Source organism: Solea solea, chromosome 21 (assembly GCF_958295425.1).
Source record: "Solea solea chromosome 21, fSolSol10.1, whole genome shotgun sequence".
NCBI classification, from domain to species: Eukaryota; Metazoa; Chordata; class Actinopteri; order Pleuronectiformes; family Soleidae; genus Solea; species Solea solea.
This window is the reverse complement of record NC_081154.1, coordinates 19,460,257-19,521,204: the sequence shown is the minus strand read 5'-3', so window position 1 is coordinate 19,521,204 and position 60,948 is coordinate 19,460,257. Positions and strand designations below refer to the sequence as shown.

The following is a 60,948-nucleotide window of genomic DNA, read 5'->3' as shown; positions in this document are numbered from 1 at the left end:
TGGAAAAGTCTGTCTTACAGTGGGATAAAGACGAGAACATGTGACGTAGACATCGTAGACATAAACTGACATAGATTTGATTTGCAGAGTCTAAACATCTGTTTTCAGAGACCTGCCTCTCCTCTCCTTCATGCTCTGGTTAGATGTTCTCCTGAAGTGAACGTGTGGATTTATTTTGTTTACGATGAAAACACGTTAAAGTGTTGTCGTATGTGAGAGAATGAAAAAAATCCATCAACTCAACTTCTCTGAAATCCACAAAAACCTCCTAAAGTTGTGTGCGTGGTCTCCAGTGGAAGCAGAGTTTGCCGAACTTCCACTCGACCCAAAGAGCGTGTCATTGTTGCGTGTGTGTGCGGTGACTTGATTGAGCAGGTATTTGCTCTTCGCTCTGTGCTGACGTCAAGCAGCATGACGTGAGCGGCTGAGGTGCTCAAACCACTTTGTATCAACAACCTCTAACCCCCGAACTCCCCGAAAAAACCACGTCAGAGCCGGCGCGGGCGGGCGGGCGGGCGGGCGCAGTGCGCGTCCAAATGAGTTTCAGGTTCACATAAAAAAGGTACATGTTTTCCACGTCGGCTCTCGTTTGCCCCTGCAGCGGTGATCAAAATCAAGCCCGGAGTAATTGAGTCCAGCCCGGAGGATTGATTTATCCAGCGAACGCTCGCTATTAAGCTGCAACAGAAGGATTCAAATAAAACGCAGCCTCGCAAACAATTACTTCACACACTAATGTGTGTGCAGGGCGAGACAAGCTCTTTATAACGAGACGAACGCCGAGCCCTGCCCCCACCGCTCAGGTTTACGGTCGCAGCAGTAAATTCTTCACATAGAAAGGACAGGAAGAGTGAAGTGTGCGGTGGTTATGACTCGGTTTTCCCTCCACTGACGCTGATTAATAAGACCAGAATTCTGCAGCTCACCTCACATAAAGCCAACAAAGGTCGAACGATAAGATCCTGAATCAAAGGGCTGTGGTTGTTAGAGGAAATGACACATACACTGAAACAATGTGTCCACGTCTTTATCTCACCGTGAGACGGACTTCTCCAACAGGAAGCTGAAGTTTGTAAAACCACTCACTCTCCCACACCAAAGTCCAAAATCAGTGATTTTAGCTCGCAGGGACACAGGAGCTGCTGGTCCTCTGCTGCCTCGTGTGGTCACTTTGTGTCACAGAGTTAAGTTTAAATGAAATATTTCAAAAGCCAAATTTATTCAAATAAGACATTTGAACTTAGTGATGGAGGCAGCAGTGGATCAATAACTCCTGTGTGTGTGTGTGTGTGATGTTAAAATCACTGGTTTTCTCTATGAGGTTTGGTGTGGGAGAGTGAGTGGTTTACAAACTTCAGTTTTCTGGTGGAAAAGTCTGTGTCACAGTGAGATAAAGACGTGCGTGTGTTCTTTTCAGAGTTTTGTCTTTTGTTAAGTGGACTTTTGTCTCACTGTGTCGCATAAAAACACTGGAAAAACCCAGAACTGTGACTTTAAAGTCGTACCTTTACACACCTTTCAGTGACTTTAAAAGGATTAATAAAGTGCATTAGACTTAGCGCTCGTTAACATTACTCATAAAAACTCTCACACACACACACACACACACACACACACACACACGCACACAGGTCTGTTTCATAAAGATTAATAAGCACATTAAAGTATGGGGCACTCACTTGAAGGGTATCGTTGTGTAACGTGAATAAATCTTGTGCAAACAAAGAGTGGATAAACGTGCGGATCAAGAAAAAAAAATGTGGCAAAATATCATGGAAAATATTAGCAAATCGGAAAATGTTACAGGTATTTGGAATACGAGAGATATTGAAACAATATAATGTGTTCTGAGCTCGTGATGACAAAATCCTCCAGAACAACATGAAATCTCACCCCGCACACACACACACAGACGTACGTGTGTGTGTGTGTGTGTGTGAGGATTGTTTCACTAATGAGTGTTGGTTTGGCTGCACTTGAGTTACGGGCATGAGCGCATGGTGGGATTTCACCCCAGTGCAGTCTGGGAGAGAACAGACTGAGTTCACGTCCTGATCGCTGTGATTTAATTACCAGCTGATCTCACACTCACACACACACACACACTCTATATGACTCTATATTTCTTTAAGTAAATTCCCATCATTTCCCCAAACAAAAATTCCCGTGAAAAGTTTCCAGGACTGTACTGGGAATGTTCGATGTGTGGATTAATCCTGAGATTCTTCTTCGTCTGCGACTGGATTTAAAAAAGATTTTTTTTCTGAATTCTACCAATGAACTTTTTCATGATGAAAAAGAAACACTGATTTAAAGTTTATACATGGATTTAAATGTAAAATAAAATATAAGAGAACTTCAATCTGGGATAAAGAATTTAAATCTGGGATTGAGATCTTCAAACTGAGATAAAGGACTTCAGTGTGGGATTAAGAAGGTCTAACTGTGGAGGAAGAATGAACACATGAACGTCTTGTTTCATGTGAAACAGCAGAAAATAAAATATACTTTGATTTTTTTTTTTTTACATAAATATCAGATAAAATTAGATACAAATCAGATAAATTGTTCCCTGGACAGATGTGAATGAATGAAAGGCTTCAGTGAGTGAGTGAGTAAATGAGTGAGTGAGTGAATGAGCTGCAGCAGCTGCTTTGTTACAGTCAGAGAATAAAATCTGTAACCACATCAGAGATTATTCATTAAATTCACATCTGAGGAAAAACATGTGTGGCTCTTTAACTCTGTAACCTACACTCACTTTAATTCATTCACTCACTCATTCATCCTAAAGACGCAACTCTGTGGTTAATCTGAACATTTTTTACATCAAAGTCAGCAGAAATTACAAATGAATGGAAAACTGAACTATAACTTTACATTCCTTTGCAATAACTTTATATTCCTTCGCAATAACTTTACATTCCTTCGCAATAACTTTACGTTCCTTCGCTAAAACTGTGCATTCCTTCGAAATAACTTTGTGTTCCTTCGTAATAACTTTATGTTCCTTCGTTATAACTTTATGTTCCTTCGTAATAACTTTACGTTCCTTCTCAATAACTTTACTTTCCTTCGCAATAACTTTATGTTCCTTCGTAATAACTTTACGTTCCTTCTCAATAACTTTACTTTCCTTCACAATAACTTTACGTTCCTTCGCAATAACTTTAAGTTCCTTTGCTATAACTTGCGTTCCTTCGTAATAACTTTACGTTTCTTCACTATAACTTTACGTTCCTTCGTAATAACTTTACGTTTCTTCACTACAACTTTACGTTCCTTCGCAATAACTTTATGTTCCTTTGCAATAACTTTAAGTTCCTTTGCTATAACTTTGCGTTCCTTCGTAATAACTTTGCGTTCCTTTGTAATAACTATGCGTTCACTCAAAAAACTTTTGTTCATTCAAAACATTCCCTTTTAAAGCGTTTCTGTTTCCTCGCAAACTGTTTGCATTCGCTAACAAAACTTTACAGTTTCCTGGCAATAATTTTGGGTTCAGGTGTAAATGCAGAGCATTTACCATTCATATGTAAAAGTTACGTACTACAGCTTTGAATTAGAAGTCGGGCCGGCGTGTCCAGGTCAGTTTTAGGCGTCTCAGTGTAAATGCAGAGACAGAGGACGTTGTGTCTGTCCCAGTGAAGACATTGAATGGCGTCAGTGAACGGGAGGAGGTCATGAAGCTGTTTGTTGTCTCAGAGTCCAGCTGCAGGAACCAGCCGAGTTCAGAACCAAGCCTCAGGGCCACTGCATGACGGAGCGTTCATGTTTACACGTGAACCGCTCTAATCCGGTCATTATCTTTAAAGATTGTTTTAGCTCGACTTTGCAGCTGCTGTTGAAAATAAAATAACTTCAATAGAGTTTTGTTACTGCGTGAACCTGAACCTGTTTTCAAAAACAAGTCCAACACAAATTAAATCATCTTTCAGCGTCTTCCCTTTTGGGGGCGCCACAGTGGATCATCTGCCTCCATCCCTCCATATCCTCATAAACCTTCTCTGTGGTCTTTTCCTCTATCTTCAACATCCTTTGTCCAACTGTCCCTGATCAGGGACCGTCTCCACCTTCACTCTCGGATTTTAATCTCCAAACCGTTCAACCTGAGCTGCCCCTGGATTATATACTCATTTCTCATCCTGTCCATCCCAGTCTCTCCCAAGAAAGATCTCAGCATCTTCAGCTCTGACGCCTCCCATCTTTGAGACAGTGTCAGTCTTCAAGCCATACATCATAGCAGGTGTCACTACCGTCTTGTAGACCCTCTGTCGCACATCAACCACCCACTCCGCCCTCTCCTTCACCTCTGCTGTCCATTACTCTGGATGGATGACCTCAGGACCTGCTGGAGAGTCTATGGATCTTGGCTGGCCTGGGTACGCCTCGGGATTCCCCCGGAAGAGCAGGACAAAGTCTGAACTTCTCTGCTCAACCTGCTCGAGCCGTATTCCCACATGGACTCACTTGGACATTATCAATTTGACAACATGAAGAATTCTAGGTGACTTAAGTTTTTCATTGACACACGACTGTCGCGACATGGGGTTTCTGCTTGGGTTTTCTCCAGGTTCTCCAGACTAACCTGTCCAGGTTGTGACCCCATGTCAACCGGGATTGACCTCAATGTCCCGCGACCCGCATGCGGAGGACAATGTCCAAACTTCAGCGCTGTGGACATAATCTGGACCAAAGTGTTTGATGAACCTAAAGACAGGCGAGCGTCATCATCTGTGACCTAAACACACAAACATGAAGTCCAGAGAAAACTACACTCAGCACTTCTGACTTAATCACCTCCAGAATCCATGTAGGTCAGAAGGACTGAGGTTTCTCATTTCACTTCAGAGCAGCAGACTTTAAAATAGAAAGAGGGAGGAAGTCAAGAAAGAAAAAAGCGAAAAAAAAGGAGGGAAACTGCCAAGAAGCAGAGGTGAAGAATGACATGAAGGGGAAGTGACTGTAAAACAGCTCGTCTTCTCCTTCTCTGACCCTCTCTGGTGGCATTCTGTGGTTTGACCCCGGGGTCAGGGCCTCGTTCCAGAACCACATGGCACACGATGGCGACACAGACGCCGGTCAGCGGTGTCTGCGCGCCAGTTTCCTCTTCACCGTCCAACAGCTGAGCCGTCTTGCTGACGATCACGTCACATAAATCCTGAGGCCTTTCAGTAAACTCTTTACGACCGTCCCCTCGGGAGACGCCGCCAATTCACACAGGAACTACTTTCTCCACATTTCATCGTCAAACGACTCAACACCCACTTCACTCACTGCGGTGAGTGAAGATGTATTTTCTTTATTTTCATTTTTAACTTGACTGCAATTCAAGTGTCTGGGTTCACAGAGTTTCTCCTGCTTGTTATCCAGCTGCTGCCTCAGGCTCCCACTCCCACTGAAACTCTCAACTTACTGTGCTGCTTCTTCTGCTTCTTCTTCTCCTCCGTCCCGATCCCTAATTCAGCCTTTGATTCTGCTCCTTCTCCAGAAACGTAATAACCATAATCTGTTTCTCATCCACTTGTCGTCACCACGGACACGAGTCCCAGAGAGGAAACCATTAGTTACAGCAGACGTTATTTGCAATTTTCAAAAATGTGATAATGAAAGAGGCTGCATGTGAATAAAATGAGACCTGTCTACAAGTGACGACCCAAAAAAAGAAAAAAAGGAAAAAGGTGAGCGTGTCCCTCAAAGAAACGGTGGAAAAACCCAAATGGCTGGAAACATTTTTACAAGCCACTGTTTCAATCTGCAAATAAACTCCAGAGGTTTTTCCAAAGCTGCGTCAACGTGAAAAAGAGATTTGAGAGGAAAGAAAAAGAAGAGTGTGACCTTTTATTGTCTGTCGCTCTCACGCTACGCTAAAGTCCCTGCTAGACCCAACGCACACGGTGCCACAGCGGATCATCTGTCCTCATAAACCTTCTCTGTGGTCTTCTTCTTTAACTCCGTCGTCAACATCCTTTGTCCAACATAATCCCTGTCCCTGATCAGGGACCATCTCCACCTTCACTCGCTGATTTGAATCTTCAAACCGTACAACCTGAGCCGTCCCTGGATTATATGATGATATCTAATCCTGTCCATCCTGGTCTTTCCCAAGAACGATCTCAGCATCTTCAGCTCTGACACCTGCACCTGCACCTCCAGAGGTAAAGTGGTTAGCGATGTTCTCTGGAAGCAAAAAGACTCAAAAAGACTCAAAAAGACCCGGTTAGAATAAGGGCCTTTCTGCATGGGGTTTGCGTGGGTTTTCTCCAGGTTCTCCAGACTGACCTGTCCAGGGTGTGACCCCGGTGTCAGCTGGGCTTGTCCTGCGACCCTCATGTGGAGGACAATGTCCAAACTTCAGCACAGCTCTGAAAGCAGCTATGAACTTCTTCATTTTGGAACCATGTGCAAGGAGCACGTTGGGTGCACATAGACAGCGCCAAAGATAGTCATCGGAGCCTCGACCTGACGAGCCTCGGTTGAACCGGTTGACACCCCCGACTCCCCTGCCCAACGGGCCTTTCACCTGTGAGCCGCAGCATTGTTCTCTTCTTCTTCTTTGGTAGGAATGCGTCCTATTCACTGCGTCCAGACTTGTAGCGACACTCTTTTCCCGACATCTTCTTGCTTGGGATAATTCGGATCATTAGCGCAGATTTGTCCAGGGTTAACAGCGAAAAAAAAAAGTTGCTTTGTCCCCTCGGGACAATTTCAAAAAATATGTCCAGACTTCAGAGCAGGTCTGACACCAGACAACACATGACACATTTCTAGTTCCTAAAAATCTTAATTATCTCAGTCTCAGGTTCAGGACTGTGATGTCTTTTGTCAGTTTCCATGACGTCTGTGCGCGTGCTAATTATCACAGCTGAGACTTTGTCCCCACAGGCCATCAGCAGGTCAGTCATTTCCGAGCTGGAGTTTAATGTACAATGAAAGTCCAGACTCTGCGTGTGTTTTCAGAGACAACACTCCCAGGCCAGGAACAATGCTTTCTTTGGTACGATTTAATTTCTGGCGTGAGTGTTTTTAAAAGAAAAGGATCTGGACGCTTGGTCTCCGCGCCAGTTTTCCCAGAGTTCCTGAGAGTTCAACAAAAGTAAGACATTCACACACACACACACACACACACACGTGATGTATATCCGAATCTTCTTTGACACAACATTTGTGGTTCAATGCTTTTCCTGTGAATGAGCTTCAGGTCTTATTAAGATTGCTTTGGCTGAGCCTGAGACTATTTTTAGGCAGGACTTTGTTGATGGGGATTGTGGTTGAATTAGAGGCTAAATAAGCAAAACTCTGGTCAAATCATTGGATTTCAACCTCATGCTAAGATGTGAACATTAGCCCCGTGCAGAACTGTCAATCGAACTGGAAACTTTGGAGTCGACGCTGAAGACCGCAGGACGACGCTAGACGTCGGCGGTATTTTTAGTGCAGCTGGAATGAGATAAAAATAAAACTCAAATAAATATTTCCATGTGATTGTGAGAGGTGGGATGGTTTTGTGCGGCGCAGACCGAGGCATGAAGTTTGGCAGATTAACTCCTGGATGTTAAATCACTGATTGTGTTTCTTGAACTTAAGAAGAAATGACATAATGGTGCGTGAGGGAATCGATACCGTCCGCGGCGGGGGGAAAAAAAGGGCCCTCCGCAGACGGTGCAGACAAAACAGTGTGCTGCAGTAGCTGCTGCTTCCAGCTGCAGTCGTGTCTCTGACAGTGGAGACGAAGCTGAGAGGAAACAGGCCCTGCTTTTATTAACGGGCTGTTTACGCGGCGCACGGCGCGGCCAGTAAACAGCACCAGAGGGAAAATGGTTTTTTGTTGTTGTTGTTTAAGGGCGACTTAATTTTATAGACGCACTCGGAGCTTGGCGCCGTAAAAAAAAAACACGAGTTTACAAAGCGTTTAATTTGTGATTAAAAGCCCAGAAAGTTTCATGGAGATTTTTTATCTCTTTTTTAACGAGTCTGTTTAATTTGAGGATAAGGCTGAATGTTCTGGGATTAACTCACGATAATTAGTGTCGCACAGTCTTCAAACTGATATTAAAGGCCCAAGCAGTAGGTGGCGCTATTCATTTTTCTCTGATATAACAAAAGTAGGGAATTGGGCTTGTAAACAGAGGGTTACTGGCTGGTACCGCCAACAGCAAGGAACCCAATTGTTAATTAAAACACTGTGAATTGACCCCAGCCACAGGGTTACGTGGATTTCGACAGCCTGTTTTTCCGTGAAGGCAACAACAACTGAACCGTTTTATGTTTGTGGTGATCATGAGACCATGGCCAAGTGGAAAGGGAACTTGTCTTGTAACCGGAGGGTTTCCAGGTCAAATCAGGTCAGGTCTGGGGTTCCTCTACGCAAGGTACACGGCCTCCATTACTCCTCGGGCGCTGCTAAGTGGAGAACTGAAGAAGAACCGACCGAAAACTTGAGTTCTGACGAGAACCGAGGATTCTGAGAATCATTACAGCCCAAATGTCAGATTCTTGAGACACGAACAAACGCAATGACGCAGCGTTTTGCCTCAAGTGATCCTCACAGTGTTTTCCCGTCGAACTTCTGTGTCCAGGTTTTCTTGAATTAGATCATTTAGATCTTTGAGGTGATCCTGAGACCTCACTGTAAAGATCGTACGTACAAACCTAAACCGTCACTGACTTGGAGACAGCAAAGGAACTTGAGTTCTGACGAGAACCGAGGATTCGGAGTATCTTTACAACCCAAAGATTCTTGACGTAGACCTTTTGGCATAAAGTGATCTTCGCAGCGTTTTCCCGTTAAACTAGTGTCCAGGTTTTCTTTAATATTTACATGACTTGTATTTCTACAGCATGTTCTTCCAGGAAGAGTTAGATAGTTCCTGAGATCTCGCCATAAAAGATTGTACGTAAACCCTCCAGCTCCACCTGTCACTGACATGGAGACGTAGAAGAAAAAGCTGAACTTTGAAGCGAGAACCAAGAATTCCTGAGTGTTGAACCAACGCGACGACAGCACAAGAAAAACTCGAGCACCTTCTAAATATATTTGTCAAGACGACGATTCCTCGCTGGGAAAATAAGGATTCACTTACAAAACAGAGAGAGAGAGAAGACGACGCCGGCGGAGGTGATGGTCACTACCTCAGTTCACCTCTTCTCTTCCCATGATGCAACCTGTGAGATTGTGTGTGTGTGTGTGAAAAGTGTCAGCACTTCACACCCTGAAAATCCTCCTGGACTCTTTAATTCTGTGCTTTGGCCTCAAACACGGAGACGTTTGATCAGAGAGAAGTATTTTTGTGGATCATTTTTATTGGGAACAAATTATTTCTTTTTCCTGGAAGCAGAGTGATTTTGTGTTTTTTTTCATTATTTTCTGAACGTTAACCCGGTGAACTGCGCGCGCTGGACACGGCGTGGACGCTCAGAAATGAAGATTGGGTTCGTAAAGATAAAACTTGGCGTTCTTTCACGGACACACAGACGAGAACGTTCCACCGAGCTGCAGCTACAAAAACAAAAGCACCCAATCACATCTCAAACTCTCAGTTTCAACCGAGGTGTCGAATAACTTTGCATCGCTTTGTTGTTGTTCTGCACACGAGGCCAGAGAGCAGCGAGCGCTGTCGCAGCACATCACTGCAGACCTGCTGCTATTAAAGGAACACTTCAGGAGAGATGACGTTTTAAATCAATCTAAAGTTAACACAACGTGGTCATTATGTCATTTGTGGTCTGATGTGCTTGTAGGATGTATAATTAGTTTACAATACCTTAAGAACACGTCTTTATGTCACTGTCTCACTGTCTCACTGCACTCACTGCACTCACTCTCCCACACCAAACCCCATAGAGAAAATCAGTGATTTTAGCTGGCATGGACACAAGAGCTGCTGGTCCTCTGCTGCCTCGTGTGGTCACTTTGTGTCACTGATGTAAATCTGAACAAAGGATTTTAAATGCCGAATTGACAAAATAAGACATTTGAACTTGGTGATGGAGGCAGCAGAGGATCAACAACTCCTGTGTGTGTGATGTTAAAATCACTGATTTTCTCTCTGGGGTTTGGTGTGGGAGAGTGACTAAATAGACAGACTTTTCCATCAGGAAACTAAAGTTTCTTCTTCTTTTTATATCATTACAGTGTTATAAATGATGTTAACAATGACCTCTGTGCGTCATGGAGTCATATTTTTAGGCGCCTGAACAAAAAGAGAAAGTGCTTTCACCCGTAATCCTCGTGTTTTTACTCCATATTGTCACATATATATAAAACATGTGAAGAGGAGAAAGTCGGCGTCGTGTCCCTCGGTGGACGTCTTCCTGTCTTTTGTCCTCTGACCCATTGGACAGCTCAAATGACGGCTACATCATCACACCCTGACACAGCGTCAGTCACACAATAAAACACACGCAGGACGGACGGGAGAAGTCGCGCTGACCCGGCTGACGTTTCCATCGGCCCAGATCCGCTCAGGACAAACACAGCTGAGCCTGTGTTCTCTCACGTCTGAAACCCGAGTTCAGCTCTTTCTGCCGCAGACAATGAACAAAAACACTGTTATTAAACGTGAGGGGAGGTCTCACAGGAGCTGAGGGCTGAGAACATCACACACAGGACGAATAAAGACACAACACACTGATGTCAGGCTGTGGAGGAAAGGTCTAATAAATAATATGTGTTATAAATGATGTGAGTTAGAAATAATGTGAGTTAGAAATATTGTGTAAAAAATAGACTGAATACACAGTAAAATACAGGGTAATTGTACTGTAAAATTGAGTTGAAACCTCTGCATTAAATCATGAGTTGCCGAGAGGATTAAGAACAAAACATTTTTTTAATAAAACAAATATTTAAGTATAAAAGTTTGTCGCTGTTATTTACATACATTTACATATGAAACAGCTGAGTGATGCATCGGTGAAAACAAAGACATTAAGAGTCTGCATACACACAACACTCACCTGTGTGTGTGTGTGTGTATGATGGGAGGTGTCACTCACTCACTCACTCGTTCACCGTCAGCGTCTCAGTGAAGCAGGAGAACGCTGAGCAGCGACTCCTCGTAGATTCACCTCTAAAGATTCTCCTGAAAAACATTTACCCACATTTTCTTTATTAACAGGTAAGAACTCACCTGTGTGTGTGTGTGTGTGTGTGTGTGTAGGACATTTTATCCAAAAAAAAAACCAGATATTTAGATTTTACTGTCAAATTTAAGGGTTTATTCCAGTTTCCACTAAAATTTAAATGTTCTTAAAGGATTTTTTTATTATTATTTTTGAAGTGCACTTGTGTGTGTGTGTGTGAATCCTTTATGGAAAGTGTGAGTGTTTGTTTGTGTTTGAATGAAGGTTTGAAGGTCGGTGGACGACAGAACGATCACGTAATCTGACCCACGCGATGAACACAAAGAGTTAAAGACGACGATGTCAGAGACAAGAGTTCAGGCGCAGCTCGAGTTTCACCGCTGACAAAAACACTAAACACTGTTATTATTCTGCTTTAATCAACCGTTTGTTTGTGTTCTTCTGAAAATAACACCATCAGTGTTTAAATGTTTGCATCAAAGTACAACTTCATAAAATGATATCATTTAACTTAATAACTACCGTGTTTTCCACGCTGCTGTGCTCGCGAAAAAAAGAACTGCATTTCACGATATTATGAAATAATTCAAAAATATTGACTTTACGTAAAATTTTGGTCGGAAAGAACAGGATTTTTTTTTTGATTGTTGAAAATAAATCAATGAATGGAAACTTTGGTTCTTACAAAAAAAATACTTACAGGACCAAAAACTAGGATTTTCTGTGTTTTGGGTCGGAGCTTTGACCAGAGGGTTGGTTAAATTTAATTTCCTCCCACAATAAAACCTGACTAAAGTAATCGCGCTTCATAATATTTGTGATAACTTAACTTAGCGACCAAAGTCGTCCAACGCTTCTTTAAAAAGAAAAGCCGAGAAAAGTTTCATGACTTTTCACGTTCCAATATCGGGATAAGATCGTATTGTGACTTACTGTAAATATTGTGATATCGTTTCGTAACTTAAATATTGTGAGAATATCGCATTGTGGAGACGAGGTATTTGGGGGAAGATTGATTCAGTGAAACATCACAATATCGCAATAATATCATATCGTGACTTAGTGTAAATATCTTGATAATATCGTAGCGTGGTGTCTCAGGGTGGGGAGAAAGATCGATAGTGAAATATCGCAATATTGTGATAATATCGTATTGTGACTTACTTTAAATATCATAATGTCACATTGTGACTTGCATATCGTGAAAATGCCGTATTGTGGTGACGAGGTGTGGGGAAAGATTGAGTGAGTGTAATATTGTAATATTGCGATAATATTGTGATGTGACTTGTGACTGTAAATATCGCAATATCGTATCGTGACTTAAATATTGTGTGAATATCGTATTGTGGTGTCTAAAGGTGGGGGGAGAGATTGTTAGTGAAACATGGCGATGTTTTTGTGTTGCAGTATACATTTTTAACAGATGTTAAACTTTTATGGATTAGCATTAACAAAAAAATCTGTTGCTGTTGTAGTCCAATGGATTGTTAACGTTAACGCAATAACACGAGTAACTCCTCGAGAATTTGTCTGTCGCTCACTCACGAAAAACAAATTCAGGTCCTGCAGAGTTCAAAGGTCACGTGTGACAAAAATCAAGACGTCAAACATTTACAGACTCGTTTAAATTCACCGTCACGACCCGAAAATCAAGGAAGGAAGAAAGAATAAAGAAAGAAAGAAAGAAAGAAAGAAAGAAAGAAAGAAGAGATCCAGGTTTGTTCAGAGCTCAGATTAAACATTAACCTGCAGCTGAGACACACATGAAGAGTGTGTGTGTGTGTGTGTGTGTGTGTGTGTGTGTGTGTGTGTGAGGATGGAAACAGTGTGTCAGGTTGGTGAAGGTCATCAGAGGTGACAGAACGCCTCGCTGCGTTTAGTCGTCCATGTGCACGGTTCTGTTCCACTGAACCACAGATGGGCGGCACAACGTAATTTGCAGTAAGTGAGCGTGTAATGGTTGTGTAAGTGCCTCGAGCTGCGGAGGAAACAAGGCCACATCACCTTCCTTCCGTCCGTCCGTCTTTCCTTCCTTCCTTCCTTCACTGCACTGTGACACACTGTTAAAGGTCAGCGTGGGTGTTGTGGTTGTGTTTCATGTCTTGTTTTGTTTTGTACACAGTGAAGCTTGTTTCAGAGAAAACACATGGACCTGGTGGCTCAGCACAAGTAAAGTTTAAAAAAACAATTGAGAAAACTTTAATTATTACAGAAAACTACTCACTCTCTCACACCAAACCCCATTGAGAAATCAGTGATTTTAGCTTGCGGGGACACAGGAGCTGCTGGTCCACTGCTGCCTCTTGTGGTCAGTTTGTGTCACTGAATTAAGTTTAAATGAAATATTTAAAATGCCAACAATTCTAAAATAAGACATTTGAATTTAGTGAAGGAGGCAGCAGTGGATCGACAATTCCTGTGTGTTTGATGTTAAAATCATTGATTTTCTCTATGAGGTTTGGTGTGTCAAGGCGTTAATATTTTATCATTTAAAATAATTCTACAACTTCTCCTCCAATGAAGACCTATTTTCTGGTGCATTTATGACCACAAGGTGGCAGCGGCAAGCATTTAGTCGGTGGAGTTCCTTGAATGCATCTCGTGAGCTTGGCACGCTGTCAACCCTCTAGAGTTTATAAAATCCCTAATCTGGGTATGCAGCGAAGGATTATGGGAACCTGACAGGACCTTTGGTGTGTGGACACAGAGGTGCAGTGGAGTTTGTGACTGGAGCGTGGTTGACTCAATCAGATAGCGGTGGTTCAAACCCTGTGTGTTTTGGGCGTAGAGGATGCAGTCACCGGTTTGGCTGTGATCGATCCTTCCTCTGCCCGCGATCGCACCGTGACACGCTTCCAGTTTCCACACACGGTTTTCCCACTGCTGACTTTAAAGAGTTCAGATCAGTCCAGTCCAGTTCTGCTGATGCTGTTGCTGCTGCTGCTGCTTCCTCTCCTGGCCCTCTGACAGCTCTTTGACCTCCACCCAGAAGAAGGGAAAAAAAAGGTCCCGGACCATTGATTTGGACAGCAGCAAACCTTTGGACGGAAACATTGTGGTGTTTACAGGGCGTTTAAGGTCACTGAGGCAGAATAAAACTCCAGTGTCCTGCAACACACGAGCGGATTCTCAGCTGGAATCTGCATTTACACACTTAGAAAATGTAGAAAATTGACTTTTAAAGAGATAGAAATGACAGGAGAGGCATCCCTGAGAGACATAAGACTGATTTAAGCCACTTAAAGGGGAGATATTATGCAGAATCAACTTTTTAATCATTTTAATATTTATATTTGGGACACTGGAGGCCCTACCAGTCGCCAAAGTGTGGAAAAATAATACTCAGTCTTTTTTTCGTGGTCCCCCTTAGTGTAAGTATAGAAGATAAAACATGCGATGTTGAATTCCCTGCGCTTATGACGGCAGCATGCGCATTTCACCGCGAATGTTACCACCCACCAGTAAGTTTACTTGGAGAGCTCCACCTTAGCTCCACCTTAGCTCCACCTTAGCTCCACCTTGTCCCTGCGAGAGTGCAGGCGAGGGAGGAAGAGCGGTATTATGTCAACGCGGAGGGACAAGTGTGCTGTTGGTGGCTGCACAGTGGAGCACAGTGTTTTACACAAACTTCCAGCCTCTGAGGATTTTATATATGAAGCTAATGTTCCGGATAAAGTCAGCAAACGTGTGTTTGTGTGTTCGCACCACTTCACATCAGACTGCGGCCAGCGGTCGCCGTATTTATTCAGCGACCGTATTTCACCGACGTACAAACACACACATTGTTAAGAAAAGGTCACATAGAGGTCATAACTGACCATTCTGACATGTCCTAATTAAACATACTTGTTCAGTACGTCCTCCATGACCGGAGCACAGACTCAGTCTGATACAGTCACATACAGCGGTAGTTTATGCAGCTCGCCGCTGGCGATCAGTGGTGGCGATCAGTGGTGCTGTCCCTAAGTCTTTTTAACTGATTTTCACAGAGAGTGTCGTCACAGGAAGAGACGTCCGACACAAGGATCAAGCCTAACAGTGCCGAACTGTAAATCAGTTAAAAAGACTTAGGGAGTGTTAAAGTGTTTTTAACTGATTTACAGTTGTTCAGTGTTCGTTCAGTGTTCGCTGTGACGACACTCTCGCTGCCATGTTGATATTGTCAGAGAACTAGTGGAGGGAGGGGGAGAGGAATGGAGCGGAGGGAACAGGAGCTGAGTGAGCGCAGTAAAAAGGACAAATCAGAAACCCCCTGGAAGATGTGGGTGTGTGTTTGCCTGTGTCTCATTTGCATGTAAAGGGACCATGCACAAAACCGAGCGTTCTGAAAGGGGCGGGTTTAGCAGGGTTATTGAACTGCTATGGTGCTTCATCCTTATGGTATTTTGACCAAAGCATGTCACTGACATGTTCATTAGGACACCAGGGAACTATTTTAACTTGGAGAAAAAGGGTATAATATGTCCCCTTTAACAAAACACTCACCTGTGATTGGATGCTCGTTCCACGGAAGTCCTGAGGTTGTACCGTAATGACAATGATTTCCGGTATCCATCCATCTTCTACTGCTTTACCCTCCATGTGAGGGTCGTGCGGGGTGTTAGTTTTACAGTTTTTGAATCTTCTTGATATCACAAACGGTCTAGGAGTTACGGTAATGAGAAGATAACATGATGGCAGGACGGTCACAGAAGGGTTAAGCGTGAACTCAGTCGTCAAACGAGACAAATAAAGTGTTACTATTTACAGTGATTTTCTGTTTCTGTCATCTTCACAGACGCTGGAAGATGGAGAAAATGTACACGTCTGTGAGTCGCAGCGACGATGCCAGTGCAAAGACAGGACACGGACCTCAGGGTAAGAAGTATCGCTACATCCGTAAAGAAGGAAACTGTAACGTCGTGTTCCGCCATGTTCCTGAGGAATGGCTGCTTTTCGTGACCGACATCTTCACCACCTTGGTGGAGATCCGGTGGAGGGTGATGTTCCTCATCTTCGCGCTCTCCTACATCCTCTCCTGGCTCTTCTTCGGCATCCTCTATTGGGTCATTGCGCTCGCCAACGGCGACATCAGGGACGAGACAGTCATGCCCTGCATGTACGAAGTGCGCAGCTTCACGGCGGCGTTCCTCTTCTCGCTGGAGACCCAGACCACCATCGGCTACGGCTTCAGGGGAATGTCGGAGAACTGCCTGATTGCCATCATCGTGGTCACCATACAGGACGTCATCAGCTGCTTCATCGACACCTTCGTCATCGGCATTGCCGTCGCCAAAATGGCCTCGGCCCGGAAGAGAGCGCAGACAATTGGATTTAGCAACTGCGCCGTTATCAACCTCCATGACGATTTCCTGTGTCTGTCCTGGAGAGTTGGTGACTTCCGGAGGAACCACCTGGTGGAGGGGACGGCCTTCGCTCAGATAGTCCGCTCCACGGTCCACGCCACGGGGAGAGTGGACGTGACCTATGAAGACCTGGTCATCCAGCAGAAGGACATTACCTTGGTGATGCCGACCACCATCTTCCACAGGATGGAACCCGGCAGCCCGCTGTACCAGATGAGTCGTGTAGACCTGGAAAAAGCCGACTTCGAACTGGTAGTGTCATTCACCTACACGGACGATTCCACGGGTATGCTGCACCAGACCCGCACCTCGTACACCCCCGCAGAAATTCTCTGGGGTCAGGTCTTCCAAGAGATGATCCGCGTCAGCAGGAGGAGCTACCGAGTCGATTACAACCTGTTCAATCACACCGCCAAGGTGCTGGTGCCCCAGGTCAGCCCCGAGGATTACGAAGTCAAGAAGCAGCTGCGACCGTCTCCTCGGTACTCCCCTCGCCATTCCCCACGACATTCGCCACGACACTCGCCCAGATCCTCCCCGAGGCTGTCACCAAGGATCCGACCACAAAACCATCAAGACCCTCATCTGAAACCTCCAATGGTAACGGTGGAGCTTGTGACCGACAGTGGCCCGCAACCAAGTGTTCCGACGTCTGAAGAAGAGGCGAGACATCGGGACACTCTGGCGTTACCAAACGACCTCACGACCATGGACGTATGAAAGCAGCCAGGATATTTAAGATGACGATTAGAACCATTCTACAAAATAAGCATTATTATATTATTATTATTATTATTAGATAGAAAATATAAGTATTGAAGTGATCGTAAAGGTTTTTTTGAAGTGTGGTTGCATGAAGTATAAAAATATGGATGCTCGCTCTGACTGAAAACCTACATCAGTTTAAGTCTACGATATCTTTAAGAACACGTTCACGTCTTCTTAAAGATAATTGTGCAATTATTTTCTCTATGAGGTTTGGTGTGGGAGAGTGAGTGGTTTACAAACTTCAGTTTCCTGTTGGAAAAGTCACAGAGAGATAAAGACGTGAACACATTTGTAAGATATCGTAGACTTGAACTGACTTCTAAAATTGATAGAGATAGAGAATATCTGCAATTTTAACATCTTGACAACCACACCTCAAGAAACCCTTAACTATCCCTTTTAAAACACTGCAGACATGATTTAACGTAAATATTTTTCACATCATATTATTATTCATTACATCAGAGACACTGTAGTTGTCAGTAATATTTTTTTACAGTAAAAATGCTCAGAAAAACGGAACTTTCAACATTTCCGTTTCTACGACAGCTGAAGACAATCACGTGATCTGACGAAAAAGCTCCAGAACAACCACTTTGTGTTGAGGTTTGATTTTAAAATTAATTTCAGTTTGTTCAATTAAAACAAAACTGAAAATTGTTTTCCGAGATGGTGTTGGAAAGCGTTTTTTATAAAGATCAAAGTGTGGAGAAGGTAAATGTTACGTATATGTTAATGAGCCGTGTTTTTATTCTACTTTATGACTCAGACTAAGTGACGTGATACAGACTAAAGAGAGTTAGTATGAAAATGTTTTGGTGGTGGATTTACATTTATTTTACAGTTGAGGTTCATCTGTGATATTTTATCATTATTTTATAAACATAAATTCTTTAAATTCATGTTGTTCAAGCATCACGACACTGATTTTTTTTATACAATATTAAATCTTTATTGATTATGAGATTAATAAAAAATATATTTCAATGTCTGGTTCTGTCTTTTCACTTCCTCTCATATCTTCACTCACTCTCCCACACCAAACCTCATAGAGAAAACCAGTGATTTCAGCCCGCGGGGACACAGGAGCTGCTGGTCCTCTGCTGCCTCGTGTGGTCACTTTGTGTCACTGAGGTTAATCTTTTTTAATGCCAAAGTGACAAAATAAGACATCTGAACTTAGTGATGGAGGCAGCAGTGGATCAACAACTCCTGTGTGCTGTGATGTTAAAATCACTGATTTTCTCTATGGGGTTTGGTGTGGGAGAGTGAGTGGTTTACAAACTTTAGTTTCCTTTTGGAAAAGTCTGTCAAACGATAAGATAGTAAGATAAAGATGTGAACATGTTCTTAAGACATCGTAGACTTAAACTGACGTAGACTTTCTTTGTTAAGTCTTTTTTTTCTCTGTTGGCAGTCATGTTTTCACTCAGTATTTGTTTGATTTCATGTGCTACAATTTTCCTCTACTCAACTTTGAGCTGCTGTTTCTGCAATAGTTGTGTGTGTGTGTGTGTGTGTGTGCGTGTGCGTGTGTCATCATCTGTTACTTCTAGTGTCCAGTTCTCCACCTTGTGGTTCACACATAGAAGTGAGCGGCTGCGTCGCTCTCTTTACTGCTGGAAATTGGGCATGAAAAGCAAACACACACACACACACACAGGTGGTCTGGGCTAAATATATGTGCTGCTATAAATAACCACTACTAAAAATACAACACACAGCAGAGAGGGAGAGAGAGACGACAGCAGTTTGGTAGAAAATCGCACACAGTTGTCGCGTTAAAGTTTTTTTGTAAAATGAGCGAGTGGCGAGGACGCAGAGTGTAAACATCTGAAGCAGCTTGATAGGCGAGTGGAGAAAGAGTCATATCATCACACACAGGCACGTCAGTGACTCATTCTTTCCAACAGAACACATTTTCCATACCCATATTTAAAACAAAAACAAATAAAAAAACAACTGCTATCAGAGAAAATGAGCAGGTGGGAGCAGAAAATGTGACTTTTACCTTAAAAAACATGAAATTGAATTAGTTATTTTTTACTGCCACTGCAGTGGAAACTTTATTTGAGTGTTAAAATCAGCTGCACTGCCAAATACATATTATATAAAAATATAAATTGTGTTTGCTTTGCTGTAAAAAAACATAGTAAAATAATATTAAAGTATTATCTGGACCAAAGACAAATGAATACATTTTTTGTCCCCGCCAGCTAAAATCACTGATTTTCTGGGCTTTGGTGTGGGAGAGTGAGTGTTTACAAACTTTAGTCTAACAGTGAGATAAAGACGTGAACATGTTCTTAAAGATATCGTAGACTTAAAAACTGATGTGGATTTTTATCAGCTGCTGATTAACATGTGTTGTTCCTCGTGTCTCCACTGGAGGGAGCAGGTGTGCGTGTGTGTGTGTCTCTGGTTGGTTAAAAACTACTGTGATCCTGATGCAGGGAAAAAAATAATGATTTTATCTGATTTATTTTTATTTATGTTTCACTTTTGTTTTGCTTCCCTTTCTCGTGTCTAATTTGAGCAAAATGTCATCGGCCAATTAAAGTGAAATTGACCTTCACTGCTTCCTCATAAACCTGTTCACACACCATTTAAACACACACACACATTCTTGTGCAGATTTCTTAGTGAGGACACTCCCTCTCTCTCTCACACACACACACACATCTGAACATTAACCCAGTGTTGACTGATCTTTTAAAAGATGCAAATCACAATAAAAACTGTGATCGTATAAATTTACATCAGAATAAAAATCTGCATATACGTAACATCTAATTTTAATATAGTAAACTCCATGAGATGATGAATTCATGTCACGTATAAACATAAACCTGCTCATAAGTTTAAGGACACAAAAATAATTCCTGCGACACATCTGTGGGTCCCCACCCAGTCTTTGAGAACCACTGCCTTCACCTAAACTTAACCCAAACCTAAACTGAACTAACCATAATTGATTAAATCTTAGTCCTAAACTTTAACCAGTTCCTCAAGAATAATAATAATGTTCTGCCTCATTAGGATCATAACCTGATACTCACTTTAACCCTAAAACCAGGTCTAAACCCTAAAACCGGATTCAAACTTTAACCCTAAAACCAGGTCTAGGCCCCCAACATAAACCTGATACTAACTTTAAATTTAAACTTAAAACTAAGTCTAAACCTGACCTAAACCTAATACTAACTTTAACCCTAAAACCAGGTTTAAACCCTCATAAAAACTTTAAACCAGACTTTCTATGGTTTCTGTATTTTTGGTCCTCACAAAGACACACATACAAGAAACACACGAACACACACACACACACACAGATTGTCAGTGCGCGCGCGCGCTCCATTGGCCCAGCGCGGGGGCCGGGGGGCGGGGCCGTGCCGGTGCGTGCCGTTTAAAAACGCTGAAGGGGAACTGAGTGAGGAGCACAAGAAGCTGAGCCACGCGCCATCCTGTTCGGTTAGACACGGAACGAGCAGCGCGAGGAAGAAGAGGAAGAGTGAGAGTCACGCGCAGCCTCTGGATTATATTTAAATCTTCATCGTCTTCATGTTTCCTTCACTGAGCAACAACAGGTACAGACATCTTCATCATCATCATCATCATCTTCATCATCTGTGTGTGTGTGTGTGTGTGATTGCGTCAGCACCTGTTAACATTTGTCGCGCGAACGTTTTTTTTCTCCTCACTGTTTTCACTTATTAGAAAAAAAACATTATTTATAAACAAACTTTTTTTTCATCTTAGGAACAAAAATAATTATTTTGTTAAAGTTATTAAAATAACGATTATTTCATCGTGGATTCACGTTTTCTTAATTAATGGTTTAGTTGTTTCGTTTATAAAGTGTCCGAAAATGTCCATCAAACCTGGAAATGAAGATTTTAGTTTTTAGTGCAGTAATTAGTTTAATATTAAAACGTTGTAATTGTTGTAAAGTGTTTTTATTCTATAATCTATGCTAATTTAACAACCTAATATGTGCACAACCTTGCATCAAAGTTAATATTTTCTTATTTATCATGTGATTATATTTATATATGTGTATATATATATATATATATATATATACACACATATATATACATAATCATTAGATAGTTGTTATTACCTCGTGATGATACTGTTGTTAAAAAAACTAAATTAAAAAATATTGATTAATTGCTGCAGATCAATACTTTATACAACTTTAAATAACACACATGGATTTCTTTGTTTGTATAAATCAATCATTAGGACGTAGATATTTAGATAATTAGACTTATAATAATTATTTTGAAATGTAATATATAAATGATGAAGGTTTGTGTCGCACTTTTAAAAAAAACATGCTGACTATCGTGACCCAGATGACACCATCATTTGTGACCTAAATCCTTAAAACTTGTTATTTCAAACACATTCACACCCATTTTTACAAATATAAATTCTGCACATTTATTCAGGGGCTGTCAAAAAAATGTCCTGCCAACCATTTGTGGGTCCTGGACCCAGTGTTTGGGAACCACTGTTCTAACTCAAAGTGCATTTATCTTTGTAAAGAGGATGAAAGTTGAAGCAGAAATGTTGGTAAACATGTTTATAAATCACTTTCACGATGGATTAGTGTGAAATTTAACTCTTTAAATATTAATACGACACTAGACGTGTATAATAAACTCTGAAGGTTAAAAATGAACTATTTTAGTATTAAATGTCACTTTATTCATGTGTTTACACTATGTTATTTTATGAAAAGACTTTGTAAAAGTCAGAAAACTCACATTCAAACAAACACATACTCTCATCATCATAATAAAAGTAGAAGAGAAGAAGAGGATGAGGAGGGAAGAGTGTCAGCAGGTGGATTTAGCCACTTGTTGCCGCGGCAACAAAAATCTAATGAAGTGATGGAGAATCCTCCGAGGAAATGTGGTAATCACAGCGGGGACGAGAGAATCCCGACGGACGAGAGAGCGTCAACAAGATGTTCAGCTTCTGCACAACAAACACACACACACACGTATTATCACTTACCTTAACCATAACCAGCTAATGACTAACCCTAACATAACCACACTAACATAACACAAACTAAACTGGTAACCAGCTCCTCAGAAAAAATGTAGGTTTTGCCTCATTAGGACCAGGTTTTGGTCTCCATGAGGATTTAGTGGTTCTGACAAGGTCCTAAAGAGAGAACACATACAAGAACACACACACACAGAGTTTACTGAACAAAAAGTAAATAATGTTAAATAAGTTGCAGAAATATGTCAAATATTATGGTCGATGACGATGAACCACGTTTACCAGTTAATAAATTGTTAATCTCTGTTAATCTATGCATTTGAACCTTTTCTTTAACTCCAGATATCTTAACTTTTATTCATTAACCGCCTCAGGAGAGTTAGTTTTCTCCATGAATCCATAAATGTTTTAATTTCTGCGTGTTTCATGAATTTATCGTTTTTCCCACTGTGCGATGAGTTTAGGATTTAGATTTTGCACTTGACTGAGTTTTTCTAACCAGGTTTTTCTTTTTTCCCTCGCAGCAGACGATCTTGATGATGTCCAGTCGGACGACGAGACAGGAGTGACTGCGTCTTTGATCCACTGAGGCTGAAGAGGCGTCCCTCTGCGAGCCTCGTCAATCCGTCACCATTCCGTCTCCCGGTTTGTCCCCGAGAAGAGTTTCAAAACTGTTCCTCCAACGCTTTTTCCAGAAGCTGGGACTGTTCTCCGGAGCTGAAGCTGCACAGCCCTCGCAGACTGAGGTGATGGGAAGCGTGCGAGCTAGCCGCTTCAGCATTGTGTCATCAGAGGAGGACGGCATGAAGCTCGCCACCATGGCGGTGCCCAACGGCTACGGCAAGAGCAAGGTGCACACCAGGCACCAGCCACGGAGCAGATTCGTCAAGAAGGACGGGCACTGCAACGTGCAGTTCTTTAACGTCAGCGAGAAAGGTCAACGCTACCTGGCTGACATCTTCACGACGTGCGTGGACATCCGCTGGAGGTGGATGTTCCTCATCTTCTGCCTGGCCTTCCTGCTGTCGTGGCTCTTCTTCGGCTGCATCTTCTGGCTGGTGGCCATCTTCCACGGCGACCTGGAGAGCGACGGACCCAAGTGCGTCTCCAACGTGAGCAGCTTCGCCGCCGCCTTCCTGTTCTCCATTGAGACCCAGACCACCATCGGTTACGGCTACAGATACGTCACAGACGAGTGTCCCGTCGCAGTGTTCATGGTGGTTTTCCAGAGCATCGTGGGCTGCATCATCGACGCATTCATCATTGGCGCTGTCATGGCCAAGATGGCGAAACCCAAGAAGAGGAATGAGACTTTGGTTTTCAGCCACAACGCTACGGTGGCCATGAGGGACAACAAACTCTGTCTGATGTGGCGTGTGGGCAATCTCAGGAAAAGCCACCTGGTCGAGGCTCACGTGCGGGCGCAGCTTCTGAAGTCCCGCACAACAGCGGAGGGGGAGTACATCCCCCTCGACCAGATGGACATAGACGTCGGGTTCGACAGTGGCATCGATCGCATCTTCCTGGTCACGCCGATCACTATTGTCCACGAGATCGACGAGGACAGCCCCTTCTATGACATGAGCAAACAGGACCTGGACAACACCGAGTTTGAGATCGTGGTCATCCTGGAGGGCATGGTTGAGGCGACGGCCATGACCACGCAGTGCCGCAGCTCCTACGTCGCCAGTGAGATCCTGTGGGGCCACAGGTTCGAGCCTGTGCTCTTCGAGGAGAAGAACTACTACAAGGTGGACTACTCCCGCTTCCATAAGACGTACGAGGTGCCGAGCACCCCGCTGTGCAGCGCCAGAGACCTCGCCGAAAACAAATATATCCTCTCCAACTCCAACTCCTTCTGCTATGAGAACGAGATGGCGCTGGAGAACAAGGAGGACACGGACGAGGGGAACGGGGGCAGTGTTGGACCCGACGGCACCCAGACGGACAACATCTCAGAGAGCGAGCACAGCCAGGCCTTAGTGCCGAGGCCTTTGAGGCGAGAGTCCGAAATATGACTGTGACCTCAGACCTTCACCTGAGAAAATTCTCTGGTCCGAAAAGGCACAAAGAGCCGAGCTGGGCCTCGAGCAGAGGACACGCCCAATGGTACTGCTGTGGGAGGCGGCAAAGTTTAAAGACTTTGTACGCGAGATAAAGTCGGAACATTGTCGACGTACAGTTTGACAAACATGACACCGCACGATGAAGCACGTGCAATTTTGCAGGACGAATTCTCCACTAATGAGTTCAGTGTCCGGTGACTGTGAGATGACCGCGGGGGAGAAGTCGCAGAAATGACTTTAAAAAAGTGTCCGTTTTCCTGCCCAGCAAGAACACAAAGTGTTTGTTTTTATAGAAAATGTTTGCAAGTGCTGCTAGAAAATAGTTCAAGTTGTTTTTTTTAATCCAATAACACTTTTGGTTTTATACTAAATCATTGTACACGAAACGTAGAATCTGGAGCAAAGAAAGGTACAAATGGAGGATTTGTCTTTGTGAGCTGGTCTCACGTCAGACAAGAACTGCACCAAAAACTTTAGCAGCTTTCAGACCTGCACTGACGTCCAGACACGTTTCAGATAATTGTACGTGACGGTCATTTTCCAGAACTTCTTAGACTCCGTCCACATGAAGGCCGATATTAAAAAACAAACAAGTTTGTTGTTCTTTGCGTTTTGTCCTTTTAATAACTCACAAAAACTGTGAAAGCTCCGCTCATTTTTGGAAAAGATTTTCGACAGAAAACCTAACGCAACACTGTGCGCCTGTGCGTTTGTTTGCTCGCGGAGTCGCGAGATGCTCACAAAATTATTTTGTGGCGTTTGCCGACATTTCTTTCCGCCTACGTGTGGACGAGGCCTCTAGCTCTGGATAATTAGAGCGTCCCCGCCGCCTACATGCTCCACCCACTCACCTGGACGATCCAGACAATCTTTGTTGCGCTGTCCTTTTAGAGAATGTTTGGACCTGAGTTTTGGAACATTTTCCAGACTTGGCGTTTGAAAACGTCCTCGCTGAATCTGTGTTTGGTTCGTTGCTGGTCAGACTGACGGACACGTCCCCAGTCGAGTGACAGACTGACGGACGCCGTTGCAGGCTCGCATTAACAAAACTGAGAGAAACCGTTAATTTAATAAAAACAGAGAATCTGAATGTTCTTAAAAGTGCTGCTAAGATGTTGCTTCTACTTTCTTTTCTTCTTTTTTTTGCAGTTGAGTAAAAATGCCAAAGAGTATTATTATAATTATTATGATTATTATTATTATTATTATTATTATTATCTTAGTTCTGTGTTTATTAAAAAACACCTGATTAGATTTGGTACAGAGAAGTTAGAATGTTTGTGTAGAGAGTTTTTAACGCGTGTACAGTTTTTATATATTCAAAGAAAATTATTTTGGATAATTTTTTCCTCTTGAGCCAATTCCATCAAAAGCCTTAATCTGGAGTCGAGTAGAGATAAAAACATTTTTTTTTAAAAATCCATTTTTCTGTCATGAATCAAAGTGTTTTGACCGAAGATTTATTTTTTTATGATGAAAACAGACAAATTTTCTTGCAAAAATATCAAATGTCAGTTTTTTGGCTGTGTGTATATGCAGATGACAATCTGCAGACGACAATCAACGTTACTTGACTTTTTAGAGTTCTTTGTACTGGAGAATGTAAGATTGGAGATAATGACGTACTGTAAGTGGTGAATTTGAAGGTATGAAAGTGCACAATTTCAAATTGATATCCTGCATTTGTTTTTTTATTTTTCCAGCGACACACGTGTAAATAAAAGCTCCCTCTTCCCCTCCTGCAGTTCTTTTGCATCCGTCTTCCAAATGTACTGCAAAAACATGGAATGTACAGAGTTTTGTATTAATATTATTATTATTATTATTATTATTGTACATGATTTAATATTGTTTTTCAATAAAAATGTCAGTGGACAATCAGAACGATGCCGTGTCGCTCGTGTAATTGATTGTGTAAAATTGAAGTGTAAAATTATATTACTAAATATATTATATTAATATTACTTTACTTTTGCCGATTTATATTATTTCAATAATAAACATAAGTCTTTTTGCAATAAATGAACAGTTGTGGTAACTTCAAAGAGCTGCATTTTTAAAAACAAAAGATCGGATTCACTGTTCCAACAAAATCCACACAGTTTAAACACAGAGAAGTTGTTGCTTCACACAGAAGTGTGATGCAGTAAGTTGCAAAATTCCGAGGAGAAAAAAGTGTTGAAACTCATTTTGAGAAACAGAAGTTTCCTTTTTTAAGGACTTTTTATATCTTTGGTTAAAAATTTAGGAAATGAAAACAGACGATGACACATGAACATCAACTCACTTTCAGCGTGAACTACAATTTTAGCTCAAAAATGTCAGTACATTATTCTACTGTCTTTGTCCCTGTGAACCAATTCATTTATTTAAGGAAATCTTGTCAGAGCAAATTTTGTCAAGCATCATTTAGAGTCTTTGTAACGTCCATTTACTTCAAAATATTTAAATTACTTAAAGCGACGGAAGAAAAAAATTCAACCTCATCTATCCAAAATCTGTCTCTGTTATAACATTTACAAAAACATGACGTAAAGTACCCACTTTTTTTATAAAATGTGACATTAAAAAACGTAATGTCAAAAACCAAAAGAGTTTATAAAATGACATAAAGTTGCCCAAATTGTTTTTATAAAAACAAAACATAACCTCAATAACCCAAAAAAGTTATAAAATGTAACGTTAACAAAACATGACGTACATTACCCAAAAAAGATTCAACAGTGTTATGAAGGCCTCATTGTATTTTACTTATTATTAGTATCTTATTAATTCATAAAATAGTACAAAAAATTAATTCTGGAAAAAAAAAGAAAATCAGAAAAACAGAAAATACCAAAAAAAATTATTCAAAAATCAAACAAAATGTGTGTGTTTTTTATGGATCAAACATACACTATTTTTATTATTATCAACACAGCACACATAAAATGCAGAAATGTTAAATCATGACATCATTTTTTTTTTTAATAAAATTGGTTTTGTTTTGAACTCCAGATAAAAACTATTTTTATTTGAATTAAAATAGAATAACATTAATCAATCATATATCACTAAAAGTTATATATAACAAAAAAATGCAAATGTTGTATAGTATTATTATTTCAGTAAATTCTTCTTTCATCACAAAACACAAAGATATTTATTTTATTTTGTTAAAAAGCTGCAGCTGCTTTGTTTATGTGTGGAGGCCACGGTGGGAAAGTCAGGAGTAAGTTTCCGCTCTCACACCGTTTTCATATCACATCTATTTACTGTATGATTATTAATTTCAGGTCGTGAACAGGAAACAGGAAGTGAGGTGTCTTCCTGTGGTGCCACATTGTTGTTGTTACAGTGAAACAGCAGCGCAGCTCCTTCTGCATAATCTCCCATCATCCTCTAAATATCTAAATATCAGCGTTTCTGAATGTTTGTCACTGTTTGTTTGTGTTACTTTGGTTTTTCTCGTCTCGTGTGAAGCAGAAAACAACAAAAGCTTGGACCTGAAACAAAAACACTGGAGCCTTTCAAACAAACTCCACCTCCGCCCAAACCTGTGATCCTCGCCGGGTTTTGTTAAAGTCTTCCTGCGTCACACAAACGCCCCCTGCTGGGCAACAAAAGCATCAGCACAGAGGCTCACGTCGCAGACGTAACAGGAATTAATATTGTTTTAAAAACACCATCTATGCTGCCAACATACAGACCTAGTGATTGTATATAAATGGCCTCAAGAGGGAGCTTATTCTTATTTTTCCCTTTAAATGAGTTTAAAAGATATATTTTTACAATTATTGCAATAATATTGTGAATATCATAAAATTACAGCATAATCAAAACCCTGCAACTGCAGCTACCACAGTAGCTCCGCCCCCCTGGCTTTAGCCATCTGGTTTAAAGCTCTGCCCGCAAATGACTGGAATTTTTGTTACATTACAATACTTTGCAACCGTTTTGGATACCTTCAGTAATGTTCCTTCTTTTACAGTAATATTTTGTTGAATTTTTTTTGGTACTGTACGACAGTTTGTTAACGTTACACTTCAGAACTGTTGGTAATTTACAAATTAACATTTAACATTGCATTTAATAAAAAAATTGGGTAATATAGGTCATGTTTTTGGTAATGTAGGTCATGTTTTGCTAACGTTACAATTTTATAAAAATAAATTGGCTAATATACGTCATGTTCTTGTAAATGTTACAATTTTCCAATATTTTGGTAATAAATGAACATTTTATTAAATTTTTTGGTGATGATTTTTTAACGTTACATTTTATAAATAATTTGGTAATGTAGGTCAGGTTTTGTTAACGTTACATTGCATAACTTTTTGGTTACTGACATGTTTTTGTAAATGTTACAACAATTTTTATTTATAGAATCAAAGCTAACAATGTCCAACTGTAGATCAAAATTAAAAAGACTTAAAAATCCTGAAAACATGCGATCGTGAGCCCAATCCCGACCACGTTCATTGGTATTTCAGTTCAGTGTCAGACGGAAGGAAACGATACAGTTAGAATCAGTCACACGTGTTACTATGAAGTTTTCAGCTCCGCCCTTGTGTGTTTGGCAGATGGTGACAGGTTTAGAGCTACAGTATTTGACCTGGCACATGCAGCCTCACCTTGACCTTTGCTGTTGCACGGTGGGGGAGGGGCAGGGCAGGGGGAGGGGAGTCAGGGATAACAGGACAGTGGTGAACGGGGACCCTAAGCTCGGCAGGACAGGGATTTACTTTTTGACAGATGGGGTTGTCCTCATATTAAGCTCCAAAGTTTGCAGCAGAAATTAGCCTCTAAATGAGTCTCATGAGACGACGAGCAGGAGCGAAACAAAATATAATGTCCTCACAGTCCCCGCTAATTTTGCTGATGAATTACACAGGGCCAGCGTTAGGGTCGCAGAAATGTGGAAAACTTTAAAAATTGGGCACCTTCTATGGGAATCAATGGGAATAAAGTGGAAATCTTTAAATGTGAAGGCTGGGAATGTAAATATAGTTTCATCTTGGCTCTATAAGGAAGGAATTTTAGATTTAAATTTGTATACGAAACAGTTTCTTTAAAGGATCCAAAACTTCATTCTTATTCATTCCTATAAAGTTTCCTATTTGGAATATTCCAAGACTTAAATTCCCATGGAAGGTTTCTGGACATTAGGGAAAATTTGCCAGGAATTTCCCACCCCTTTACAACCCTAATCAGCGATTAATGGATTAACAATTTTGATTAACTTCATGAGGCAACTCCGGTAACATTCATCACATTTGAGCGGCAGGAAACGAGTGTTGACCCCGTCAGAGTTTCCGCCGTCACAAGGCCAGAACGTTTGACCCCGTCTTGAGTTTGTCTCACGTTTGAAAAGCCGGTCCTTGTCCTCAGAGGTGTCAGCGTTCATTTACGGGAAGGAACATTTGTTTCCCGGCATCTCGTAAGCGACTTCTTTACTTTCAATCATGTGTCAAAGCTAAAAATATACACTTTTCAAGATCTGGGTTATGATGTCAGTGCATTAGTTGAGGGTCAGGTTTGCACACGTCCCTCCTCTGTTGTTGTTGTACTTCTTCTTGTGCTATTACAGGAACACAAACGCCCTGCGCTCCGGTGTCTCTTCATCCCGGGGATTTTCACAGAGCCTGCTTCGACGTTCTTACTTGAAAGGCTGTCACGCGTCTCACAGTTCTTCGACTTCACAGCGACACACGACACCAGCGTCGAGTGTCGTCCACTATTTTAATCACAAAGCAGCTAAAACCAACACATCATAGGCTACTTAGCATTTTCGTAGAGCTGTATTTTAATTTTTCCTTTTGTTTTGGGTCTATATTTTAGAGCAGTGGTTCAAAGTCTGGGTCAGGGACCCACAGATGTTTTGGGTCCCCGGAAAAATGTGCTGAATTTTTGCAAACTTTTAGTTTTAGAGTTTTGTAGCAGAAACAGTAGCAGTATTTTTCATCAGTATCAGTTCCGAGCACTTCCGATAAATCGTAATATTGGAAATCAACAAAAAGTCCAAACTTGGATGAGCAACTCACTCACATAAGTGATAAATAAGATTTGAATGTTTGAAGGTGATAACGACTGTGGTGTGGTTTTAAAAACATGACACAGGATGTTCAGTCAGACTCACAAAGACTCTGACGGTGAGTTCATGGAAGCCACAGGAGCTGAAGGCCATGGCCACATTAGTGCATGTGCCAGATCTGTTCAAACAGACAGAGGGATGAACTATTCAGAGAGAGAGAGAGAGAGAGAGGAGTGGAAGAAGGGCAGAGTGGACTGAAGAGAAAACAACAGCTGTGGTTGTTTTAGACACTGACCCTCACACAACCACACACACCTCACTGCTCTCACCTTCAGCTGAGAAGCAGTAGCTAAAGAAGCAGCAGAAACATAAACAGTAGCAGCAGAAACAGCAGCAGAAACAGCAGCAGCAAAAACAGCAGCAGCAGAAACAGTAGCAGCAAAAACAGCAGCAGCAGAAACCACAGCAGCAGAAACAGTAGCAGCAGAAACAGCAGCAGCAAAAACAGCAGAAACAGTAGCAGCAGAAACAGCAGCAGCAGAAACAGTAGCAGCAAAAACAGCAGAAACAGTAGCAGCAGAAACCGCAGCAGCCGAAACAGTAGCAGCAGAAACAGCAGCAGCAAAAACAGCAGCAGCAGAAACAGTAGCAGCAGAAACAGCAGCAGCAGAAACAGTAGCAGCAAAAACAGCAGCAGCAGAAACAGTAGCAGCAAAAACAGCAGCAGCAGAAACAGTAGCAGCAGAAACGGCAGCAGCAGAAACCACAGCAGCAGAAACAGTAGCAGCAGAAACAGCAGCAGCAGAAATAGTAGCAGCAAAAACAGCAGCAGCAGAAATAGCAGCAGCAGAAACAGTAGCAGCAAAATCAGTAGCAGCAGAAACAGCAGCAGCAGAAACAGCAGTAGCAAAAACAGCAGCAGCAGAAACAGTAGCAGCAGAAACAGCAGCAGCAGAAACAGCAGCAGCAGAAACAGTAGCAGCAAAAACAGCAGCAGCAGAAACAGTAGCAGCAAAAACAGCAGCAGCAGACACAGTAGCAGCAAAAACAGCAGCAGCAGAAACAGTAGCAGCAGAAACGGCAGCAGCAGAAACAGTAGCAGCAGAAAAGGTCAAAGTTGTTATAAAGTGTCACGAGTGAACAGCAGCACATATACACCAGAGATGTGACGGCCAGCTGTTGCTATGGTTACACAGCCTGGAGTCAGAGGATGCTAACAACCAACCACGTCAGCTGTGGGTCCACAGTGTCCCCCAGAGAGACAGGGAGACACAGAGAGACACAGCGAGAGACAGACAGACAGAGACACAGAGAGAGAACAGGTCGTACGCAATAATTTGGTTCTTAACAAAGCATAATAAGCAGCAGCTTCGTGATGAAACTGTTCAGTGTGTGTATGTGTGTGTGTGAACCTTGTGTGTTAAACAGTTTTCCCCGAAACAATATTCAGGGGGGACGTGTTTGTGCGTGGGACAACTATGTCTCATCAGCCGCGTAAAGAAGTTACGGAATTCAAAACCGACTCCTAATTTCAGTCAGGTGATACGTTTGTGGAAGAATAAAGGTTTGTGTGATTCTTCAGCTTCTTAAAAGTGAGTATTTTCTACTTTCTGTCATTTTTCAGCTTCTTAAATGTAAATATTTTCTACTTTCTGTCATTTTTCAGCTTCTTAAAAGTGATTATTTTCTACTTTCTGTCATTTTTCAGCTTCTTTAATGTGAATATTTTCTACTTTGTCATTTTTCAGCTTTTTAAAAGTGAATATTTTCTATTTTCTGTCATTTTTCAGCTTCTTAAAAGTGAATATTTTCTACTTTGTCATTTTTCAGCTTCTTAAAAGTGATTATTTTTCTACTTTGTCATTTTTCAGCTTCTTAAAAGTGATTATTTTTCTACTTTGTCATTTTTCAGCTTCTTAAAAGTGAATATTTTCTACTTTCTGTCATTTTTCAGCTTCTTAAAAGTGATTATTTTCTACTTTGTCATTTTTCAGCTTTTTAAAAGTGAATATTTTCTACTTTCTGTCATTTTTCAGCTTTTTAAAAGTGAATATTTTCTATTTTCTGTCATTTTTCAGCTTCTTAAAAGTGAATATTTTCTACTTTGTCATTTTTCAGCTTCTTAAAAGTGAATATTTTCTACTTGGTCATTTTTCAGCTTCTTAAAAGTGATTATTTTTCTACTTTGTCATTTTTCAGCTTCTTAAAAGTGATTATTTTCTACTTTCTGTCATTTTTCAGCTTCTTAAAAGTGAATATTTTCTACTTTCTGTCATTTTTCAGCTTCTTAAAAGTGATTATTTTCTACTTTCTGTCATTTTTCAGCTTCTTTAATGTGAATATTTTCTACTTTGTCATTTTTCAGCTTTTTAAAAGTGAATATTTTCTATTTTCTGTCATTTTTCAGCTTCTTAAAAGTGAATATTTTCTACTTTGTCATTTTTCAGCTTCTTAAAAGTGAATATTTTCTACTTTGTCATTTTTCAGCTTCTTAAAAGTGATTATTTTTCTACTTTGTAATTTTTCAGCTTCTTAAAAGTGATTATTTTTCTACTTTGTCATTTTTCAGCTTCTTAAAAGTGAATATTTTCTACTTTCTGTCATTTTTCAGCTTCTTAAAAGTGATTATTTTTCTACTTTGTCATTTTTCAGCTTCTTAAAAGTGATTATTTTTCTACTTTGTCATTTTTCAGCTTCTTAAAAGTGAATATTTTCTACTTTCTGTCATTTTTCAGCTTCTTAAAAGTGATTATTTTCTACTTTCTGTCATTTTTCAGCTTCTTTAATGTGAATATTTTCTACTTTGTCATTTTTCAGCTTTTTAAAAGTGAATATTTTCTATTTTCTGTCATTTTTCAGCTTCTTAAAAGTGAATATTTTCTACTTTGTCATTTTTCAGCTTCTTAAAAGTGAATATTTTCTACTTTGTCATTTTTCAGCTTCTTAAAAGTGATTATTTTTCTACTTTGTCATTTTTCAGCTTCTTAAAAGTGATTATTTTTCTACTTTGTCATTTTTCAGCTTCTTAAAAGTGAATATTTTCTACTTCCTGTCATTTTTCAGCTTCTTAAATGTAAATATTTCTTAGCTTTCTTTGCTGAACAGAACAAAGAAATCAAATTTGAGAACATCATCATTTCCAGGTTTGATCAATATTTTTTTAACATTTTATGGAATCAAGAAAACCCCTTGTTGGGATTCCAGCCATCAACCCTCCAGTTACAAGACAAGTTCCCTCTCCACTAGACCCCAGGATGATGACGACGATGATTATGATGAACAGATTTATAGGACGATAAAGAGCTCAGTGATGCTAATAGACTTTTAATTCAACCTTTTTTTGATTTTCCAGACCTGTTTGTCCTGGTGTTTCCCGGATCAGCAGAGTTCTGCACACATGATGATGATGATGATGATGATGCTGATGATGATGATGATGATGATGATGATGCTGCTGCTGAACGTCCATGTTCTCCTCCTCTAAAAGAGAGGACAACAACAGGCTCACGCTGATTAATGCCGACAGGCCCCGGCTTTTTATGGACACTAATGATGCTGAGAGTGTGTGTGTGCGCGTGCACGTGCGTGTGTGTGCATGTGTGTGCATGTGTGTGCGCGTGCTTGTGTGTGTGCGTGCGTGCGTGTGGGTAAACACATGTGAGACATTCTTCAGAGTGACATTAAGTTTACTGATGGTTACATTTTAACCACATTAGCTCGGCTTTTTCCCTCCACAGCAGCTGATTCACTGTTACTTATAACTCGCTGATCATTCAAGAAAAAAACGACTGTGTGACAACAATCATAACTGTCTGACAGATCATGTGATCGGCTTCAAACTTAGCTTTTTAGCTTATAAGCTAAAAGATGTTTAGTTTGTCCACTGTGGGCTACTGTAAAACATGCTGGTCCAAAATGGCCACCAACCTAAATATAAAAGATTAATTCTGGATAAATTGAAATCATTTCATAGACTTTGACCTCAGTTTTACACAGACTGCACCTTTAACACACACAACACTGTGAGTGTAGTGTGAATCATCATTCTATTTCATTTAACTCATTTAGTCTGGAAACAATAAATCCACATGATGTGATTAGAGCAGGAAGGATGAACACGCATGTAATCAGGAGTCAGGATTAGCATCCTGAGATTAGCATCGTCGTCTCACACACACACACACACACACAGTGTGAAACACTGTTAAAGGCACAGTTCAGGTTTGTTTTTTTTGGAGTGTACTTGTATGAGGAACTGACTCATTAGCTCATTAGCCGTGTCTCAATCCAGACAACGTTGGGAAACGAGACGATCTTTGCGTCACCACCTGTTCTGAGCTGGAAACCAGAAAACATGATGAAAAACACTCAAACTGATTCATCGATTATCAAAACAGTTGGCCATTCATTTAGTAATTGATTGATCAGTTAATCGTTGCAGTTTTAACACAATGAAAAACCAATTTTAACATCACAGCACACAGGAGTTGTTGGTCTACTGCTGCCATCACATAGTTCAAATGTCTTATTTTTGAAAAACTTTGTTCATAGTTACCTCAGTGACACAAAGTGACCACACGAGGCAGCAGCAGACCAGCAGCTCCTGTGTCCCCGCAAGCTAAAATCACTGATAACAAAAGACTTTAAACACTCACTCTCACACACAAAACCCCAGAGAGAAAATCAGTGATTCTAACCCCAGCGGGGACACAGGAGCTGCTGGTCCTCTGCTAAATGAAATATTTCAAATGCAGATCACACTAAAATAAGACATTTGAACTTAGTAATGGAGGCAGCAGTGGATCAACAACTCCTGTGTGCTGTGATGTCACTGCGATCACTGATTTTCTCTCTGGGGTTTGTTGCACAACGTGACCCAAACTTTAGCTGCCATGTGCAGAGTAACTGTAAGAGAACAACACATCTGTCTGCTGGAGCTGCAACATTAAATAGATTTCTACTTTAAAGGACGTTCATTTTTATTTTGAAAGTTACACATTAGCTTAAAAGTAACAAATAAATAATATTTATTACGAGAAAAAGCAGCTGATGGAGAATCAGGATTTACGGATGGACGCGAACACAACGCTAAAATTAGACAATTTTGTGTGTGCCTGTGTGTGTGAGAATGAGTTCACCTGTTCCTGTTCTACAACACACACACACACAGACAGACACAGACACACACAGTGTATTTGTGCTCAGTCATGGAAAAGGCAGAGTGACTGTGACAATGACAGGAAGTCTGGGGTCATGAAGCCTCGCTGACCTCCATATAAAAAACTCCTCTTTGACAAGAAGATGAAAACTTTATTTTCAGAGGCCCTTTGATGGAGAGTCACGTTACAAACGCACATCCACACACGTCCTGTGACAGCAGCAGCGTTAGCAGCGTTAGCAGCATTAGCAACATTAGCTTCTATGGCAGTGGCATTAAGAGCCGCAGAGTAAGTGGCATCATTAGCATTAGCGACGGCAGCTTAAACAGTTGACAGCTACGGCGTTAGCAGCAGTGGGAGCATTAGCTGCTATAGCAAAGGCAGTGATGTCCTTGGCTTTGGCAGTGTTAGCAGTGGGTTAGCATTAGCAGTAGCTTTAACAGAGCTGGCAGTGTCAGTGGGGTTAGCATTAGCATCATTTCAAACAGTCCTGTAGAATCTGTGATGACAGTTTTAAACGGACATTCAGGATAAAAACGGACATGGACAGACGTGGTCCCTCTGTCTCACACACACACACACACACACACACACACAGCTGTTTCACAGAGGAACACGTGTGTGTGTGTGTGTGTGTGTGGAAACACAGTGAATTGTGGGAAGTCCCAGGACGAGACTCGGAGAATGCAAGAGTGAAATTAATCTGTCAGCTGTTACAACAGTGAACATTCACCACTTCATGTTCCATTCTCTATGAAAGGATGAGACTGTCATGACCAGCACTGACACTTTTTATTTTAATAATTAAATCACGTTTCTGTGATTTTTCAGCTTCTTAAATGTGAATTTTCTGTTTTCTTTGCTCCATAAAACAAAGAAATCATTCAAGCAGAAGACAATACGTGATTTTTTTTGTTAATGTTTTCAGCATCACCACAGCAACACCACTCGACCCCCTCAGGCCCCGCCCCCCTGCAGGGTGGCGGTGTGACTTTATTTATGTTTAAATTTGGTCGGCCATCACCTTCCATGAGGCGTTCAGGGACCTTGGATGTTTCCATGCTGGACAGCTGTGGTCTAAATATACAGAGGGACTTCCTCACTTGAGGAAAAAGTGAGAGAGGGAGGGGCCGCGCTCAGATCCTGCCGCTAATTTCCTGTAACCGTGTCCCTCACAGTGACTAAAAAAACACAAAGTAAACGCAGAGGTGGAGGTCAGAGAGGTCAGAGGTCGCTGGTTTGTTGTTATTTATACGCAGTCTTCATCTAGAGTCTGGTGATGGTGGTGATGGTGGTGATGGTGGTGATGGTGATCCCCTCTGTCTGGACTGACTTCACTGCACCTGTCACACATTCATACACTCACTGTACAAACGTGAGATTATATGGGTTTATAAACCCAGTTTAACACAATCTATTCCAAAATAGTCAGAGGTTTTGACTGCAAACATAAATAAAGATTTAAAGGTTCTGACTTTAGAATGAAAAATGAGATTGACATGAGACTAATGACTCATCGTGATACCAGAAGCACTCACTCTCCCACACCAAAGCCCATAGAGAAAATCAGTGATTTTAACATCACAGCACACAGGAGTTGTTGATCCACTGCTGCCTCATCATTAAGTTAAAATGTCTTATTTTGTAAAATTCTTTGTTCAGATTCACCTCAGTGACACAAAGAGACCACACGAGGCAGCAGTAGACCAGCAGCTCCTGTGCCCATGTGAGCTAAAATCACTGATTTTCTCTATGGGGTTTGGTGTGGGAGAGTGAGTGCTTTACAAACGTGGGTTTCCTGTAGGAAAAGTCTCACAGTGAGATAAAGATGTGAATGTGTTCTGAAGATATCGTGGATGTTTGGTAAGTGGTAGCAGCAGGGGGCGCTCACAGGCGCTCACAGCACAGTCAGTGCCAGCGTCTCAACCAACCACACTTCAAAAGGCCAATACTAGCTCTTTAAAGTCAGATCTAAGACTTGAAACGTCTTTGATTTCTCCATCTCACACACACACACACACACACACACACGCACAGTCTCCGTTTTCCTGACCCATTGAGATGAATGGTGTGAAACAGTTGCTCTGGGGACTCCATTGAGAGGTGTCGCTGTTCGGCCTGTGACGTTAGCTCCGGGAGCCGGGAACAATAGGCGGAACCAGCTGCTGTGGGAGTCGTCGTGACAACAGTGGAGGAGATGTTTATAGGCAGCCAGTAGCTGTTTGACGAAAGATAGTCCACAAATTAAATGACATCAGTTAATAAAATAATGATCAGTAAATAGTAAAGTGAGTTAAATATTCAGTGGTTTTATTTGGCATGTGTTGAGTTTGGAGGAGCAGCTTCAAGGTGCATTCAAGGAACCTCGTAAATAAAACTACATCCATGGTTCCCAACCTGGGGAATCAAGGTGCCAGAGATCAGATGGCACCAAAGAAGTAGAGATTATGTTCATAATCGATTAATCTGTCAATTATTTTCCTGATTGATCCAGTAATCGTTTGGTCCATAAAATGTTGATCAGTGTTTGTCAAACCTGGGAATGATGATGTTTCTCGAGTGTCTCGTTTTTTCCACAAACCAAAATGATTGAGTTTTAATGATTTCTCTTTTTATGGAGTAAAGAAATAAAGGAAATATTCACATTTAAGAAGCTGAAACCATCAGAAACGAGTCATTGTTTCAGCTCTAGCAATATCCAAGAGTGACCTTGGTTTTGATGGAAGCAAAGTAGAGCTCAAACAATTACTCCATCAATCAATTATGAATTGATGACTAAATTAATTGTCAACTATTTTGACAATCGATTAATCGGTTTGAGTGTTTTTAAAAGTAACTAAAACAAGTTTTCTGATTCTTAAATGTGAATATTTTCTGGTTTTCTTTGCTCCATAAAACAAAGAAATCACTAAACCTAAATCATAAAAAAAACACTGGTCAATATTTTCTGACATTTTGTGAACCAAATGATTCATCGAGAAAATAATCGGCAGATTAATCGATTACAAAAACCTGCGACTGCTGTTTATTTTAGCATATAAACGATTGGGATTATTCACTTTATCCTGTGTGTGTGTGTGTGTGTGTGTGTGTGTGACTGTAATAGACGTCTGGACTTCCCCTCCTCCTGCGACTCTGACTCGTCACGTTGTTGTTTGAGTGTTGTTATTTTCCAGGCGTGGCTGGAGGCCGATCACGTTTCTAAACTCTCGTTAAAGAGAAAAATGGCAGCGCTGTTGGGCTTAAATTTAGATTTACGGAACATGAAGGTGGAAACACGCTCGTGTGCACGTCCTGGGGGGTCAGAGGTCATCTGTTAAACCCCTGTAAAGATGCATTATTATTATTTGAGTCGATGCTAAAAACAAACCCTCCTGGTTTTTATCGCCTCAGCTTAGAGGAAGTATCGGCTCGCGCTCGCCTCACTGTGACGAGCGCGACATTCTCTCAGCAAGAAACCGCCCAGAGACCGACTCTAAATATTCACCAGTGACAGATGGAGAGGTGGAAAAAGAATAAAAATATCATTTACACGTTCACTCAGCCACTGCAGATGTGGAAACAGAGATTCTTTGTGGCGCTGAGACATTAATCCAGCTCTGTGTTCTTCACATTCAATTAAAACTCTTCTCACTTCAGTCTGTCGAGCACAGTTGATTTTATTTTAAACGTAAAAGTGAAGCACGGTGACCTCACTGAACTCTTCCTCTTCTTCTTCTGTGGAAACTTTCCACAGTTTCAGTAAACTCTTTCTCAATCCCACTTCAGTGAAAATTAAACCTACTTTCAAAAGCAGAAGAACAAAGTGTCCAAAGTGAACCAGCCCTGTTAACGCCCATGATTCATAGCAGATGGGCAATAACTGGATATTATATCTATCTATAGTTTTTATAATCAATCAATGGAAATCAAACGTGGAAATGATTTGTTTTTGTCCACAAACACAAAAACTCTGTTTTAATGATTTCTTTGTTTTATGGAGCAAAGAAACCAGAAAATATTCACATTTAAGAAAAAAAAAAATCGCACAAACTGGTTTGATTTATTAATAATTGATGGGTTTTAGAGCAGAGACATGAAACTGACCCTCACTGGAAATAAGGATCAGGAAATAATCAATAACATGTTGATTTTCTTTAATAATGCTGTATTTTAAGCGTCGAAATATTTGAAATACAATGAGAAAACTTTACTTTTCGCCTAAAACTTAACTCAGATATTTGACTATTTTCTGGATTAATCAATGAGTCGTTTGGTTCAGAAAATGTTTTTGTTTATATGGAGCAAAGAAAGCAGAACGTATTCACATGTAAGAAGCTGAGAAATCACACAAACTGGGTTTGTGTCTCACGTCGTCATGATTGTGGGGACGTGAGGACAAGACACCTCCACGTCCTCTTGTTGACACTCGAGGAGTCTGTTGACCCACTTTGTCAAAGACACTAAAAAGAACACTTTGGGACACTGAGTGCGGCGTCTCACACGCAGACGCCTTGTTGTTACCGGGTAGAGTTTGTTGTTGGAGCAGAAGTGAGTGTGATGAACGTTTGGACAGTGGACGAGTTAATCCTCAGCTCCTACGACAACCAAAAAAAACAACCCTCAGGGAGTGGCGGCTGCACGAGTTAATCCACACTGAGAGGACAGTATCGGGTTAGTGACACTCGCTGCTGTGTCAGTCTTCAAGGTCAACACTGTGCAGTGATACAGCAGCATTGTCAACATACCTACATGTGATGATATCAGAAAAAGCAGGTGTCTAAGGTTCATGCTGCAATTGGTATGGGCCAATAAAATCCATTTTCCTGTTCTATAAAGATTTCCTAAATACAAATATTACAGAAACTATCAGAACAAACTATGTCAAACTCAGCAGGTGACATACTGAGGACACCGGTGTGTTAAGTGGCGACTTTGACGATTTTTGGATGAGAAATGCAAGAGATATCAGGAGAAATGCGACAGACCGCCGCCTCTATCCGAGAAAAGTCTCCCACACCAAAGTCCATAGAGGAAAACAGGGATTTTAACATCACAGCACAGAGGAGTTGTTGATCTACTTTGAATTATTTCATTTAGACTTGACTCAGTGACACAAAGTGACCACACGAGGCAGCAGTAGACCAGCAGCTCCTGCTTCCCCAGGAACTAAAATCAGTGATTTTCTCTATGGACTTTGGTGTGAGAGAGTCAAAGGTTTACAAACGTCTGACTTTTAACTGCATAACTTGGGAGGCTTGAAACTCGGCAGGTGACTTACCAAGAGCACCAGTGTGTGCTGTATCAACTTTGATGATGTAGAAATGCTTGGGTGCTGATTTACTAGGATTGTAAATCGAATTCTAAAAAACTATAAATCACAATTTCAATCTAAATGTCATTATTCTGCTTATTGTCACAGACACACAGTAAATATAAGACTAGGACAATATGAATATACACTGCCTGGCCAAAAAAAAAGTCGCCACCTGGATTTAACTAAGCAAATAGGTAAGGGGTTGCTGCAGTTGGTCAGGTCTCGGTTCAGCAACATTATGTGCCCCAAGAATGAGGTCAGCTGACTACCTGAATATAATGAATGACCAGATTATTCCATCAATGCATTTTTTTCTTCCCTGATGACATGGGCATATTCCAAGATGACAATGCCAGGATTCATAAGGCTCAAATTGTGAAAGAGTGGTTCAGGGAGCATGAGACATCATTTTCACACATGGATTGGCCACCACAGAGTCCAGACCTTAACCCCATTGGGAGTCTTTGGGTTGTGCTGGAGAAGGCTTTGCTCAGTGGCCCGACTCTCCCATCATCAATACTAGGGCTGTAACAATATGCAATAGGCAGAATCGCGACACACCCCTTCCAACTCCCAGAGTGATCCCTCCCGTTCAGATCCAATGAATCATGTGACGCCTGCCTGCAAAAGTTGAGCTAGTTGAAGAAGAACGTGAGGAAACATGGCAACCAACCCAGAAATAGCGGATCCTCCGTTTTCCTTTAAGTCAGCAGTATGGCAACATTTGGGCTACATGGTGGAGATAAAGGACGGCAATTGTGTAGTCGACAAGACCCACACAATTTGCTGTAAGTGCTTTAAGTGACAACAGATAACGCCAGAAACATTGCCAATGCTGTCGAAGCGGCCATATTTTCACCGCATATACGTTAATCTGGCTGCGCAGAGAGCGATGGGAGTTCACCAGATGTCCCGACTCCTCGGCAGAGTGAGGAAAGTTGTCACGTTTTTCCACCGCAGCACAACAGCTGCAGCTGTGTTGAAGGACAAACAGGTGATGCTACAGCTGCCCTTACACAAGCTGGTCACTGCAGGTGACACTGTCACAGCACAGAGAGCAAGCCTCCTCTTCTGAAGAAGAAGAAGAAGAAGAATGTTCAACTCCCTTAAATCAACTCCACAACGAGTTTGTTTTTCTTAAGAGAAAGAAGTTGTTTATTTGTTTAATGTTTACTTACTTGATTTGTGGTTTGCAGCACAGGCAGTAAGCCTCAGTTACCTCAGTATGAAACAGTAGCCATTTAATTTACTTTGTAAATGTTAATAATTTGCATAGTTAATCTTGTTCTTTGGTGTTCAGTTTATAAAGGTTTTTCAAACATTATTTAATAAAAAAATATTGTTTTAATAAAATCGTTCTTTTCCCCCCCCCCAAAATAAATAAATAAATAAATAAATCGTGATACAATCGAATCGTGGGTTTGGTGTATCGTTAACAAATGAATGCAACACTGGACGGAAATAAATCTTGTGACATTGCAGTAGCTTATGGAAACAATGCCACAGTGAATGAGTGAGTAATCAAAGCTAAAGGCGCTCCAACCATGTGACCCTTTTTTTTAAGGGGGCAACTTTTTTTTTGGCCAGGCAGTGTATGTCACATGTGATAGTTGAGGTTCTTGGAGTGTGGTTGTATGAGGTACTGCACCTAAACCAAGAAACATGGAGCCATTTAATACAGGGCTCAGTTTAGGTGTATGACATCTTAAGAGCAGGTTTTATTGCTTCATTTTGCAGGTTGAACAGCTTTTTCTGACAGGATATTGAGGTTTGTGTCACTTTGGAAACTGTTGTCTCTCCCACACCAAACCCCACAGAGAAAACCAGTGATTTTAGCTTTCAGAGACACAGGAGCTGCTGGTCTACTGCTGCCTCATGTGGTCAGTTGATGATACTAAATTAAGTCTAAATTAAATATTTCAAATACCGAATTAACAAAATAAGACATTTGAACTTCCTGATGGAGGCAGCAGAGGATCAACAACTCCTGTGTGCTGTGATGTTAAAATCACTGATTCTCTCAATGGGGTTTTGTGTGGGAGAGTGATTGTTCACAAACTTCAGTTTCCTGTTGGAAAAGTCTGTCTAACAGTGAGATAAAGACGTGATCATGTTTTTAAGATATCTTAGACTTAAACTAATGTAAAGTCTTTAGTTAAGTCGCTAAAATGTACTGTTTATATCACTTGTAATTTCAAAAACTCTTGCTAAATAAATAGTATGTAAAGAAAATGTCACAGAGACTATTTAAACTCATTTAAAATAAAGGCCAGTTTCCTAAATAAGCTAAGATTACTGGACAATAATCATAAATGAGACAATGCTTGACTTTACACACACACAGCCAATTACAGACAACACCAACTCATGCAAGACTGCGATAAATCAACACAAATTCTCTAAATATGAAGTGAAAAGTACACATTACAGTACACAAGGGAGAAAAAGCACTGATTTAAAAGCCTAAATGTGGCAAAAGAGCAGAGAAAAGAGAAGAAAATAAGCAACAATTGGAGCAGACATGTAAATAAAGTAGTGAAGGAAAACTTCACTACTAACTAGCAAAGAGTCATTAGCAGTTAGCATGTCCTCACCTGGTTGAAGAGAATCAGGTGTCCTTAGTTTCTTTTAATCCACATTAACTCCACATTTCAGACAGGAAGTTGAAATATGGCGTAATCAGGGTGCAAAACTGCTCCAAAAATGACGATTTTACTCCATAAAATCCACACAGAAGCTAGTTAGTTAGTTAGTTAGTTAGCCAGCTTGATACCAGCACAAGCTGCTAACGTTCCAGAACAATCTACAGCAGCGGTGAGTGGGCGGGGCCAGAGCAGTTTAAACTGTCAATGGCAGTGAAATGGCGGCCATATTGAGACGTGAGGAAAAATAAACAGTAAAAAAAAAGTAATGAATGTTTTAAAAAAGGCGTCATTTCTGTTGTTTTTAATCTAAAGTGAACAAATAAACAGCAATATTCATCATTTCTCTTCACTGAACAACTGAACATTACTAAATTACAGAATAGACCAGAATATGTCTTTATAGTGGGAAAAAAAACACAGATTACACTAATAAAAGTCCTAAAATTCTAAAAAACATTTAAAACATGTATAAAAGAACAGGAAAAAGTGAAAATTGACAGATTTAAATGATCATTTAAATCTTATTTTATTTGTATTTATTGTGGTTTATTGTGAGGCTGTTACTTTCCCCCCATGTATTATGTCTTCTAATGTATTTGACTTGACAGATAGCTTTTATATCTTTTATTAATTTATTAATTCATTTATTAATTTATTTATTTATTAATTTATTTATTTATTAATTCATTTATTTATTTATTTATATATTCTTGTGTTCATCACTTTGCTCCACTGTGGTTGTTGTTTTAAAGTGCTTTACAAATAAAGTTGGATTGGATTTGGGTTAAAAAAAAAATGGGATGGCATAAAGAGAATAAACAAAAAAGGTTGAGTTTTCTCTTTTTATAATAATATCAAATAATTAAATATTTAAATTCATATAGTAGGGGTATTTGTAAAGAGAGTGTTATAGATTTTATTTAAAGCCCACATAGACCGGAAGCTCCAATTAACGCTGCGTTTGTGTGTGTGTATCTGCGGCATTACCTCGTTTATGAAACCCTAAAGTTTCAGAACAAACAGTTCAGCCACTGCTGAGAAAATAGGGTTTTATTGTTTTCCTGGGCTCTGCGAAGCGGATCCGCACTTCCATATGTTGATGATGTCATCAGAATCCTCACCACTCCTCTCACCACCGTAGTGCCTCCTGGTGCGGCACTAGTCCGGGCACATCCGGTTGCGTACATTCAACCGCAGAAGAAGAAGAACTACTCTTGTTGTAGCTGCTGAGATGCAGAGCATCCACCGTGCCAGAGGGGGAGCTGTGTATCTGAGAGCTGGCCTAACTATTACGTCACTTCCAGGTACCTGGCCAATCACAGGACAGTGGGAAAGCTCTCGTTGGCTGGCCAATCACAACACAGTCCACGTTCTGGGGGTGTGGTTTTGGTCTGAAACAGCGCGGCTGATGAGAGCGTCAGTGAGGAGATATTTTGATCGGCTCGTTTGCAGCGATGAGGAGGTTTTTAACCATGAAAACAAGTTAATATATGTAAGTAGACCTCCATAACTAACATATATGTGACCATGAAAACAAGTTAATATATGTAAGTAGACCTCCATAACTAACATATATGTGACCATGAAAACAAGTTAATATATGTAAGTAGACCTCCATAACTAACATATATGTGACCGTGAAAACAAGTTAATATATGTAAGTAGACCTCCATAACTAACATATATGTGACCATGAAAACAAGTTAATATATGTAAGTAGACCTCCATAACTAACATATATGTGACCATGAAAACAGGTTAATATATGTAAGTAGACCTCCATAACTAACATATATGTGACCATGAAAACAGGTTAATATATGTAAGTAGACCTCCATAACTCACATATGTGTGACCATGAAAACAAGTTAATATATGTAAGTAGACCTCTATAACTAACATATATGTGACCATGAAAACAAGTTAACATATGTAAGTAGACCTCCATAACTCACATATGTGTGACCATGAAAACAAGTTAATATATGTAAGTAGACCTCCATAACTCACATATGTGTGACCATGAAAACAAGTTAATATATGTAAGTAGACCTCCATAACTAACATATATGTGACCATGAAAACAAGTTAATATATGTAAGTAGACCTCCATAACTAACATATATGTGACCATGAAAACAAGTTAATATATGTAAGTAGACCTCCATAACTAACATATATGTGACCATGAAAACAGGTTAATATATGTAAGTAGACCTCCATAACTCACATATGTGTGACCATGAAAACAAGTTAATATATGTAAGTAGACCTCTATAACTAACATATATGTGACCATGAAAACAAGTTAACATATGTAAGTAGACCTCCATAACTCACATATGTGTGACCATGAAAACAAGTTAATATATGTAAGTAGACCTCCATAACTCACATATGTGTGACCATGAAAACAAGTTAATATATGTAAGTAGACCTCCATAACTAACATATATGTGACCATGAAAACAAGTTAATATATGTAAGTAGACCTCCATAACTAACATATATGTGACCATGAAAACAAGTTAATATATGTAAGTAGACCTCCATAACTCACATATATGTGACCATGAAAACAAGTTAATATATGTAAGTAGACCTCCATAACTCACATATATGTGACCATGAAAACAGGTTAATATATGTAAGTAGACCTCCATAACTCACATATGTGTGCCATGAAAACAAGTTAATATATGTAAGTAGACCTCTATAACTAACATATATGTGACCATGAAAACAAGTTAACATATGTAAGTAGACCTCCATAACTCACATATGTGTGACCATGAAAACAAGTTAATATATGTAAGTAGACCTCCATAACTCACATATGTGTGACCATGAAAACAAGTTAATATATGTAAGTAGACCTCCATAACTAACATATATGTGACCATGAAAACAAGTTAATATATGTAAGTAGACCTCCATAACTAACATATATGTGACCATGAAAACAAGTTAATATATGTAAGTAGACCTCCATAACTCACATATATGTGACCATGAAAACAAGTTAATATATGTAAGTAGACCTCCATAACTCACATATATGTGACCATGAAAACAAGTTAATATATGTAAGTAGACCACATAACTAACATATATGTGACCATGAAAACAAGTTTATAGATGTAAGTAGACCTCCATAACTAATATATATATGTGACCATGAAGACAAGTTAATATATGTAAGTAGACCTCCATAACTAACATATATGTGACCATGAAAACAAGTTAATATATGTAAGTAGACCACATAACTAACATATATGTGACCATGAAAACAAGTTAATATATGTAAGTAGACCACATAACTCACATATATGTGACCATGAAAACAAGTTAATATATGTAAGTAGACCACATAACTCACATATATGTGACCATGAAAACAAGTTAATATATGTAAGTAGACCTCCATAACTAACATATATGTGACCATGAAAACAAGTTAATATATGTAAGTAGACCACATAACTCACATATATGTGACCATGAAAACAAGTTAATATATGTAAGTAGACCACATAACTAACATATATGTGACCATGAAAACAAGTTAATTTATGTAAGTAGACCTCCATAACTAACATATATGTGACCATGAAAACAAGTTAATATATGTAAGTAGACCTCCATAACTAACATATATGTGACCATGAAGACAAGTTAATATATGTAAGTAGACCTCCATAACTAACATATATGTGACCATGAAAACAAGTTAATATATGTAAGTAGACCTCCATAACTAACATATATGTGACCATGAAAACAAGTTAATATATGTAAGTAGACCACATAACTCACATATATGTGACCATGAAAACAAGTTAATATATGTAAGTAGACCACATAACTAACATATATGTGACCATGAAAACAAGTTAATATATGTAAGTAGACCTCCATAACTAACATATATATGTGACCATGAAAACAAGTTAATATATGTAAGTAGACCTCCATAACTAACATATATGTGACCATGAAAACAAGTTAATATATGTAAGTAGACCACATAACTCACATATATGTGACCATGAAAACAAGTTAATATATGTAAGTAGACCACATAACTAACATATATGTGACCATGAAAACAAGTTAATATATGTAAGTAGACCTCCATAACTAACATATATGTGACCATGAAAACAAGTTAATATATGTAAGTAGACCTCCATAACTAACATATATGTGACCATGAAAACTAGTTAATATATGTAAGTAGACCTCCATAACTAACATATATGTGTGACCATGAAAACAAGTTAATATATGTAAGTAGACCACATAACTCACATATATGTGACCATGAAAACAAGTTAATATATGTAAGTAGACCACATAACTAACATATATGTGACCATGAAAACAAGTTAATATATGTAAGTAGACCTCCATAACTAACATATATGTGACCATGAAAACAAGTTAATATATGTAAGTAGACCTCCATAACTAACATATATGTGACCATGAAAACAAGTTAATATATGTAAGTAGACCTCCATAACTAACATATATGTGTGACCATGACAACAAGTTAATATATGTAAGTAGACCTCCATAACTAACATATGCATGACCATGAAGACAAGTTAATATATGTAAGTAGACCTCCATAACTAACATATATGTGACCATGAAAACAAGTTAATATATGTAAGTAGACCTCCATAACTAACATATATGTGACCATGAAAACAAGTTAATATATGTAAGTAGACCTCCATAACTAACATATATATGTGACCATGAAAACAAGTTAATATATGTAAGTAGACCTCCATAACTAACATATACGTGACCATGAAAACAAGTTAATATATGTAAGTAGACCTCCATAACTAACATATACGTGACCATGAAAACAAGTTAATATATGTAAGTAGACCTCCATGACTAACATATATGTGACCATGAAAACAAGTTAATATATGTAAGTAGACCTCCATGACTAACATATATGTGACCATGAAAACAAGTTAATATATGTAAGTAGACCTCCATGACTAACATATATGTGACCGTGAAAACAAGTTAATATATGTAAGTAGACCTCCATGACTAACATATATGTGACCATGAAAACAAGTTAATATATGTAAGTAGACCTCCATAACTAACATATATGTGACCGTGAAAACAAGTTAATATATGTAAGTAGACCTTTATAACTCACATATATGTGACCATGAAAACAAGTTAATATATGTAAGTAGACCTCCATAACTCACATATATGTGACCATGAAAACAAGTTAATATATGTAAGTAGACCTCCATAACTCACATATATGTGACCATGAAAACAAGTTAATATATGTAAGTAGACCTCCATAACTAACATATATGTGACCATGAAAACAAGTTAATATATGTAAGTAGACCACATAACTAACATATATGTGACCATGAAAACAAGTTAATATATGTAAGTAGACCTCCATGACTAACATATATGTGACCATGAAAACAAGTTAATATATGTAAGTAGACCTCCATGACTAACATATATGTGACCATGAAAACAAGTTAATATATGTAAGTAGACCTCCATAACTCACATATACGTCACCATGAAAACAAGTTAATATATGTAAGTAGACCTCCATGACTAACATATACGTGACCATGAAAACAAGTTAATATATGTAAGTAGACCTCCATGACTAACATATATGTGACCATGAAAACAAGTTAATATATGTAAGTAGACCTCCATAACTCACATATACGTGACCATGAAAACAAGTTAATATATGTAAGTAGACCACATAACTCACATATATGTGACCATGAAAACAAGTTAATATATGTAAGTAGACCACATAACTAACATATATGTGACCATGAAAACAAGTTAATATATGTAAGTAGACCTCCATAACTAACATATATGTGACCATGAAAACAAGTTAATATATGTAAGTAGACCTCCATAACTAACATATATGTGACCATGAAAACAAGTTAATATATGTAAGTAGACCTCCATAACTAACATATATGTGACCATGAAAACAAGTTAATATATGTAAGTAGACCTCCATAACTAACATATGTGTGACCATGAAAACAAGTTAATATATGTAAGTAGACCTCCATAACTAACATATGCGTGACCATGAAGACAAGTTAATATATGTAAGTAGACCTCCATAACTCACATATGTGTGACCATGAAAACAAGTTAATATATGTAAGTAGACCTCCATAACTAACATATATGTGACCATGAAAACAAGTTAATATATGTAAGTAGACCTCCATAACTAACATATATGTGACCATGAAAACAAGTTAATATATGTAAGTAGACCTCCATAACTCACATATATGTGACCATGAAAACAAGTTAATATATGTAAGTAGACCTCCATAACTCACATATATGTGACCATGAAAACAAGTTAATATATGTAAGTAGACCACATAACTAACATATATGTGACCATGAAAACAAGTTTATAGATGTAAGTAGACCTCCATAACTAATATATATATGTGACCATGAAAACAAGTTAATATATGTAAGTAGACCTCCATAACTAACATATATGTGACCATGAAAACAAGTTAATATATGTAAGTAGACCACATAACTAACATATATGTGACCGTGAAAACAAGTTAATATATGTAAGTAGACCTTTATAACTCACATATATGTGACCATGAAAACAAGTTAATATATGTAAGTAGACCTCCATAACTCACATATATGTGACCATGAAAACAAGTTAATATATGTAAGTAGACCTCCATAACTCACATATATGTGACCATGAAAACAAGTTAATATATGTAAGTAGACCTCCATAACTAACATATATGTGACCATGAAAACAAGTTAATATATGTAAGTAGACCACATAACTAACATATATGTGACCATGAAAACAAGTTAATATATGTAAGTAGACCTCCATGACTAACATATATGTGACCATGAAAACAAGTTAATATATGTAAGTAGACCTCCATGACTAACATATATGTGACCGTGAAAACAAGTTAATATATGTAAGTAGACCTCCATGACTAACATATATGTGACCATGAAAACAAGTTAATATATGTAAGTAGACCTCCATAACTAACATATATGTGACCGTGAAAACAAGTTAATATATGTAAGTAGACCTTTATAACTCACATATATGTGACCATGAAAACAAGTTAATATATGTAAGTAGACCTCCATAACTCACATATATGTGACCATGAAAACAAGTTAATATATGTAAGTAGACCTCCATAACTCACATATATGTGACCATGAAAACAAGTTAATATATGTAAGTAGACCTCCATAACTAACATATATGTGACCATGAAAACAAGTTAATATATGTAAGTAGACCACATAACTAACATATATGTGACCATGAAAACAAGTTAATATATGTAAGTAGACCTCCATGACTAACATATATGTGACCATGAAAACAAGTTAATATATGTAAGTAGACCTCCATGACTAACATATATGTGACCATGAAAACAAGTTAATATATGTAAGTAGACCTCCATAACTCACATATACGTCACCATGAAAACAAGTTAATATATGTAAGTAGACCTCCATGACTAACATATACGTGACCATGAAAACAAGTTAATATATGTAAGTAGACCTCCATGACTAACATATATGTGACCATGAAAACAAGTTAATATATGTAAGTAGACCTCCATAACTCACATATACGTGACCATGAAAACAAGTTAATATATGTAAGTAGACCACATAACTCACATATATGTGACCATGAAAACAAGTTAATATATGTAAGTAGACCACATAACTAACATATATGTGACCATGAAAACAAGTTAATATATGTAAGTAGACCTCCATAACTAACATATATGTGACCATGAAAACAAGTTAATATATGTAAGTAGACCTCCATAACTAACATATATGTGACCATGAAAACAAGTTAATATATGTAAGTAGACCTCCATAACTAACATATATGTGTGACCATGACAACAAGTTAATATATGTAAGTAGACCTCCATAACTAACATATGCATGACCATGAAGACAAGTTAATATATGTAAGTAGACCTCCATAACTAACATATATGTGACCATGAAAACAAGTTAATATATGTAAGTAGACCTCCATAACTAACATATATGTGACCATGAAAACAAGTTAATATATGTAAGTAGACCTCCATAACTAACATATATATGTGACCATGAAAACAAGTTAATATATGTAAGTAGACCTCCATAACTAACATATACGTGACCATGAAAACAAGTTAATATATGTAAGTAGACCTCCATAACTAACATATATGTGACCATGAAAACAAGTTAATATATGTAAGTAGACCTCCACAACTAACATATGCGTGACCATGAAGACAAGTTAATATATGTAAGTAGACCTCCATAACTAACATATATGTGACCATGAAAACAAGTTAATATATGTAAGTAGACCTCCATAACTAACATATATGTGACCATGAAAACAAGTTAATATATGTAAGTAGACCTCCATAACTAACATATGTGTGACCATGAAAACAAGTTAATATATGTAAGTAGACCTCCATAACTAACATATGCGTGACCATGAAGACAAGTTAATATATGTAAGTAGACCTCCATAACTCACATATGTGTGACCATGAAAACAAGTTAATATATGTAAGTAGACCTCCATAACTAACATATATGTGACCATGAAAACAAGTTAATATATGTAAGTAGACCTCCATAACTAACATATATGTGACCATGAAAACAAGTTAATATATGTAAGTAGACCTCCATAACTCACATATATGTGACCGTGAAAACAAGTTAATATATGTAAGTAGACCTCCATAACTCACATATATGTGACCATGAAAACAAGTTAATATATGTAAGTAGACCACATAACTAACATATATGTGACCATGAAAACAAGTTTATAGATGTAAGTAGACCTCCATAACTAATATATATATGTGACCATGAAAACAAGTTAATATATGTAAGTAGACCTCCATAACTAACATATATGTGACCATGAAAACAAGTTAATATATGTAAGTAGACCACATAACTAACATATATGTGACCATGAAAACAAGTTAATATATGTAAGTAGACCACATAACTCACATATATGTGACCATGAAAACAAGTTAATATATGTAAGTAGACCACATAACTCACATATATGTGACCATGAAAACAAGTTAATATATGTAAGTAGACCTCCATAACTAACATATATGTGACCATGAAAACAAGTTAATATATGTAAGTAGACCTCCATAACTAACATATATGTGACCATGAAAACAAGTTAATATATGTAAGTAGACCACATAACTCACATATATGTGACCATGAAAACAAGTTAATATATGTAAGTAGACCACATAACTAACATATATGTGACCATGAAAACAAGTTAATATATGTAAGTAGACCTCCATAACTAACATATATATGTGACCATGAAAACAAGTTAATATATGTAAGTAGACCTCCATAACTAACATATATGTGACCATGAAAACAAGTTAATATATGTAAGTAGACCACATAACTCACATATATGTGACCATGAAAACAAGTTAATATATGTAAGTAGACCACATAACTAACATATATGTGACCATGAAAACAAGTTAATATATGTAAGTAGACCTCCATAACTAACATATATGTGACCATGAAAACAAGTTAATATATGTAAGTAGACCTCCATAACTAACATATATGTGACCATGAAAACAAGTTAATATATGTAAGTAGACCTCCATAACTAACATATATGTGTGACCATGACAACAAGTTAATATATGTAAGTAGACCTCCATAACTAACATATGCATGACCATGAAGACAAGTTAATATATGTAAGTAGACCTCCATAACTAACATATATGTGACCATGAAAACAAGTTAATATATGTAAGTAGACCTCCATAACTAACATATATGTGACCATGAAAACAAGTTAATATATGTAAGTAGACCTCCATAAATCACATATGTGTGACCATGAAAACAAGTTAATATATGTAAGTAGACCTCCATAACTAACATATATGTGACCATGAAAACAAGTTAATATATGTAAGTAGACCTCCATAACTAACATATATGTGACCATGAAAACAAGTTAATATATGTAAGTAGACCTCCATAACTCACATATATGTGACCATGAAAACAAGTTAATATATGTAAGTAGACCTCCATAACTCACATATATGTGACCATGAAAACAAGTTAATATATGTAAGTAGACCACATAACTAACATATATGTGACCATGAAAACAAGTTTATAGATGTAAGTAGACCTCCATAACTAATATATATATGTGACCATGAAAACAAGTTAATATATGTAAGTAGACCTCCATAACTAACATATATGTGACCATGAAAACAAGTTAATATATGTAAGTAGACCACATAACTAACATATATGTGACCATGAAAACAAGTTAATATATGTAAGTAGACCACATAACTCACATATATGTGACCATGAAAACAAGTTAATATATGTAAGTAGACCACATAACTCACATATATGTGACCATGAAAACAAGTTAATATATGTAAGTAGACCTCCATAACTAACATATATGTGACCATGAAAACAAGTTAATATATGTAAGTAGACCTCCATAACTAACATATATGTGACCATGAAAACAAGTTAATATATGTAAGTAGACCACATAACTAACATATATGTGACCGTGAAAACAAGTTAATATATGTAAGTAGACCTTTATAACTCACATATATGTGACCATGAAAACAAGTTAATATATGTAAGTAGACCTCCATAACTCACATATATGTGACCATGAAAACAAGTTAATATATGTAAGTAGACCTCCATAACTCACATATATGTGACCATGAAAACAAGTTAATATATGTAAGTAGACCTCCATAACTAACATATATGTGACCATGAAAACAAGTTAATATATGTAAGTAGACCACATAACTAACATATATGTGACCATGAAAACAAGTTAATATATGTAAGTAGACCTCCATGACTAACATATATGTGACCATGAAAACAAGTTAATATATGTAAGTAGACCTCCATGACTAACATATATGTGACCGTGAAAACAAGTTAATATATGTAAGTAGACCTCCATGACTAACATATATGTGACCATGAAAACAAGTTAATATATGTAAGTAGACCTCCATAACTAACATATATGTGACCGTGAAAACAAGTTAATATATGTAAGTAGACCTTTATAACTCACATATATGTGACCATGAAAACAAGTTAATATATGTAAGTAGACCTCCATAACTCACATATATGTGACCATGAAAACAAGTTAATATATGTAAGTAGACCTCCATAACTCACATATATGTGACCATGAAAACAAGTTAATATATGTAAGTAGACCTCCATAACTAACATATATGTGACCATGAAAACAAGTTAATATATGTAAGTAGACCACATAACTAACATATATGTGACCATGAAAACAAGTTAATATATGTAAGTAGACCACATAACTAACATATATGTGACCATGAAAACAAGTTAATATATGTAAGTAGACCTCCATGACTAACATATATGTGACCATGAAAACAAGTTAATATATGTAAGTAGACCTCCATAACTCACATATACGTGACCATGAAAACAAGTTAATATATGTAAGTAGACCTCCATGACTAACATATACGTGACCATGAAAACAAGTTAATATATGTAAGTAGACCTCCATGACTAACATATACGTGACCATGAAAACAAGTTAATATATGTAAGTAGACCTCCATGACTAACATATACGTGACCATGAAAACAAGTTAATATATGTAAGTAGACCTCCATAACTCACATATATGTGACCATGAAAACAAGTTAATATATGTAAGTAGACCTCCATAACTAACATATATGTGACCATGAAAACAAGTTAATATATGTAAGTAGACCACATAACTAACATATATGTGACCATGAAAACAAGTTAATATATGTAAGTAGACCTCCATGACTAACATATATGTGACCATGAAAACAAGTTAATATATGTAAGTAGACCTCCATGACTAACATATATGTGACCGTGAAAACAAGTTAATATATGTAAGTAGACCTCCATGACTAACATATATGTGACCATGAAAACAAGTTAATATATGTAAGTAGACCTCCATAACTAACATATATGTGACCGTGAAAACAAGTTAATATATGTAAGTAGACCTTTATAACTCACATATATGTGACCATGAAAACAAGTTAATATATGTAAGTAGACCTCCATAACTCACATATATGTGACCATGAAAACAAGTTAATATATGTAAGTAGACCTCCATAACTCACATATATGTGACCATGAAAACAAGTTAATATATGTAAGTAGACCTCCATAACTAACATATATGTGACCATGAAAACAAGTTAATATATGTAAGTAGACCACATAACTAACATATATGTGACCATGAAAACAAGTTAATATATGTAAGTAGACCTCCATGACTAACATATATGTGACCATGAAAACAAGTTAATATATGTAAGTAGACCTCCATGACTAACATATATGTGACCATGAAAACAAGTTAATATATGTAAGTAGACCTCCATAACTCACATATACGTGACCATGAAAACAAGTTAATATATGTAAGTAGACCTCCATGACTAACATATACGTGACCATGAAAACAAGTTAATATATGTAAGTAGACCTCCATGACTAACATATACGTGACCATGAAAACAAGTTAATATATGTAAGTAGACCTCCATGACTAACATATACGTGACCATGAAAACAAGTTAATATATGTAAGTAGACCTCCATAACTCACATATACGTGACCATGAAAACAAGTTAATATATGTAAGTAGACCACATAACTCACATATATGTGACCATGAAAACAAGTTAATATATGTAAGTAGACCACATAACTAACATATATGTGACCATGAAAACAAGTTAATATATGTAAGTAGACCTCCATAACTAACATATATGTGACCATGAAAACAAGTTAATATATGTAAGTAGACCTCCATAACTAACATATATGTGACCATGAAAACAAGTTAATATATGTAAGTAGACCTCCATAACTAACATATATGTGTGACCATGACAACAAGTTAATATATGTAAGTAGACCTCCATAACTAACATATGCATGACCATGAAGACAAGTTAATATATGTAAGTAGACCTCCATAACTAACATATATGTGACCATGAAAACAAGTTAATATATGTAAGTAGACCTCCATAACTAACATATATGTGACCATGAAAACAAGTTAATATATGTAAGTAGACCTCCATAACTAACATATATATGTGACCATGAAAACAAGTTAATATATGTAAGTAGACCTCCATAACTAACATATACGTGACCATGAAAACAAGTTAATATATGTAAGTAGACCTCCATAACTAACATATATGTGACCATGAAAACAAGTTAATATATGTAAGTAGACCTCCACAACTAACATATGCGTGACCATGAAGACAAGTTAATATATGTAAGTAGACCTCCATAACTAACATATATGTGACCATGAAAACAAGTTAATATATGTAAGTAGACCTCCATAACTAACATATATGTGACCATGAAAACAAGTTAATATATGTAAGTAGACCTCCATAACTAACATATGTGTGACCATGAAAACAAGTTAATATATGTAAGTAGACCTCCATAACTAACATATGCGTGACCATGAAGACAAGTTAATATATGTAAGTAGACCTCCATAACTCACATATGTGTGACCATGAAAACAAGTTAATATATGTAAGTAGACCTCCATAACTAACATATATGTGACCATGAAAACAAGTTAATATATGTAAGTAGACCTCCATAACTACTAACATATATGTGACCATGAAAACAAGTTAATATATGTAAGTAGACCACATAACTAACATATATGTGACCATGAAAACAAGTTAATATATGTAAGTAGACCTCCATAACTAACATATATATGTGACCATGAAAACAAGTTAATATATGTAAGTAGACCTCCATAACTAACATATATGTGACCATGAAAACAAGTTAATATATGTAAGTAGACCTCCATAACTAACATATATGTGACCATGAAAACAAGTTAATATATGTAAGTAGACCTCCATAACTAACATATATGTGTGACCATGACAACAAGTTAATATATGTAAGTAGACCTCCATAACTAACATATGCATGACCATGAAGACAAGTTAATATATGTAAGTAGACCTCCATAACTAACATATATGTGACCATGAAAACAAGTTAATATATGTAAGTAGACCTCCATAACTAACATATATGTGACCATGAAAACAAGTTAATATATGTAAGTAGACCTCCATAACTCACATATGTGTGACCATGAAAACAAGTTAATATATGTAAGTAGACCTCCATAACTAACATATATGTGACCATGAAAACAAGTTAATATATGTAAGTAGACCTCCATAACTAACATATATGTGACCATGAAAACAAGTTAATATATGTAAGTAGACCTCCATAACTCACATATATGTGACCATGAAAACAAGTTAATATATGTAAGTAGACCTCCATAACTCACATATATGTGACCATGAAAACAAGTTAATATATGTAAGTAGACCACATAACTAACATATATGTGACCATGAAAACAAGTTTATAGATGTAAGTAGACCTCCATAACTAATATATATATGTGACCATGAAAACAAGTTAATATATGTAAGTAGACCTCCATAACTAACATATATGTGACCATGAAAACAAGTTAATATATGTAAGTAGACCACATAACTAACATATATGTGACCATGAAAACAAGTTAATATATGTAAGTAGACCACATAACTCACATATATGTGACCATGAAAACAAGTTAATATATGTAAGTAGACCACATAACTCACATATATGTGACCATGAAAACAAGTTAATATATGTAAGTAGACCTCCATAACTAACATATATGTGACCATGAAAACAAGTTAATATATGTAAGTAGACCTCCATAACTAACATATATGTGACCATGAAAACAAGTTAATATATGTAAGTAGACCTCCATAACTAACATATATGTGACCATGAAAACAAGTTAATATATGTAAGTAGACCTCCATAACTAACATATATGTGACCATGAAAACAAGTTAATATATGTAAGTAGACCTCCATAACTAACATATGTGTGACCATGAAAACAAGTTAATATATGTAAGTAGACCTCCATAACTAACATATGCGTGACCATGAAGACAAGTTAATATATGTAAGTAGACCTCCATAACTCACATATGCGTGACCATGAAAACAAGTTAATATATGTAAGTAGACCTCCATAACTAACATATATGTGACCATGAAAACAAGTTAATATATGTAAGTAGACCTCCATAACTAACATATATGTGACCATGAAAACAAGTTAATATATGTAAGTAGACCTCCATAACTCACATATATGTGACCATGAAAACAAGTTAATATATGTAAGTAGACCTCCATAACTCACATATATGTGACCATGAAAACAAGTTAATATATGTAAGTAGACCACATAACTAACATATATGTGACCATGAAAACAAGTTTATAGATGTAAGTAGACCTCCATAACTAATATATATATGTGACCATGAAGACAAGTTAATATATGTAAGTAGACCTCCATAACTAACATATATGTGACCATGAAAACAAGTTAATATATGTAAGTAGACCTCCATAACTAACATATATGTGACCATGAAAACAAGTTAATATATGTAAGTAGACCTCCATAACTAACATATATGTGACCATGAAAACAAGTTAATATATGTAAGTAGACCTCCATAACTAACATATATGTGACCATGAAAACAAGTTAATATATGTAAGTAGACCACATAACTCACATATATGTGACCATGAAAACAAGTTAATATATGTAAGTAGACCTCCATAACTAACATATATGTGTGACCATGACAACAAGTTAATATATGTAAGTAGACCTCCATAACTAACATATGCATGACCATGAAGACAAGTTAATATATGTAAGTAGACCTCCATAACTAACATATATGTGACCATGAAAACAAGTTAATATATGTAAGTAGACCTCCATAACTAACATATATGTGACCATGAAAACAAGTTAACATATGTAAGTAGACCTCCATAACTAACATATATATGTGACCATGAAAACAAGTTAATATATGTAAGTAGACCTCCATAACTAACATATACGTGACCATGAAAACAAGTTAATATATGTAAGTAGACCTCCATAACTAACATATATGTGACCATGAAAACAAGTTAATATATGTAAGTAGACCTCCACAACTAACATATGCGTGACCATGAAGACAAGTTAATATATGTAAGTAGACCTCCATAACTAACATATATGTGACCATGAAAACAAGTTAATATATGTAAGTAGACCTCCATAACTAACATATATGTGACCATGAAAACAAGTTAATATATGTAAGTAGACCTCCATAACTAACATATATGTGACCATGAAAACAAGTTAATATATGTAAGTAGACCTCCATAACTAACATATATGTGACCATGAAAACAAGTTAATATATGTAAGTAGACCTCCATAACTAACATATGTGTGACCATGAAAACAAGTTAATATATGTAAGTAGACCTCCATAACTAACATATGCGTGACCATGAAGACAAGTTAATATATGTAAGTAGACCTCCATAACTCACATATGCGTGACCATGAAAACAAGTTAATATATGTAAGTAGACCTCCATAACTAACATATATGTGACCATGAAAACAAGTTAATATATGTAAGTAGACCTCCATAACTAACATATATGTGACCATGAAAACAAGTTAATATATGTAAGTAGACCTCCATAACTCACATATATGTGACCATGAAAACAAGTTAATATATGTAAGTAGACCTCCATAACTCACATATATGTGACCATGAAAACAAGTTAATATATGTAAGTAGACCACATAACTAACATATATGTGACCATGAAAACAAGTTTATAGATGTAAGTAGACCTCCATAACTAATATATATATGTGACCATGAAAACAAGTTAATATATGTAAGTAGACCTCCATAACTAACATATATGTGACCATGAAAACAAGTTAATATATGTAAGTAGACCACATAACTAACATATATGTGACCATGAAAACAAGTTAATATATGTAAGTAGACCACATAACTCACATATATGTGACCATGAAAACAAGTTAATATATGTAAGTAGACCACATAACTCACATATATGTGACCATGAAAACAAGTTAATATATGTAAGTAGACCTCCATAACTAACATATATGTGACCATGAAAACAAGTTAATATATGTAAGTAGACCACATAACTCACATATATGTGACCATGAAAACAAGTTAATATATGTAAGTAGACCACATAACTAACATATATGTGACCATGAAAACAAGTTAATTTATGTAA

At 38.1% G+C, this 60,948-nt stretch overlaps 2 protein-coding genes across 4 annotated transcripts; both read left to right on the top strand.

Annotated features, from left to right (window-relative positions):
* Positions 1-6,923: 6,923 nt before the first annotated feature.
* Positions 6,924-18,038, top strand: kcnj16a (potassium inwardly rectifying channel subfamily J member 16a). 2 transcript variants are annotated; one of them, XM_058621000.1, is made up of 2 exons: positions 6,924-7,096; positions 15,866-18,038. In XM_058621000.1, exons 1-2 carry the CDS (start codon positions 6,930-6,932, stop codon positions 17,151-17,153), a joined length of 1,455 nt encoding a protein of 484 aa, XP_058476983.1. In that variant the 5' UTR covers positions 6,924-6,929; the 3' UTR covers positions 17,154-18,038. The 2 variants fall into 2 exon arrangements, with proteins under 2 accessions (XP_058476983.1, XP_058476984.1); XM_058621001.1 differs by lacking the exon at positions 6,924-7,096 and adding an exon at positions 10,980-11,120.
* A 2,606-nt stretch (positions 18,039-20,644) lies between these two features.
* On the top strand, positions 20,645-26,173 carry kcnj2a (potassium inwardly rectifying channel subfamily J member 2a). 2 transcript variants are annotated; one of them, XM_058621006.1, is made up of 2 exons: positions 20,645-20,788; positions 22,751-26,173. In XM_058621006.1, exon 2 carries the CDS (start codon positions 22,973-22,975, stop codon positions 24,239-24,241), a length of 1,269 nt encoding a protein of 422 aa, XP_058476989.1. In that variant the 5' UTR covers positions 20,645-20,788; positions 22,751-22,972; the 3' UTR covers positions 24,242-26,173. The 2 variants fall into 2 exon arrangements, with proteins under 2 accessions (XP_058476989.1, XP_058476988.1); XM_058621005.1 differs by having other exon boundaries at positions 22,748-26,173.
* Positions 26,174-60,948: the final 34,775 nt, after the last annotated feature.

Excerpts from the sequence above, each read along its gene's own strand:
- kcnj16a (XM_058621000.1), top strand. The coding sequence starts at position 6,930 with ATGAAAGTCCAGACTCTGCGTGTGTTTTCAGAGACAACACTCCCAGGC. Across the intron at positions 7,097-15,865 it reads TTCCTGAGAGTTCAACAAAA|ACGCTGGAAGATGGAGAAAA; the intron begins GTAAGACATTCA and ends TCATCTTCACAG.
- kcnj2a (XM_058621006.1), top strand. The coding sequence starts at position 22,973 with ATGGGAAGCGTGCGAGCTAGCCGCTTCAGCATTGTGTCATCAGAGGAG.